Source organism: Neovison vison, chromosome 2, assembly GCF_020171115.1.
Source record: "Neovison vison isolate M4711 chromosome 2, ASM_NN_V1, whole genome shotgun sequence".
NCBI lineage: Eukaryota > Metazoa > Chordata > Mammalia > Carnivora > Mustelidae > Neogale > Neogale vison.
Window position 1 is genome coordinate 110852343 of NC_058092.1, and position 72089 is coordinate 110924431.

Consider the following 72089-nt stretch of genomic DNA (forward strand, 5'->3'; position numbering starts at 1 on the left):
CTACACACTGGAACTGCCTTCTGCTTGGCACTAAATTTAACTGTAGCTTGTGTTTAAAATTCCATCCTCACTCTCCTGGTCCCCAATCCCTCTCGATAGGGAATTCTGGAGCCACAACACAGCATTCTTTATGCCCCACATAAAGAAGAAGTGCCTGGTGAGACTGCCCAGTAACCCCACATGAGGATCCACCTGCCTGGCCCTTGGCAGCACCCTAATATCATAGGTCACCAAGAGCACTCAGGCGCTGTCTGAGACAGTGTGAGCCACGACCTCTAGTCTGGCATGCGAACTGTGGGCCCCATAAACTGCTGGTGGGACCTGCCTTGGCCGAAGCTGTCACATCTGCTCAACCTGAATATTCAGGCATCTCTCCCCAGACTGTAGCCCAAATCCCTGACTATGGAGGAACCTGATGCACAAGAGTACTGCTCATTCCAGATGGTGGGAAACCTGGCTGTTGAGATTGGTGTCCAACCCTCAAAGTAGGAAATAGCTGCAAGGCCCATGAGACCACGGCCACTCTTGGTAGCCGCCCTGAGCACAAACAGACATTGTGACCCTCAGTGTGAGCCTGCTTTGAAACAAACACCCTTGGTAGCTAGACCAGGAGCCCGCCAAGCGTGCCTGCCAGGTCCCTACTACCAAATGCTTACCCTAGCTCGTGTTTCATTGTGCCCAGACACAGAACCTGTCTCCGGAATCCCACATTTGGGTGTTCCCTGAGACGGAAAAGAGCAGTCTTCCTTTCCCCCAGAGACACCAAACTCTTAGGAGCTGGGAAGAATACCTAGAGACGAAGAATCTCCCATGGCCTCAGGAAGACAACCCTACCATTTGCAACCATTCTGGACACACAATCCCAACAGATAAGCCTGCACTACTTCCTCCAAGACACATTCATTTCAGTACACTATGCACTGCCCTCAGGGCCTGCATATCAGGCCTTTGATCACCTTGGCCCTCACCCTAACCCTAGCTCGTGTTTGCAGATTTCTGTCCTCAAAGCCCTGGCCCACATGCCCTCCAGGATGGGGCTTCTGAAGCCACACTGGACGACTGTGCCTACCCTCCCGAAGGAAACTCTGCCCTTCACTGTTGCCCAAACCCTGAAGATTAGGAGCAATATACAAAGTAACTGATCCAACCTCAATTGCGAGGAAAACTCTGGACTGAAATGCACTTTCTGGCACACCATGAGCACCTGCCTCCTGGCAGACATCCATGTCAAAGGCCCAGAGTCAGAAGATTAATCCTGACATGCCTCTAGGACTTCATCGATAACATAGATTAGATTTTCATGCTCCTGTCCCCAGAGGACTTTTCTTCAAAAACGACTTAAATTCCAACATGTGGCCCATGAGCCACACAACCGAATCCCTCCTGTCTCCAGTAAGATAGCAACCCACGGAATGGGAGAAGATATTTGCAAATGACAGTACAGACAAAAGGTTGATATCCAGGATCTATAATGAACTCCTCAAACTCAACCCACACGAAACAGACAAACACATCAAAAAATGGGCAGAAGATATGAACAGACACTTCTCCAATCAAGAAATACAAATGGCTATCAGACACATGAAAAAATGCTCATCATCATTAGCCCTCAGGGAGATTCAAATTAAAACCACATTGAGATATCACCTTACACCAGTTAGAATGGCCAAAATTAACAAAACAGGAAACAACATGTGTTGGAGAGGATGTGGAGAAAGGGGAACCCTCTTACACTGTTGGTGGGAATGCAAGTTGGTGCAGCCTCTTTGGAGAACAGTGTGGAGATTCCTCAAGAAATTAAAAATAGAGCTTCCCTACGACCCTGCAATTTCACTCCTGGGTATTTACCCCAAAGATACAGATGTCGTGAAAAGAAGGGCCATCTGTACCCCAATGTTTATAGCAGCAATGGCCACAGTCGCCAAACTATGGAAAGAACCAAGATGCCCTTCAACGGATGAATGGATAAGGAAGATGTGGTCCATATACACTATGGAGTATTATGCCTCCATCAGAAAGGACGAATATCCAACTTTTGTAGCAACATGGATGGGACTGGAAGAGATTATGCTGAGTGAAATCAGTCAAGCAGAGAGAGTCAATTATCATATGGTTTCACTCATTTGTGGAGCATAACCAATAGCATGGAGGACAAGGGGCGTTAGAGAGTAGTAGGGAATTTGGGTAAATTGGAAGGGGAGGTGAACCATGAGAGACTATGGACTCTGAAAAACAGTCTGAGGGGTTTGAAGTGGCGGGGGGGTGGGAGGTTGGGGTACCAGGTGGTGGGTATTATAGAGGGCACAGCTTGCATGGAGCACTGGGTGTGGTGAAAAAATAATGAATACAGTTTTTCTGAAAATAAATAAATTGGGAAAAAAAAAAAAAGATAGCTTGCTCTTGGTAGCTATGCAAGACTCAGTGTAGGAGAATCCTGCATGACCCCTGACCACCCCAACATTCTAACATCTTCCTGGATAGAAACCATCATTATGATCCAACAGCATGAAACTCCATGTCAACTCAGGGAGCTTGGAACTTCACCCAAGAGTCACCAGAACGAACCTGCCATGTTCCTCATCTGCAATGGTCAATGGAGGTGTGCTTTCCAGGCATCCATTTTGGAGAGCTCTGTTACCCAAACTTTCCATATGGGGTACAGTGGAGCAAACAAACCAGACTTGCCCTGTCCAGTACAAGGAATCCTTGCTGTTTGGAGCATCTCACAAGCCCCAGTGCGGGAAATTTTCCATGGCATTGTGACGCCACCCCTCCATTTGGTGGCCAACATAGACACAAAGTGCAGTGTAAGCAAACATCTTACATCAGCCCTTACTCAGGAGCCGTTATCTCGAATCAGCTGCTGCACACTCGAACTGCCTTCCGTTTGGCACTGAATTTAACCATAGCTTGTGTTTACAATTATATCCTCACCCTCTTCGTCACCGAGCCTTCTTGACAGGGAATTCTGGAGCCAAAACGCAGCATTCTGCCTACCCCACAGACAGGAGAAGTGCCTGGTGAGTCTGCCCACAAACCCCACATGTGGATCCACCTGCATGGCCCTCAACAGCACCCTAATATCATAGGTCGCCATGGGCACTCAGGCTCAGACTGACACAGCCTGAGCCACGACCTCCAGTCAGCCACACAGGTAGTTTGCTCCATATCCTGCAAGGGGTGCCTGTCATGAAGGAAGCCGTAACATCGATGCAACCTGGATATTCAGGCATCTCTCCCCAGACCATAGCTCAAATCCCTGCCTATGGGGGAGCCTGAAGCACAGGAGTACTCCTCCTACCCGATGGCAGGAATCCTGGTTGTTGAGGTGGGTATCCAACCCTCAGCATGGGAAACAGCTGCATGGCCCATGCGACCACAGCCACTCATGGGAGCCGCCCTGAGCACAAAAAGGAATTGTGACCCTCAGCCTGAACCTGCTTTCAAACAAACCGCCTTGGTAGCTGGACCAGGAGCACAAAGGGCAGGCCTGCCAAGTCCCTAGTGTCAAATCCTCACCCTCGATGTTTTCCAGATGCCCAGTCCCAGAAGCTGTCTCTGGAATCACTCTTTTGGGGATCCCCTGAGACTGAAAACTACAGTCTTCCCTTCCCCAGACACACCAAACTCTAGAGAGATGGGCAAAATCCCCAGAGTCAAAGAATCTCCCTTGGTCCCATGAAGAATCCCCTACATTTTGTGACTGTCCTAGACACACAGTCCAGACAGAAAAGCCAGTGCTACAGCCTCAATGACACCTTAATTTCAGTACACTATAAGGTGTACTCACGCCCTGCAGATTTGGCATGTGATCACACCGACCCTCACCCTAACCATAGTTTGCTTTTGCAGATTTCTGTTCCCAAAGTCCTGACCCACATGCCCTCCAGGATGGGGCCTCTGGTGCCTCACAAGACGAGTGTGCTTACACTCCCGAAGAAAACTCTGCCCTTCACGTTTGCCAAAACAATGTATCTTAGGAGGAAAGTACAAAGCACCTGAGCCCAGCTCAATTTCAAAGAACGTTCTGGACCCAAGTGCATATTCTGATACACAATGGGCACCTGCCTCCAGACAGACATCCACGTAAAAGGCCCTGAGTCAGAAGATTGAACATGACATGCCTCTAGGACTTCATCAATACCCTAGCTTAGGTTTTCAGGCTGCTGTACCCAGAGACCTGTTCTCCAATCCCAACTTATATTTCAACATGTGGACCTGAGCCACACAACAGAACCCCTCCTGTCCGCAGAAGGATACCTTGCTCTTGGTAGCTGTGTCCAAGACTCAGTGCAGGAGAATCCTGCATGACCCCATGACAACCCCAACATTCTAACATCTCCCTAGATAAAAACCAGCATTGTGACCCAAAAGCATATTACTCCATGTCAACTCAGGTCTCTTGGAACTTCGCCTCAGAGGCACCAGATCAAACCTGCCATGTTCCTCAACTATGATGGTCAATGGAGTTGTGCTTTCGGGCATCCATGCGGGAGAGCTCTGCTACACAAACTTTCCATAATGTGGACCCTTTAGCAAACAAACCAGACACCACCTGTCCAGTAGATGGAAACATTGCTGTTTGGAGTATCTCACAAGTCACAGCGTAGGAAATCCTCCATGGCCTCGTGACGCCACCCTTCCATTTGGCAGTCATCATAGACACAAACTCCAGTGTGAGCAAACCTATGATACCCACCCTTACTCAGGTGCTGGATATCTCGTATAAGCTTCTTCACACTGGAACTGCCTTCTGCTTGGCACTGAATTTAACCTTAGCGTGTGTTTACAAATCCATCCTCACCCTCCTTTGGCCCACGCCCCCTTGATAGGGAATTCTTGAGCCACAACGCAGCACTCTGCCTGCCCCACAGAAAGAAGAAGTGCCTGGTGAGTCTTCCCAGAAACCCCACATTAGGATCCACCAGCATGGCCCTCAATGGGACCCTAATATCTTAGGCCACCATGGGCACTCAGGCTCTGTCTGATACAGCCTGAGTTATGACCTTCAGTCATCCACACAGACAGTGGACCTCATAAACTGCAGGTCGGACATGCCGTGGCCCAAAGCCGTCACATTTACTCAACTTGGTTATTCAGGCATCTCTCCCCAGACTGTAGCTCAAATTCCTGCCTATGGGGGATATTGTAGCACAGCACTCCTTCCAATGGCAGGAATCCTGGCTGTTGAGATGGGTGTCCAACGCTCAGAGTGGGAACCAACTGCATGGCCCATGAGAACACGGTCACTCATCGGAGCCGCCCTGGGCACAAACAAGGCATTGTGACCCTCAGTGTGAGCCTGCTTTCCAACATACCCCCTCGGTAGCTGTATCAGGAGCCTGCAGAGAAGGCCTGCCAGGTCCCTAGGGCCAAAGCCTCACACTCAATTGTGTTTTCCAGGCGCCCAGACCCAGAACCTGTCTCTGGAATCCCTCTTTTGAGGTCCCCTGAGACAGAAACAGCAATCTTTCCTTCCTCAAGAAACACCAAACTCTTGGGAACTGGGTAGAATCCCCAAAGGCAAAGAATCTCCCATGGCCCCATGAAGACTCCCACACATTTGCGACCGTCCTGGACACACAATCCAGACAGAAAAGCCTGTGCTACCGCCTCTATGACTCCTTAATTTCAGAACACTATGAGCTGCCCTCAGGGCCTGCAGATCGGGCCTGTGATAACCTCGGTCCTCACACTTGCCCCAGATGGTGTTTGCAGATTTATGTCCCCAACGCCCAGGCCCACATACCCTCCAGGATCGGGTCTCTGTAGTTCCAAACAAGTATGCGTACATTACCGAAGGAAACTGTGCCCTTCACTGTTGCCAAAACCCTGAAGATTAGGAGCAAAGTACAAAGCCCCTGAGCCCACTTCAATTCAAAGGAAAACTCTGCACCCAAATGCACATTCTGACACACAATGAGGACCTGCCTCCAGGTAGACATCCAAGTCAAAGGCCCTGAGTCAGAAGATTGAACCTGACATGCCTCTAGGTCTTCATCGATACCTGAGTTTAGGTTGTCAGGTGTCTGTCGCCAGAGACCTGTTCTCCAATACCAACTTATATTCCAACATGTGGTCCCTGAGCCGCACAACAGAACCTCTCCTGTCCCCAGACGTATACGCTGTTTTTCATAGCTGTGTCCAAGACTCTGTGTCGGAGAATCCTGCATGGGGCCCTGACCACCCCAACATTCTAACTCCTCCCTGGATGCAAACCAGCACTGTGATCCAACAGCATGAAACTCCATGTCAACTCAGGCCTCTTGGAACTTCGCCCCAGAGGCACCAGATCGGACCTGCCATGTTTCAAAGCTGCAAAGGTCAATGGAGTTGTGCTTTCCTGGAATCCATGAGAGATTGTTCTGCTACCCAAACTTTCCATATGGGGGACCCTGGAGCAAAGAAACCAGACTCCCCCTGTCCAGTAGGAGGAAACCTTGTTGTTTGGAGCATCTCACAAGCCCCAGCGTGGGAAATCCTCCATGGCCTCGGGACATCACCGGTCATCATTTGTCGGTCATCATAGACGCAAATTCCAGTGTGAGCAAGCGTCTGATATCCGCCCTTAGTCAGGTGCTGGATATCTCAAATCTGCCACTGCACACTGGAGCTGCCTACCACTTGGCACTGAATTGAACCATAGCTTGTGTTTACAATTTCATCCTCAACCTCCTGGTCCACAAACCCACTTGGTAGGGAATTCTGGACCCACAAAATAATCATTCTGCCTACCACCCAGAAAGAAGTCCTGCCTGGTGATTCTTCCCAGAAACCCCACATAAGAATCTACTTGTGTGGCACTCAACAGCACACTAAAATCATAGGCTACAATGGGCACTCAGGCTCTGTCTGACACATCATGAGCCACAACCTCCAGACAGCCGTGCAGACAGTAGTCCACATATTCTGCAGGTGCAAAATGTCGTGGCCCGAAGACGTCATCTCTACTCAACCTGGGTATTCAAGTGTCTTTCCCCAGACCATAGCTCAAATCCCTGCCTATAGGGGAACCTTAAGCACAAGAGTATTCCTCATTCCCGATGGCAGGAAACCTGGCTGTTGAGATGGGTCACCAACCCTCAGAGAGGGAACCAGCTACATGGCCCATGAGACCACGGCCACTTATGGGAACCGCCTTGGGCACAAAGAGGCATTGTGACTCTCAGCGTGAGCCTACTTTCAAACTCCCTCGGTAGATGGACCAGGAGCCCGCAGAGCGGGCCTGCCAGGTTCCTAGTTCCAAATCATCACCCTCATTCGTGTTTACCAGATGCCCAGAACAAGGATCTGTCTCTGGAATCCCTCTTCGGGGGGTCCCCTGAGTTGGAAAACAGCATTCTTCCCTTCCCCTAGAGACACCAAACTCTTGGGACCAGGACAGAATCCCGAGAGATGAGGAATCTCCCATGGCACCATGAAACACTCATACATTTTGCGACACTCCTGGACACACAATCCAGACAGAAAAGCCTGTGCTACCGCCTCTATGACACCTTAATTTCAGTACAATATGAGCTGCACTCAGGGCCTGCAGATCGGGTCTGTGATAACCTCGGCCCTCACACTAACCCTAGTTCGCTTTTCCAGATTTCTGTCCCAAAAGCCCTGGCCCACATGCCTTCAGGACAGGGCCTCTGGAGCCACATCAGACGACTGTGCCTACCCTCCTGTAGGTAACTCTACCCTCACTGTTGTCAAAACCCTGAAGATTAGGAGCAAAGTACAAAGCCCTTGAGCACACCTCCATTTTGAAGAATGCTCTGGACCCAAATGCGCATTCTGACACCCAATGAGACTCCAGGCAAACATTAAAGTCAAAGGTCCTGAATCAGCAGATTGAACCTGACATGCCTCTAGGACTTCATCAATATCAGAGCTTAGATGTTCAGGTGCCTATCCCCAGGGGCCTGTTACCCAATACCAAATTATATTCCAACATGTGGTCCCAGAGCCACACTACAGAACCCCTCCTGTCCCCAGAAGTATACCTTGCTTTTGGTAGCTGTGTCCAAGTCACAGTGTAGGAGAATCCTTCATGACCCTCTGACCACACCAACATTCTAACTTCTCCATGGATCTCAACCAGCATTGTGATCCAAAAGCATGAAACTCCATGTCAACTTAGGCTGCTTGGAACTTAGCTTCAAAGCCTCCAGATTGAACCTGCCATTTCCTCAGCTGCAATGGACCATGGAGGTGTGCTTTCTAGGCATTGTTGTGGGATAGCTCTGCTACCCAAACTTTCCATATGGGGGACTCTGCAGCAAACAAACCAAAATCCGCTCTCCAGTAAAAGGAAACCTTGTTGTTTGGAACATCTCACAAGTCACAGCATGGGAAATCCTCCATGACCTCTTGTGTCACCCTCCATTTGTCGGTCATCATAGACACAAACTACAGTGTGAGCAAACTTCTGATATTCGCCCTTACTCAGGTACTGGAGAGCTCGAATCGGCCTTCTGATTGGCACTGGATTGATCTGTAGTTTGTGTTTACCATTCCATCCTCATCCTCCTCGTCCCCAAGGCCTCTTGATAGGGAATTCTGGGGACACAATGCAGCATTCTGCCTGTCCCACAGAAAGAAATGTCTGGTTAGTCTGCCAAGAGAACTCACATGAGGATCCACCTGCGTGATCCGTGACGGAACCATAATATCATAGGCCGCCCTGGGCACTCAGGCTCTGTCTGACACAGCTTGAACCACGACCTCCATTCAGTCATGCAGACAGTGGGCCCCATATTCTGCAGTTGGGACCTGTTGTGGCCCAAAGCAGTCACATCTACTCAACCTGGATATTCAGGCATCTCTCCCCAGACCATAGCTCAAATCCCTGCCTATGGGGGAAACTGAAACCCAGGAGTACTCCTCCTTCCAGATGGCAGGAAACCTGGCTGTTGGGATGGGTGTTCAACCCTCAGAGTGGGAACAAGCTGCGTGGCCTATGAGGCTATGGTCACTCATGGGACCCACCCTGGGCACAAAGAGGCATTGTGACCCTCAGCCTGAGCATGCTTTCAAACAAGACCTCTCAGTTGCACAACCCAGGTCCTGCATTGAAGGCCTGGTATGCCCCTATTCCCAAATACTAACCCTTGTTGGGATATTCCAGGGGCCCAGACCCAAAGCCTGTTTCTGTAATCTCTGTTTTGGGTCACCCCTAAGATGGAAACTGCACTCTTCACTTCCCCAAAAAAGCCACCAAACTATTGGGAGCCCTAGGATCCTAAGAGAGGAAAAATATCCTGTGTACCCATGAGACAACATCTGCATTCTGAGGCCATCCAGGACGAGAGTCCAGATATAAAATCTTGTGCTACTGCCTCGCATCATACTAATTACAGTTAGTGATGAACTGCCCTCCAGGTCTACGCACTGGGCCTGTGATCACATCGCCACTAACCCTAACCCTAGTTTGTATTTGCAGACTTCTTTCTCCCATCCAAGTACTAACCAGGCCTGACCTTGCTTAGCTTCCGAGATCAGACGAGGTCAGGCGCGTTCAGGGTGGTATGGCCGTAGACTGCAGACTTCTTTCTCAAACCATGGATCACATTCCCTCCAGGATGGTGTCTCTGAAGCCACACCACACGACTTTGCCTGCCATACCCAAGGAAACTTTGCCCAAACCCTCCAGATTAGGAAAACCTCCAAGGCCCCTGAGCCCTCCCCAATATTGGAGGCTGCTCTAGACGCAAATGCACAATCTGAAACAATCTTAGTCCCTTCAGCTAGGCAGACAATCAAGTCAATGGTCCGGAGTCTGAAGATTGAAACACACATGCCCCTAGGACCTCATTGGAACCCCAATTAGGTTTTCATGCATCTGTCCTCAGAGACCTGTTCTTGAATACCAACTTATGATATAACATGTGGTACCTAGCTAACAGAATTAAAAACTCCTGTCCCCAGAGGAAAACGTGCTCTTGGACCTGTGTCAAACTCTCAAGGTAGGAGACTCCTGAATGGCACTTTAGTCACCAGAAAAGTCTAAGATCTCCCTGGTAACACACCAGGATTGTAACCCCTGTGCAAGACATTCCATGTCAACTCAAGACATTGGTATTTCACCCCAGAGCCACCAGAACGAAACTGCTATGTTCCTCAGCTGTGTGGTCCATTGAGATATGTTTTCCGGGCATCCATGCAGGAGCACTCTGTTACCCATAATTTCCATATGGGGGATCCTGGAGCTAACACGTCAAACTCCAACTGTCCAGTAGAAAGAAACCTTGCTGTTTGGAGCATCTCACATGCCTCAGTGCAGGAAATCCTCTATGGCCTCTGGATGCCAACCCTCCATTTGTTGGTCATCGTAGACACAAACTCCAGTGTGAGCAAACATCTGACATCCACACTTACTCACATGCTGTATATCTCGCATAAGAAGCAGCCCATTGAAACTGCCTTCCGCCTGGCACTGAATTGAATTGTAACTTGTGTTTACAATTCCATCCTCACCCTACTGGTCCCCAAGCCCACTTGATAGGGAATTCTGGAGCCACAACGCAGCATTCTGCCTTCCCCATAAAAAGAAGAAGTGCCTAATGAGTCTGCCCAGGAACCCAACATGAGGATCTATCTACTCCTGCCTTGAGGGAACCCTGATTTATAGACTGCCCTTGCCACAAGTGCTGTGTCTGACAGAGCCTTAGCCCATATCTTATGTCAGCCTTCCAGAGAGCAGGGCCCTAATCCAGCATGTAAGACCGTCCATGGCCCAAGGCCATCATCTCTACACATCCTTGGTATTCAGGCATTTGTCCCCAGAACTTTGCTGGAATCCCTGCAAATGGGGGAACCTAAAGCACAATGGAGAACTCCTCCTTCCCCATGGTAGGAAACCTGGCTGTTGGGATAGGTGTCCGACCCTCAAAGTGGGAGCCAGCTGCATGGCCCATGAGACCACGCCCAATCCTGAGTACCACCCTGGGCACAAACTGGCATTGTGACCCTAAACCTGAGAATGCTTTCAAACAAGCCCTCTCAGTTACACCACCAGGATACCCCATTGCAGGCCTGTGGCTCCCCTAGGCCCAAACTTTAACCCTTGGTTGGATTATCCTGGCGCCTAGACACAGAGCCTGTCTCTGGAATCCCTGTTTTGGGACACCCCTGTGATGGAAAACAGCACTCTTCCCTTCATGGAAAAAGCCATCAAACTATTGGGAACTGCCAGGATCCTTTGAAAGGAAAAGTCTCTCATGGATTCTTGAGACAACACCTGCATTCCAAGGCCATTGTGGATACACAATCCATATATAAAAGCCTGTGCTACCGCTTAGAGTCACCCTAATGAGAATTCCTGACAATCTGTCCTCGGGTCTACACACTGGGCTTGAGATCACATCGCCACTAACCCTAACCCAAGTTTGTGTTGGCAGACTTCTCTCTCAAAACCATGGATCACATGTCCTCCAGGATCTGGTCTCTGGAGTCACACCACAAGACTGTGTCTCTATCCCCCAGAAACTTTGGCCATCACAGTTGCCCAAACCCTCCAGATTAGGAGAATCCTGCAAAGCCCCTGAGCCCACTCTAATATTGGAGGCCACTTTGGACATAAATGCACAGTCTGAAACACCTTGATTTCCTAGATCCAGACAGAAATCCAAGTTAATGGTTCTGAGTCTGAAGATTGAAACTGACATGCCCCTAGTACCTCATTGGAACTCCAATTAGGTTTTCAGGCCTCTGTCCTCAGAGGCCTGTTCTGGAATAACAACTTATAATACAATATGTGGTCCCTGAGCCACACAACAGAAAAACTCCTACCTCTAGAAGGAAACCGTGCTTTTGGACCTGTGTCAAACCCTCAGGGTAGGAGAATCCTGCATGGCACCTTAGCCACCAATGCATTCTAAGATCTCCCTTGTAATAGACCAGCATGGTGACCCATTTGTTAGAGATTCCATGTCAACTCAAGGCCTTGGTACTTCGTCACAGAGCCATCAGAATGAACCTGCCATGCTCCTATGATGCATGGTCCATGGAGATGTGCTTTCCAGGCATCCATGTGGGAGAGCTCTGCTACCCAAACTTTCCACATGTGGGACCCTAGAGCAATCAAATCAGAGTCCACCTGTCCAGTAGAGGGAAGCCATGCTGTTTGGAGCATCTCACAAGCCTCAGCGTGGGAAATCCTACAGGGCCTCATTACTCCACCTATTCTTTCTTGCTCATCAGAGAGACAAACTCCAGTGTGAGCAAACATGTGACATCTGCCCTTTCTCACATGCTGGATATCTCAAATAAGACGCTGCACAATAGAACTGTCTTCAGCCTGGCATTGAATTTAACCGTGTTTTTGGTTTACAATTCCATTCTCACCCTACTCTTCACCATGCCCTCTTGATAGGGAATTCTGCACCAAAACACAGCATTCTGCCATCGCCATAGAACGAAGAAGTGCCTGAGAGACTTCCAGGAAATACCACATGAGGATCTGTCTGCTCGGTCCTCGAGGGAACCCCAATTTATAGTTTCAATGGCCACTAGAGCTGTGTCAGACAGAACCTGAGCCCCGACCTCGTTTCAGCCACCCAGAGATTCGGGCTCATATCCAGCCTGTAAGACTGGCCATGACCAACGTCTGTCCCCTCTACCCATCCTTGATATTCAGGCATCTGTACCCAGACCTGTGCTGGAATAACTGCCAATGGGGGAACCTTGAGCACAATAGAGAACTCCTATTTCCCCAAGGCAGGAAATGTGGCTTTTGGGATGGTTTTCCAACCCTCAGAGTAGGAGACAGCTGCATGGCCAATGAGACCACGCCCACTCATGGGGGCCACCGTGGGCAGAAATAGACATGTAGACCCTCAGCCTGAGCATGCTTTCAAGCCAGCCCTCTTAGTTGTACCACCCTGATTTAGCTTTGAAGGCCTGGTACACCCCTAACCCTTGGTGGGATGTTCCATGCGCCCAACCCTATGGTGGGATTTTCCATGCGCCCAACCCAGAGTCCATCTCTGTAATCCCTGTTTTGGGACACCCCTAAGTTGGAAAACAGCACTCTTCCCTTCCCTGATAAAGCCAACAAAGTATTGGGAACCACTGGGATCCTTAGAGAGGAAAAATCTCCCATGGATCCATGAGACCACACCTGCATTCTGAGACATCCTGGACACACACTGCAGATAGAAAAGTCTGTGCTACCACCTTCGAGTCACCATAATTACAGTTCCTGACGAGCTGCCCTCCAGGTCTATGAATTGGGCATGTGATCACCTCACCACTAACCCTAACCCAAGTTTCTGTTTGGGGACTTCTCTCCAAAAACCATGGATCACATGCCTTCCAGTATTGGGTCTCTCTATCCACACCTCAGGACTGTGCAAGCCACTCCTAAGGAAAATATGCCCGTCACAGTTGCCCAAATGCTCCAGATTATTAGAAACCTGCAAGGACCCTGAGCCCACCCCAATACTGGATGCTGCTCAGGATGCAAATGCACAGTCTAAAACAGCCTGATCACCTAAATCCAGGCAGACACCAAAGAAATTTCCTGAGACAGAAGATTGAACCTGACATGCCCTAAGACCTCATTGGAACCCTAGATTAGGTTTTCAGGCCTCTTTCCTCAGAGACCTGTTCTGGAATACCAATGTATGATACAACATGTGGTTCCTGAGACACACAACAGAACATCTCCTATCCCCATAAGGAAACCATGCTCTTAGACCTGTGTCAAACCCTCAGGGTGGGAGAATCCTGAACGTCCCCTTAGCCACAAGCACATTCTAAGATCTCATTGGTAACAAACCAGCATTTTGTCCCATCTGCAGGTGATTACCTCTCAACTCAAGGCCTTGGTACTCGCCCTAGAGCCACCAGAACGAACCTGCCATGTTCCTCAGCTGCAATGGTCAATGGAGGTGTGCATTCCAGGAATCCAATCAGTAGAATTCTGCTACCCAATGTTTACAATTCCTCCCTCACCCTACTGGTCACCAAGCCCTCTTGATAGGGAAATCTGGAGCCACAACCAGCATTCTGCCTTCCCCACAGCAAGAAATAGTGCCTGGTGAGATTGCCAGAAAATCCCACAGGAGGTTCAATCTGCTCGGCCCTCGAGAGATTTACAGGCTGACTCGATTTATAGGCTACCCTGGCCACTAGTTCTGTGTCTGACAGAACCTGAGCCCGACCTCCTGTCAGCCACTCAGAGAGCCGGGCCCGTATCTAGCATGTTAGATCGGCCATGTCCCAGGTCCTACATTCTTAGTATTCAGGCATCTGTCCCTGACCTGTGCTGGAATCCCTGCCAATGGGGGAATATGAAGAACAATAGAGAACTACTATTTCCCCAAGGCAGGAAACGTGGCTTTTGGAAAGGTTTAACAACCCTCAGAGTAGGAGCCAGCTGCATGGCCAATGAGACCAGGCCCACTCCTGAGGGCTGCCATGGGCACAAACAGGCATTGTGAGACTCAGCTTGAGCATGCTTTCAAGCCAGCATTCTCAGTTGCACCACCAGGATCGGCACTGAAGGCCTGGTATACTTCTAGGACCAAATCCTAACCCTTGGTGGGATTTTCCAAGCACCCAGACCCAGAGTCCATCTCTGGAATCCCTATTTTGGGACACCCCTAAGCTGGAAAACATCACTCTTCCCTTCCACGAAAATGCCACCTAAGTATTGGGAGCCACTGGGATCCTTAGAGAGAAAAAAATCTCTGATGGACCCATGAGAACACAACTGCATTCTGAGGCCATCCTGGACAAACAATCCAGATATTAAAGTCTGTACTACTACTTTCAATTCACCCTAATTAAAGTTCCTGATCAGCTGTCCTCCAGTTATATACTTTGGGCCTGCAATAACCTCCCCACAAACCCTAACCTGAGTTCGTATTTGCAGACTTCTCTCTCAAAACCATGGCTCACATGCCCTCCAAGATGGGGTCTCTGCAGCCACATGAGAGGGCTGTGCCGGCCATCCCCAAGGAAACTGTGGGTGTCACATATGCCCAAACCCTCTAATTTAGGAGAAACCTGAAAGGCCACTGAGCCCATCCCAATATTGGAGGCCGATCTAGATGCAAATGCGTGTATGAAACACCCTGATCACCTCCATCGAGGTAGACAGCCAAGTCAATGGTCCCGAGTCAGAAGTTTGAACCTGACATGCCCCTAGGACCTCATTGGAAACCTAGATTAGGTTTTCAGGCATCTGTCCTCTGAGGCCTGTTCTAGAATACCAACTTAGGATACAACATGTGCTCCCTGAGCCACACAACAGAACATCTCCTGTCCCTAGAAGGAAACTGTGCCCTTCGACTTGTGTCAAATCCTCAAGGTGTGAGAATCCTGCATGGCCCCTTAGAGACCAGCACATTCTAAGATCTCCCTGGTAACAAACTAGCATTGAGACCCATCATCAAGAAATTCCATGTGAAGTCAAGTGAATTCTCCAGCCACATCACAGCATTCTGCCATCCCCATAGAAAGAAGAAGTGCCTGGTGAGTCTGTTCCAAAATCCCACTTGAGGATCAATCTTCTCGGCCCTCAAGGGAACCCCGATTAATAGGCTGCTTTGGCCACTAGTTCTTTGCTGACAGAGTCTGAGCCCTGACCTAGTGCCCTCCTCCCAAAGAGCAGGCCCCATACCCAGAATGTGAGACCAGTCATGGCTCAAGTCCATCATCTCTCCCCATCCTTTTTATTCATGCATCTCTCCTCAGTCCTTTCCTGGAATCCCTGCAAATTGGGGTGTTAGGGTCCATAATCAAAGGAGCAGGACTGATACAAAGCAAAGGCCAAGCAAAGCTTTAATTCGTGCCAAGCATCAAGAATCAAACTGACCGGTCAGAGCCATCTCTTGCAAAGAGGCGACCCCTCCCAGGCTCACAGACTAAGTTTTATGGAGGTAGTTTAGCCAGGCTATACACAGGTGGCCAATGAGATTGCAGTACACAGAAAATACTGCACATGCATGGTATTTCTGCCTCACACAGAAAAAAAAATGCTAAGTAACACACGTGTGCCCAACTGAATTTCAATTTACCCTAGGAGATATATGTGTGCCCCACTGATTGGATGTCTTCATCTGGCCTGACCCGCCCTTGTATCTAGGCTCTGTAATTAAGTTTCTCTGGGAGGAGCAGGGTCAATCTAAGTTCACTTCATAGGGTCAATCTTAGTTCACTACATAAACACAAAATGATGCCCTCTGACCAACCAGGCCCTTAAATTCCCTCTTTTCTTTGGAGATTAGTCAATTCCTTGACTTTTCAGCCAGTTCTATGTTCTTTGGTTGTAAGAGGTTATATTGATCGTGTAAGTCTAACATTTTTATCGCTCTAGTTTTCTTTTGTACAAATGACACAAGTGCACAGTTGGTTGATGAGTTAGCCATTTATCGTTTCATCTAATTTCCTACCTATACTTTACATAAACATGTAACAATAAGAGCAGCAATAAACTCATAGCTTGAGCTGACCCTCGTGAATCCAGGCCCTGATGCCTTGTACTTTTATTGCTGTGGTGGTGGTCAGGATAACAGTAAACGGTCCCTTCCAGCGAGGCTCCAAGTTCTCCACATGAGAGCGATGTATCCAATCCAAGTCCTTGGGTTGGTAAGGATGTGGTTCCACCTCCGTCTCCATCCCAGTGAGGGCAGTCCGGATCCCGGCATGGGCTTTTTTGTTTTTGTTTTTGTTTAAGACAGACTGTAATGCCTGCAGTGACTGGATTACAGACTTATCAGTAATTTCTGCTAGGGAAACCTCTTGTAGCTGAGGACAGAGCAGGGAAGGGCGGTCTACCAAACATTATTTCAAATGGGGGCACCTTGTTTAAACAGGGTGTACATCGTTCCCCGAGGAGGGCGAAGGAAGGAGATCAATCCATCCACTGCCTGTCACCAGAATTAGTTTAGTCAAGGCCTCTTTAAGAGTCTGGTTCATTCTCTCTACTTGCCTAGAACTCTGGGGCTGATAGACGCAATGTAGTTTCCAATTTGTACCCACGGCCTTGGCCAATGTCTGTGATACTGAGCTCACAAATGCAGGGCCATTGTCTACCCAATCGCAAGAGGCAGCCCAAACCTAGGCATTACTTCTTCTAATAACCTTTTTTTGACTACCACTCCTGCCGTCTCACGTTTGGTGGGAAAAGCCTCTAACCAGCATGAAAGGGTAACTACAAAAACTAACATATACTTTTGTCCATATTTTAGAGGCTTCATTTCTGTAAAATCAATTTCCCAATAAATTTCTGGTTCCTTACCTATTTCTCTTTTTCCTCTTCTAATTCTAGTTTCTCCCACCTCAACTGCCTGGCATTGAGCACATCTATCAACTACATCCTGAACCATATGCCCTAATTAAAAACCTGGAATTGCTTGCCTGTAAGTTCCTTGAGTTTGTGTATCCCCAAATAAGTACCCTGATGTATCTGGTCTACTAACTTCTTACCTAGTCTTCGAAGAAGAATTAAATTTCCTCTTTTAGTCTTAGCCCAGTATCTTTCGTAGTCTATTTTATCCCATTTTGATAAAGACTTTAATTCTTCCTCTGAGTAGTCCGGTTTTTCTGGGTAGGGCTAGAGCTGGGAGTGTAACCAGCTCTTGCACTCTTTCTCAGGCTGCTTGCTTTGTGGTTTCATCTGCTAGGAGGTTTCCTTTTCAAATCAGATCAGTCCCCTTTTGGTGACCAGGCAATGTGGAACGGATTGGGAATATCTGGGATGGCCAATGCTGGGGCACTCATTAAGGCTGTTTGTAATTCCTGAAATGCTCCTTCTGCCTCAGCTTTCCACTCTATCATAGTGAGCCCTCCTTTTGTCAGTTCATAGAGAAGTCAGGCAATCTCTGCAAAGCATGGTATCCACAACCTACAGTAGCACACTGTCCCGAGAAACTCTCTCACTTGTCAGGATGTGGTGGGACAGGCGTATCAGGTGATCACCTGTTTCCTGGACTCAGACAGGGAATGCACTCCCTCATGGAGATCAAAGCCTTTAAATGGCATGGCTCTGACAGAGCTGTGCTTTCTTCACTGACACCCAATACCCTTTTTTCGTGCAGAGTCTGTAAGAGAGCTCTCGTCCACCACAAACATGACTCATAGTCCTCAATGGCTACTAGCAAGTACTGTAACAGAGTGAGTCCTGGGTTGGAGGTTCTGTACTCACACAAATCTTCATGTAGGGCCTCGTCAAAGATAGTGGGCGAATTCTTGAACCCTTGTGGAAGTCTTGTCCAGGTGAGCTGGCCTTGGAATCCTTCCTGTGGGTCAGACCACACAAAAGCAAAAAGGTGCTGAGAATTTCTTTGCTAAAGACATGCAGAAAAAATATATCCTTGAGCTCTAAGATGGTATACACAGTTCTTTTGGGGCCTAAGAGGGAGAGTAGGGTATAGGGGCTAGGCACCATCGGCTGGATATCTTCAATCCATTTATTAACTTCCCACAAGTTCTGGACTGGTTGATACACCCCAGTCTCGGCCTTTTTGATGTCTAGCAAAGATGTGTTCCATGGAGATTTGTAAGGAAGTACAAATCCAAGTAGAGAGGTGGTTAATGTGTTTTCTGATCCCTTCCTTTGCTTCCCGGAGAAGATGGGTACTGCTGAACATGAACAGCCATAGCTGTCGCCTTTACTTGTACCACCACTGGAGGTTGTTCCTTGGCCAAGCCAAGGGGCTTCTCTTCTGCCCAGACCTCGGGAAACTCCACCTGTAGGATTTGGAGAAGCCTCCCCCAACTTTGTTTCCTCTGGTTTTGAGACTGGCCCATAAAGGAGGTATTCATCTACTGGTGCCATAAGCACTTGTACAGTGGGTTGTCTCAAGGTTACAGTCATGCCTCCTTCTGAGAACGGAATGCCATCTCTGAACTTGAGGAGGAGATCTCTTCACATCAAGTTATATGGGACATTAGGGGGGACCAAAAATTGATGTTTAACTATTCCCGAGGCCAAATTTAAAGTCCTTTCTGTTGCCCATTTATGTCTTTCTGTGCCATTTGCTCCTTGTACCCAGACTTCCTCTCCGAGTAGTTTTCCCATATGTTTAAGTAATGATGAAAATTGGGCTCTCATGTCCACCAAAAAGTAAACTGATTTTACCCAAGGTTTGGGGAGGAACTCTGAACAATGAACCCTTCAATCTCTGGTGGCAAACATTGTTGTCTTCCTTTTGGGGCACTCCCTGTCCCAATGTCCTCTTTCCTTACAGTAAGCACACTTATTTGAATCAGTCTCCCACCTGCCTTCTCCTTGCTTAGGCTTTTCCTTCCATTTACTATCCTCTACCCATCCCCTCTCTGCCTCTTTTAATGCCTAAACCTTAACCAGTTTTTTTTTTTCCATTTTTCATCCTCCTGTGCATCCCTGCTGTTAAACACCTTTTCTGCTATTCCCACTAAGTCAGTCAGATTCTCCCTTCAAATCCTTTAATTTTCTGAAGTTCCCTATATCGGGGGTGACTGACTGACAAAGCATGATCCTCTAAGTGAGTATTGTGCAACTTCCCTGAAGTTTACCTCAAGTTGTCTAGCTTAGGTAAACAAACATTCAAAGATAATCAAATCTAGAATTTAACAAACATAAAGGTGTGTTTTTAAAACATATTTTATCTCTCTAAAATAACCTTCGTTTTTAGAGATAGCCAAGTTAGGACTAATTTATTTGAAAAAACAGGTCCAGTTTTAACAAGCTTGGCCTAATTATTTACCTAAGCTCAGCAAGGACAGTGGGGTATCATATATATCTTTTAGAATCTGCTCTGCTGGAACTTCTCATAAGGAATCTCTAGGTTGAACTTATGATAGCCTCTCCAGGCCAGAAGCCAAGCTACATATTTGCCATCAGACGTGCCTGCAATACCTGTTGATTTGGGTGAATTCCTCTTCCTGAGGCCCCCAATGAATCCTGAGGTTCCTGCACCTGCCAGGAAGTTACACCCTTTACTCACCTGATGAGGCTGCTGGGAACTCTGTAAGCAAGGTATCAGGCCAAGAGTTCCAAAGCGCTTTACGGTTCCAGGTTTTATAAAGTCAACCTTAGATCCTTTAAGCTGTCTAGTCATATCTGAGTCTTTTCTAATATGGCATTCCAGTCAAAGCCATGATAAAATAAAATAACCAATGTTTCCAATGGTGTCCTGTTACAAGAAGAACAGATTCTTATTGAACATATGAACTGATTGCCATGGAAGTAAGAATACTTGCTGAGGTCTTTTGATTTCAGAGGGTTCAGATAGAGAAAAAGAGTTTAATACCTTGATTTGGTTACAAATGACGAAATTTTATCTCTGTAAGTTACAGATGACTTAAGAATAAGTTTCCCTAGTCTGAAAGAGCAAATATAAGACAAAACATCAAGAGATACAACATTACAGTCTTTCAGTTCACCTAGTCCCATGTTAATAATTCTGGTTTAGTCTGAATGCAGCTTTTACTTCTGTAAATTCTTACCCATTTCAGTTCCAAAATTTCAACATATCAAAGACTTGTATTTGTCCTGAAAGTCTCCCATATGAATTTTCTTTGAGACGAATTTATCTTCCAAGAGAATTAAAACAATTACAAATGACAAATACTCAGAACAGATATGGTAAAGAGCTGGTGAGATGAGAATTTACAATGTAACTGGCAAGAAAATCAGGTTACTTCTGTGATGCATAACATTTCCATAATCACAATATCAAGTGGTGATCTATCAAAGTATTAAAACTTTAGGAAATGCATGGCATTTTCTGAAATGTAACCCAAGGTTTATCATTGGTTTAAATCCTGGCAGCAATTGATAAAACTTTAGAAAGTTTTAAAACACATGCCTAAATATAATTAGGGATGTTAAACACCTGATAAAACAAAACATAGAAACTGAATTTTCTGGGCAGGCAAAGAGAAAACCATAACAGATCAATTAACTGAAGAAAACTTTGTCTTTTTTTTAAAGATTTTATTTATTTATTTGACTGGCAGAGATCACAAGTAGGCAGAGAGGCAGGCAGAGAGAGAGGGAGGAGGAAGCAGGCTCCCTGCTGAGCAGAGAACACGATGCGGGGCTGGGATCATGACCTGAGCCGAAGGCAGAGGCTTTAACCCACTGAGCCACCCAGGCGCCCCAAAAACTTTGTCTTTTTAAACAGAGAGAAAACCAGCTTTTTTATACCAGAGTCTTTTTTTTAAATAAGCAGATAATGAGTTTACTAGGTTTCCCTTCCATCGTGAATGATGTTGCAGACAAAGGTAGGAGGATCTTTCAGATTCTGTCCTGCTAGCAGGACAGAACCCCCTGACCATCTAGGGGAACGTAGGAGCATCTTAGCTAAGGTCTGTCCTTATAAACCCCGGACCCGGACACTCCGTGGAGTAGATGACCGTTATGCCATATAATGCCCCACGATACTCAGGGTGCAGCCCACTCAGACTCCATAGTGGAAGTGGAGCCATACACACACATTAACACAGTCAGGCACTTTTCAGATTCAAACTTTTACATATCTCCTCCTTTTTACATACAGAGTTGCTTTTCTCATTTCCATCAGTCTTAATTACACTTAACAGAATTTTGTACTCTTAGAAATACCTGAACCTCTTCTGAAGACTAAATATAAACCAATTGTGAGTTAGTACAGCAGAATTCTTTAGATGACAAATTTATCAATCAGTTAAGCACAGAACATGTTCACCAGCAGATTTCAAAAGCACAAACCCAGTTCCAGCAGCCAACGCTCTAGCATTTAATCCCATTTGGTTAAGACCTACATGTCCAAAAAATTTAATTCCATTTTTCATTCAAGCAACCTTTCAGAGTTTCAGGTTACCAAAAACTATGGAAGCCACTTTAACAATTACCCATTTAAACCTTGAGACAGACAAATAACCATCTCCACGTCAGATGCCATACTCTCCCGCCAGCAAGGGGGAGGGGCTATGCAGTCCACGTTGGGCCAGAAAAGACAAGGAATTCTCCAAAACATAGGGAGTTTCTGCAGCTGGGAATATTCCTTAAAGTCGCTGTCTTGAGGTCGGTTCATCCCTCAGTGCCAGTTCTGCTTACCAAAAGTGGCCCACTAGGCACTATATTCCACGCCTGGCTCCAATGAGCCAGCATTGGGCACATTAACCCAGCATTCGACTAACCCCAGTTGACTCCAGTCTCAGCCCTTAACACACAAAATGAGTGAGCAAGAAGCTTCACATCTATTATGAAGAACAGAGGGATGAAACTCAGAGTCCCCTTACTCTCTGCTTGCCCCATTCCTTCAATCATATCAAACAACACAACAGACAAAAAAAAAAGGACCAGGCAAAGACAACTGCATGCCCAAGCATTCTTACCCATAACCTGTCACTGGTGGGGACTTTATCTCCCGACCACCTAGGTGGACTCGAACCCCTCAACCACCCAGGGGGATTCGAATCCTCCAACCACCAAGGGGGACTCAAACCCCCAACTTCCCAGGGGGACGCAAACCCCCCGATTGTCTATGGGGACTCAAACCCCCCAAACTGCCCATGGGGTCTCGAAGTCCTTGACCGTCTAGGGATACTTGAATCCCCTGGACACCTAGGGGGATTGGAACCCCCCAACCTCCAAGGGGGACTTGAACCCCCTGACCATCTAGGGGGACTCGAATCCCCTGGCCGTCTAGAGGAACTCGAATCCCCCAACCACCTAAGGGGACTCCAGCATCCTTGCAGGCCCCTGACTGACCGGGGGATTCGAAAACCTAGGCGAAATCCTAGGGGGACTCGAAACTCCCGACCGCCTGGGGGACTCGAACCTCCCCATCAATCTACCAGCAGAGGGATGGGGAATCTCCGCATCCACTCCAGCCCTTGGAGACACTGCTGCATCCATCTTCTCCCTGGTGGGCCATACCCTGGAGCTCTAACCAGACAGAAAGATAGGACCCCGTGATCGTACTTCTGGAGGATTTTCCCAAAAATTCTGATGCTGTCTCAGTTCTCGTCATTTGAATCCGGGTGCCCCCTCCAATGTTAGGGTCGGTAATCAAAGGAGCGAGACTGATACAAAATGAAGGTCAAGCAAAGCTTTATTTCGTGCCAGAATTGAGAATCAAACTGACTGGTCAGTTTGCAAAGAGGCGACCCCTCCCAGCCTCAAAGACTAACTTTTATAGAAATATTTACGCGAGCTATACACACGTGGCCAATGAGATTGCAATAAACAGAGAACACTGCACAGTCATGCTAAATCACCACACACAGGGGATAAATAAAGCTAGGTAACACACGGGTGCCCAACTGTATTTCAATTTACCCTAGTAGATATATGTGTGCCCCACTGATTGGATGTCTTCACCTGGCCTGAACCACCCTTGTATGTAGGCTTTCAAGTAAGTTCCTCTGGGAAGGGCGGGGTCAATCTATGTTTACTGTAAAGGGTCAAACTAAGTTCACTACATAAACACAAAATGACTCCCTCTGGCAAACCAGACCCTTACAGGAGAGCTCTAAGCACCATAGAGAACTCCTTCTTCCAGATGGCAGGAACGTGTCTGTTGAGATTGGTGTCCAACACTCAGAGTGGGAGCCAGCTGCATGGCCAATGAGACCACACCCAATCCTGAGGGCAGTCCTGGGCACAAACAGGCATTGTGACCCTCAGCCTGAGCATGCTTTCAAACAAGCCCTCTCAGTGGCACCACCGGGATCCTGCATTGCAGGCCTGGTAAGCCCCTAAGCCCAAATACTAACCTTTGGTGGGATTTTCCAGGCACCCAGACTCAGAACCTGTCCCTGGAATCCGTGATAGAAAAGCCTGTGCTACCGACTTCCAATCACCCTAATTACAGTTCCTGATGAGCTGCCCTCAATGTCTACAGATTGGGCCTGCAAACACCTTGCAACTAACACTAACCCGAATTTTTGTTTGCAGACTTCTTTCCCAAAAACATAACTCATATGCCCTCCAGGATGGGGTCTCTGGAGCCACACCACAGGACTGTGCCTGAAATCCCCAAGGAAACCTTTCCCATTACATTTCCCCAAACCCTCCTGATTAGGAGAAACCTCCAAGGCCCCTGATCACACCCCAACATTGGAAGTCACTGTGGCCACAAATGCACAGTATGAAACACCCTGGATCTCCTACATCCAGGCAGACACCAACGTCAATGGTCCGGAGTCAGAAAATTGAACCTGCTGTGAACCTAGGACATCATTGGAACCCTAGATTACATTTCCAGCATCTGACTTCAGAGGCCTCATCGGGAATACCAAGTTAGGATACAACATATGGACTCTGAGCCACAAAACAGAACATCTCCTGTCCCAAGAAGGAAACTGTGCACTTCGACCTGTGTCAAACTATAGGGTAGGAGAACCCCTCATGGCCCCTTAGCCAGCAGCGCTTTCTAAGACCTACCAGGTAACAAACCAGTATTGGGACCCATCTGTAAGAGAGTCCATGTCAAGTCAAGGCCTTGGCACTTGGCCCAACAACCACCAATACGAACCTGTCATGTTCGTCAGCTGCAATGGTCATTCCACTTGTACTTTCCAGGCATCCATGCAGGAGGGCTCGGCTAACAAAAATTTCCAGATGAGGGACCCGGAGTAAACAAACCAGACTCCACCTATCCAGTAGAAGGAAACCTTGCTATTTGGAACATCTCACAAGCCTCAGCATGGGAAATCCTCCATGGCCTCTTGATGTCACCTCTCCATTTGTCGGTCATCATAGAAACAAATTCCAGCATGAGCAAACATCTTTCATCCACCCATACTCAGGTGCTGGATGTCTCGAATGAGTAGCTGTGCAGTTGAACTGCCTTCTGCTTTGAACTGAATTTAACCCTAGCTTGTGTTTACAATTCCATCCTCACCCTACTGGACCGGAAGTCCCTTTGATAGGGAATTCTGGAGCCACAACACAGCATTCTGCCTTCCACATAGAAAGAAGGAGTGCCTGCTAAGACTGCCCAAAAACCCCACATGAGGATCATCTGCTCGACCCTCAAGGATCCCAGATTTATAGGCTGCCATGGCCACTAGGGCTGTGTCTAACAGAGCCTGACATGCAACCTCGTGTCAGCCACCTAGAAAGCGGGGCCCATATCCAGCATGTGAGACTGGTCATGAAGCAATCTGTCCTCTCTCCGCATCCTTGGTATTCGTGCATCTTTCTCCAGATATTTGCTGGAATCCCTTACAATGGGGGAACCTGAAGTCCAATAGAGAACTGCTCCTTCCCCATGGCTGGAAACTTAGCTGTTGGGATGGTTGTCCAACCCTCATAGAGGGATCCAGCTGCATGGGATATGAGACCATGCCCACTCCTGAGGGCCTCCATAAGAACAAACAGGCATTGTGACCCTTAGCCTGAACACTCTTTCAAACAAGCCCTCTCTATTACACCACCAGGACCCCACATTGTAGGCCCGGTACGCCCCTAGGCCCAAATCCTAACCCTTGGTTGGAATTTCTTGGTGCCCAACAGAGCCCGTCTCTGGAATCTCTGTTTTGTGGCACCCCAAGATGGAAAACAGCACTCTTCCCTTCGCTGAAAAAGCAACCAAACACCTGGGAGCCACCAGGATCCTTAGAAAGGAAAAGTCTCCCATGGTCCCATGAGACTCCACCTGCATTCTGAAGCCATCCTGGACACACAATGCAGATAGAAAAGGCTGTGCTACCGCCTTTGAGTCACCCTAATTATAGTTCCTGACGAGCTGCCCTCCGGGTCGATGCACTGGACCTGTGATCACCAGACCCCTATGCCAAACCCGAGTTTTCATTTTCAGAGTTCTATCCCAAAATTATGACTCACATGCCCTCCAGGATGGGGTCTCTGGAGCCACACCACAAGAATGTGCCTGCCATCCCTAGGGAAAATTTTCCCATCACAGTTGCCCAAACCCTCCAGACTAGGAGAAACGTGCAAGGCCCCTGAGACCACTCCAATATTGGAAGACACTCTGGACAAAAAGGTACAGTCTGAAACACCCTAGATCACCTATATCCAGGCAGACACCCAAGTCAATGGTCCTGAAACAGAAAATTGAAACTGACATGCAGCTAGGATATTATTGGAACCCTTAATTAAGTTGCAAACATCTGTCCTCAGAGGCCTGTTCTGGAATACCAAGTTAGGATACAACATGTGGACTCTGAGCCACAAAACAAAACATCTCCTGTCCCAAGAAGGAAACTGTGCACTTCGACCTGTGCCAAACCCTCAAGGTAGGTGAATCTTTCATGGACCCTTAACCCCCAGCACTTTCTAAGACCTACTGGGTAACAAACCAGCATTGGGACCCAACTGCAAGAAATTCCATGTCAAGTCAAGGCCTTGGTATTTGGCCCCAGACTCACCATTATGAACCTGTCATGTTCGTCAGCTGTAATGGTCATTGCACTTGTGCTTTCCAGACATCCATTCGGAAGGGCTCTGCTACCAAATATTTCCACATGGGGGACCCCGGAGCAAACAAACCAGACTCCACCTGTCCAGTAGAAGGAAACCTTGCTATTTGGAGCATCTCACAAGCCTCAGCATGGGAAATCTTCCATGGCCTCTTGACATTACCTCTCTGTTTGTCAGTCATCATAGACATAAATTCCAATGTGAGCAAACATCTTTCATCTGCCCTTACTTAGGTGCTGGACGTCTTGAATGAGTTGTTACACATAGGAACTGCATTCTTCTTTGAACTGAATTTAACCCTAGCTTGTGTTTACAATTTCATCCTCACCCTAGTGGTCCCGAAGCCCTCTGGATAGTGAATTCTGGAGCCACAATGCAGCATTCTGCCCTTCCCATAGAAAGAAGTGGTGTCTGGTAAGAATGCCCAAAAACCCACATAAGTATCATCTGCTCGGCTCTCGTGGAACCCCGATTTTTAGACTGCCCTGGACACTAGTGCTGTGTCTGACAGAGCCTGAACCCGACTTCATGTCAGTCAGTGAGAGAGCACGGCCCATATCCAGCATGTGAGACTGGCCATGGCCCAGTCCATCCTCACTACCCATCCTTGGTATTTGGGCATCTGTCTCCAGACCTTTGCTGGAATCCCTGCCAATGGGGGAACCTGAAGCCCAAGAGAGAACTGCTCCTTCCCCATGGCAGGAAACCTAGCTGTTGGGAAGTGTGTCCAACCTTCAGAGAGGGAGCCAGCTGCATGGGCAATGAGACCATTCCTACTCCTGAAGGGTGTCCTGGGAACAGTCATTGTGACCCTCAGCCTGAGCATGCTGTCAAACAAGCCCTCTCAGTGGCACCACCAGGATCCCCCATATCAGGCCCGGTATGCCCCTAGGCCTAAATGCTAACTGTTGGTGGGAATTTCTTGGCACTCAGACCCAGAACCCATCTCTCCAAACCCTAACCCCACATCTAATATTTGGATTTCCATGGCCCAAATCCATCATCTCTACCCATCCTTGGTATGCAGGCACCTGTACCCAGACCTTTGCTGGAATCCCTGCCAATGGGGGAGCCTGAAGCACAATAGAGAACTCTTCCTTTCCCATGGAAGGAAACCTGGCTTTTGGGATGGGTGTACAACTCTCAAGCTGTTGCATGGCCAATGAGACCACGCCCACTCCTGAGTTCCGACCTGGGCACGAACAGGTATTGTGACCCCCAGCCTGAGCATGCTTTCAAACAAGCCCTCTAAGTTGCACCACCAGGATCCCCCCATTGCAGGCCTGGTATGCCCATAGGCCCAAATCCTAACCCTTGGTGTGATTTTTCAGGCGCCCAGACCCAGAACCCGTCTCTGGAAGCCTTGTTGTGGGGCACCCCTAAGATTGAAAACAGTACTCTTACTTTCCCCAAGACAGTCACCAAACTATGGGGAGCCACCAGGATTCTTAGAGAAGAAAAATCCCCAAGGGCACAGGAGACCACACCTGCATTCCAAGGCCATCCGGGACACACAATCCAGATAGAAAAGCCTGTCCTAATGCCTTCTATCATGCTAATTACAGTTCCCGATGAGCTTCCCTCTAGGTCTACACCTTGGTCCGGCAATCACCACACCACTAACTCTAACCCGAATTTGTGTTTGCAGACTTCTCTCCCAAAACCATGGCTCATATGCCCTCAAGGATGGGGTCTCTGGATCCAAACCACAGGATTGTGCCTTCCATCCCCAACAAAACTGTGCCCATCACAGTTATCCAAACCTTCGAGATTAGGAGAAACCTGCAAGACCCCTGAGCCCATACCAATATTGGCTTCTGCTCTGTACCCAAATGCAAAGTCTGAAACTCCCTGATCATCTACATCCAAGCATACAGCCAATTCAATGGTCCTAAGACTAAGATTGAACCTGACATGTCCTTGGACCTCATTGGAATCCTTGATTAGGATTTAAGGCATCTGTTCTCAGGGTTCTATTCTGGAATAACAACTTCTGATACAACATGTGTTCCCTGAGCCACACAAAAGAACATCTCCTGTCCCTGGAAGGAAACCGTGCTCTTCGACCTGTGCCAAATGCTAAGGGTAGGAGAATCTTCATGGAAACTTACCCACCAGCACAATCTAAGATCTCCTTGTTTAACAATGCAGCACTGTGGCCCATCTGCAAGAGATTCCATGTCAACTCAAGGTCTTGGTCCTTCACCCTGGAGCCACCAGAACGAACTTGCCATGTTCCTCAGCTGCAATGCTCAATGGAGGTGTGCTTTCCAGGCATCCATGCTGGAGAGCTCTGCTTTCCAGACATTCCACATGGGGGACCTTCGAGCAAACAAACCAGACTCCACCTGTCCAGTAGAAGGACACCTTGCTGTTTGGAGCATCTCACAAGCCTCAGCGTGGGAAATCCTCCATGGCCTCTTGATGCCACCCCTCCATTTGTGAGTCATCAAAATAGAAACTCTAGTGTGAGCAAACATATGACAACCGCCCTTACTCAGGTGCTGGATATCTTGAAAAAGACGCTTCACATTGGAACTACATTCCGTTTGGCACTGAATTGTACAGTAGCTTGTGTTTACAATTCCATCCTCACCCTGCTGGTCCCCAAGGCCTCTTGATATTGAATTCTGGAGATGTAACGCAGCATTCTGCCTCACCCATAGAAGAAAGAAGTGCCTGCTGAGTCTGTCCAGAATCCGCACATGAGGATCTATCGGCTCAGCCCTGGAGGGAACCCCGATTTATAGGGTGCTCTGGCCACTAGTTTTGTGTCTGACAGAGCCTGAACCACGAACCATTGTCAGCCATCCAGAGCGGGCCCCTTATCCAGCATGTGAGATCGGCCATGGCCCAAGTCCATGTGGGTGTCCAGACCAAATGACATGTCAGGTTCATGGCACCTTTCCCCAGACTTTGCTGGAATCCTTTCAATGGGTAAATCTGAAACACAATTGAGTACTACTCCTTCCCCACGGAAGGAAACCTGACTGTTGGGATGGGTGTCCAACACTCAGAGTGGGAGCCAGGTATGGTCAAAGTGACAACGCCCACTCCTTCAGACCGCCCTGGGCACAAACAGGCATTGTTACCTTCAACATGAGCATGTTTTCAAACACACCCTCTCAGTTGCACCACCAGGATCCCGCATTGCAGGCCTGGTACTACCCTAGGCCAAAATCCGAACCCTTGGTGGGATTTTCCAGGCACCAACACCCATAGAATCCCTGTTTTGGGATCCCTGTTTTGGGGCACCCCTACTATGGAAAACAACACTTTTCCCTTCCCTGAAAAAGCAACCAAACTATGAGGAGTCGCCAGGATCCTTAGAGAAAAAAAATCTCCAATTGATGTAGGAGACCACACCTGCATTCTAAGACCATCCTGGACGCACAATCCAGATAAAAAAAGCCTGTGCTACTGCCTTACAGTCATCCTATACATTTCCTGTCTAGCTGCCATCTAGGTCTATGCATTGGCCCTGCAATCACCTCGACAATAACCCTAAACCAACTTTGTGTTTCCAGACTTCTCTCCCAAAAACATGTGTCACATGTCCTCCAGGATAGGGTCTCTGGGGCCAAACCACAGGACTGTGCCTTCCACCCAAAGGAAACTGTGCCCGTCACAGTTGCCCAAACCTACCAGATTAGGAGATACCTGCAAGGCCCCTGAGCCCACCCCAATATTGGCGGCTGCTTTGGATGCAAATGGTCATCTGAAACACTCTGATCACCTAAATCTAGGCAGACAGCCAAGTCAATGGTCCTGAATCAGAAGATTGAAACTGTCCTGCCCATAGGACTACATTGCAACCCTAGATTACGTTTTCAGTCATCTGTTCTCCGGGGCCTGTTCTGTTTTAATAACTTATGTACAACAGGTGGTCCCTGAGCCTCACAACAGATCATCTCCTGTCCCCTGAAGGAAACCATGCTCTTCGACCTGTGCCAAACCCTCAGTGTAGGAGAAACCTGCACGGCACCTTAGCCACCAGCACATTCTAAGATCTCCTTGCTAACAAACCAGCATTGTGACCCATCAGCAAGAGATTCCATGTCAACTCAAAGCTTTGGTTCTTCGCCCCAGAGCCACCAGAATGAACCTGCCATGTTCCGCAGCTGCAATGGAGAATGAAGGTGTGCTTTCCAGACATCCATGCCGAAGAGCTCTGCTACCCAAACTTTCCATATGGCGGACCCTGGAGCAAACAAACCAGACTCCATTTGTCCAGTAGAAGGAAACCTTGCTGTTTGGAGTATCTCACAAGCATCAGCGGGGAAATCCTCCATGGGCTCTTGATGCCACCCCTCCATTTGTTGGTCATCATAGACACAAACTCTAGAGTGAGCAAACATATGACATCCTTCCTTACTCAGGTGCTGGATATCTCGTAAAAGACACTTCACATTGGAACTGCGTTCTGTTTGGCACTGAATTGTACAGTAGCTTGTGTTTACAATTCCATCCTCACCCTACTAGTCCCCAAGGCCTCTTGATACTTAATTCTGGAGCCGCAACACAACATTCTGCCTCCACCATAGAAAGAAGAATTTGCCTGCTGAGTCTACCCAGAATCCCCTCATGAGGATCAATCTGCTCAGCTCTCGAGGGAACCCCTATTTATGGGCTGCCCTGACCACTAGTGTTGTGTCTGACATAGTCTGAGCCCCGACCTAGTTTCAGTCACCCAGAGAGCGAGCCCCATATCTTGCATGTAGGATTGGCCATGGCCCAAGTCCATCATCTCTACCCCTCCTGTTATTTTTGCACCTATCCCCAGACTTTGCTGTAATCCTTCCAATAGGGGAAACTGAAGCACAGTTGAGTACCATTCCTTCCCCATGAAAGGAAACCTGGCTGTTGGGATGGGTGTCCAGCCCTCAGAATGGGAGCCTGGTACATGCCAATGTGACCACACCAACTACTGAGGGCTGCCCAGGGCACAAATAGGCATTGTGACTCTCACCTGAGTATGCTTTCAAACAAACCCTATCAGTTCCACCACAAGGTTCCCAAATTGTAGGCCTGGTACGCCCCTAGGCCCAAATCCTAACCCTTGGTGGGATTTTCCAGGCGCCCCGATGCAGAGTCTGTCTCTGGAATCACTGTTTTGGGGCACCTCTAAGAGGGAAAACGACACTCTTATCTTACCAAAAAAAGCCACCAAACTATAGAGAGCCGCCAGGATCCTTAGAGAGGAAAAGTCTCCCATGGACCCGTGAGACATCACGTGCATTCTGAGACCATTCTGGACACACAATCCAGATAGAAAAATCTGTGCTACCATCATCCAGTCACCCTAATTACAGTTCCTGACGAGCTGCCCCCCAGGTCTATGCATTGTGTCTGTGATCACCTATCGATTAACCTGAACCTGAATTTGTGTTTGCAGACTTCTCTCCCAAAACCATGGCTCACATGCCCTCCAGGATAGGGTCACTCGAGGTGCACCACAGGACTGTTGCTGGTATCCCCAAGGAATCTGGGCCCATCACAGTTGCCCAAACCTTACAGATTAAGAGAAATCTGCAAGGCCCCTGAGCCCGCCCCAATACTGGCGGCCACTGGATGCAAATGTGCAGTCTGAAACAACCCGATCCCTCCATCCAGGCAGACAGACATGTCAATGGTCCTGAGTCAGAAGATTGAACCTGACATGCCCTTGGACCTCATTGGAAACCTTGATTAGGTTTTCAGCATCTGTCCTCAGGAGCCTATTCTGGAATACCAACTTATGATACAACAATTGGTCCCTGAGCCACAAAACAGAACATCTCCTGTCCACAGAAGGAAACCATGCCCTTGGACCTGTGGCAAGCCCTCAGGGTAAATGAATCCTGCACGGGCCCTTGCCCACCAGCACATTCATAGATCTCCCTGGAAACAAACCAGCATTGTGACCCATCTTCATGAAACTCCATGTCAACTCAAGGCCTTGGTACTTTCCCCCAGAGCCACCAGAACAAACATGCCATGTTCCTCAGCTGCAATGGCCAATGGAGGTGTGCTTTCCAGGCATCCATTTCTGAGAGCTCTGCTTCACAAACTTTCCATATAGGGACCCTGGAGCAAATAAACCAGACTCCTCCTGTCCAGTACAAGGAAACCTTGCTGTTTGGAGCATCTCAGAAGCCCCAGCGTGGGAAATTCTCCATGGCCTTGTGGCGTCACCTCTCCATATGGTGGTCATCATAGACACAAAGTCCAGTGTGCCCAAGCATCTGACATCAGCACTTACTCAGGTGCTGGTATCTCGAATCTGCTGCTGCTCAATTGAACTGCCTTCCACTTGGCACTGAATTTAACTGTAGCTTGTGTTTACAATTTTATCCTCACCCTCCTGGTAATGAAGCCCTCTTGACAGAGAATTCTGGAGCCAAAAGGCAGCATTCTGCCTACGCCACAACAGAAGACGTGCCTGGTGAGTCTGCCAAGAAACCCCACATGAGGATCCACCTGCATGGCCCTCGACAACACCCTAATAACATAGGCTGCCATGGGCACTCAAGCTCTGTCTGACAAAGCCTGAGCCTCGATCTCTAGTCAGACACACAGACAGTTCACCCGATATCCTGCAGGTGGGACCTGTCATGGTCTTAAGCCATCACATCTACTCAACCTGGATATTCAGTCATCTATCCCCAGACCGAAGCTTAAATCCCAGCATATGGGGGAACCTGAAGCACAGGAGAACTCCTCCTACCCGATGGGAGGAATCCTGACTGTTGAGATGGGTGACCAACCCTCAGTGTGGGAATCAGCTGCATGGCCCATGAGACCACAGCCACTCATGGGAGCTGCCCAGGGCACAAACAGGTATTGTAACCCTCAGCGTGAGCCTGCTTTCAAACAAACCGCCTTGGACGCTAGATCAGGAGCACACAGGACAGCCTTGCCAAGTCACTAGGACCAAATCCTCACCATCGTTCGTGATTTCCAGGCACCCAGACCCATAAGCTGTCTCTGGAATCCCCCTTTTGGGTGTCCCCTGAGACTGAAAACAGCAGTCTTCCTTTCCCCCAGAGACACCAAACTATAGGGAGCTGGGCAGAATCCCCAGAGACGAGGAATCTCCCATGGACTCATGAAGACTCCCCTACATTTTGTGACTGTCCTAGACACACAATACAGACAGAAAAGCCAGTGCTACAGCCTCCATGACACCTTAAATTCAGTACACTATGAGGTGCACTCACACCCCGCATATTTGGCTTGTGATCGCACCGGCCCTCACCCTAACCATAGTTTGTGCTTGCAGATTTCTATCCCCAAAGCCCTGGCCCACATGCTTTCCAGGATATGGCCTCTGGTAACAACTGGATGAGTGTGTCTACCCTCCCTTAGAAAACTCTGCCCTTCACGGTTGCCAAAAAGATGAATATTAGGAGAAAAGTACAAAGCCTCTAAACCCAGCTCAATTTCGAAGAATGCTCTGAACCCAAGTGCATATTCTGACACACAATGAGCAACTGCCTCCAGACAGACATTCAAGTAAAAGGCCCTGAGTCAGAAGATTGAACCTGACATGCCTCTAGGACTTTATCAACACCCGAGCTTAGGTTTTTAGGCTCCTGTACCCAGAGGCCTGTTACCCAGTACCAACTTACATTCCAACATGTGGTTCCTGAGCCACACAACAGAATCCCTCCTGTCCCCTTGCTCTTGGTAGCTGTGTCCAAGATTCAGTGCAGGAGAATCCTGCATGGCAATGTGACCATGATACCCTAGCCTAAATTTTCAGGCACTTGTCCCCAGAGGCCTCTTCTCCAATACCAACTTATATTCAAATATGTGGTCCTGAGACACACAACAGAAACTCTCCTGTCCCACAAAGATACCTTGTTCTTGATAGCTGTGTCCAAGACTCAGTGTAGGAGAATCCTGCATGGACCCTGACCACCCCAACATTCTAACGTCTCTCTGAATACAAACCAGCATTGTGATCCAACAGCATGAAACACCATGTCAACTCAGGCTGCATCGAACTTCGCCCTAGAGCCACCAGATCGAAAACGTCATATTCCCCGGCTGCAGTGATCAACGGTGTTGTACTTTTCAGGCATCCATATGGGAGAGCTCTGCACCCAACTTTCCATTTGGGGGACACTGGAGCAAACAAACCAGACTCCCCCTGTCCAGTAAAAAGAAACCTTGCTATTCGGAGCATCTCACAAGCCCCAGGGTTGGAAATCCTCCATGGCCTCGTGATGACATCCCTCCATTTGGCGGTCATTGTAGACACAAACTCCACTATGAGCAAGCATCTGACATCTGCCCTTTATCAGGTGCTGGATACCTCGCATGAGCCACTGCACACTGGAACTGCCTTCCGCTTGACACTGAATTGAACCATAGCTTGTGTTTACAATTCTGTCCTCACCTCCTCATCCCCTACACCTCTTGATAGGGAACTTTGGAGCCACAACACGGCATTCTGCCTACCCCACAGAAAGAAGACCTGCCTGTTGAGTCTTCCCAAAACCCCACAAGATGATCCACCTGCCTGGCCATCGACGGCACCTTAATATCTTAAGCCGTCTTGGACTCTCAGCTCTGTCTGACACAGCCTGAGCCACAACCTCAAGACATCCATGCAGACAGTGGGCCCCATATCCTGCAGGTGGGACCTGCCATAGCCCGAAATCATCATCTCTACTCAACGTGGGTATTCAGGCATCTTTCCCAGACCTTAGCTCAAATACCTGCCTATGGGGAGCCTGAAGCACTAGAGTAATCCTTATTCCTGATGGCAGGAAACTTGGCTGTTGAGATGGGTGTCCAACCCTCAGAGTGGGAACCAGCTACATGGCCCATGAGACCACAGTAACTCATGGTAGACGCCCTGGGCAAAAACAGCAATTGTAACCCTCACTGGGAACCTGTTTTCAAACAAATCCCTCAGAAGCTGGACCAGGAACCCGCAGAGAAGGCCTGCAGGTCCCTAGGGCCAAATGATCACCATCATTTGTGTTTTCCTGTCACCCAGACCAGGAATCTGTCTCTAATCCCTCTTTTGGAGTCCCCTGAGATGGAAAACAGAAGTCTTCCCTTCTCCCTGAGACACCAAATGCTTGGGATCTAGGTAGAAACCCCAGAGATGAAAAATCTCCCATGGCCTCATGAAGCCACCCCTACCTTTTGCAACCATCCTGGACATACAATTCTGACAGAAAAGCCGCCACTTCCGCCTCCATGAAACCTTAATTTCAGTACATTATGAGCTGCCCTCAGGGCCTGCAGATCGGGCCTATGATCACCTTGACCCTCACCCCAACCCTAGTATGCATTTGCAGATTTCTGTCTCCATAGCCCTGACCCACATGCCCTCCAGGATGGAGCCTCTGGACTCACACTGGACGAGTGTGCCTACCCTGCTGAAGGAATCTGTAACCTCCACTGTTGCATCAACCCTTAAGATTAAGAGCAAAGTACAAATCCCCTTAGTCCATGTCAATTTCGAAGGATGCTCTGGACTCAAATGCGCATTCTGACACACAATGAGCACCTGCCTTCAGGCAGACATCCAAGTCAAAAGCCCTGAATGAGAAGATTGAACCTGACATGCCACTAGGACTTCATCGATACACTGACTTAGATTTTCAGGCTCTTGTATCCAGAGGCCTGTTCTCCAATACCAACTTACATTCCAACATGTGGTCCCTGAGCCACACAACAGAAACCCTCCTGTTTTCAGAAGGATACCTTGCTCTTGGTAGCTGTGTCCAAGACTCAGTTTAGGAGAATCCTGCATGGCCCCTGACCACCCCAACATTCTAAAGTCTCCAGGATATAAGCCAGCATTGTGATCCAACAGCTTGAAACTTCATGTCAAATCAACCCCCTTTGAACTTCTCATCAGAGGCACCAGATAAAACCTACCATGTTCCACAGCTGCAATGGTCAATGGAGGTATGCTTTCCAGACATCCTTGTGGGAGAACTCTGCTGCCCAAACTTTCCATATGGGGGACCCTGGAGCACACAAACCAGACCCCGCCTGTCGATTAGAAGGAAACCTTGCTGTTTGGAGCATCTCGCAAACGCCACTGTGGGAAATCCTCCATGGTCTAGAGACGCTTCCCCTCCAATTGTCGGTCATAACAGACAAAAACTACAGTGTGAACAAACAACTGACATCCGCCATAACACAGGAGCTGGATATCTCATGTCAGCCACTGCAAACTGGAACTGCTTTCCGCTTGGCACTGAATTTAACCATAGCTTGTGTTTACCATTCCAGCCTCACCCTTCTGGCCCCCAATCCCTCTTGTTAGGGAATTCTGGGGCCATAACGCAGTTTTCTGCCTACTGCACAGAAAGAAGATGTGCTTGCTGAGTGTTCCCAAAAACCCCACATGAAGATCCTCCTGCATGGCCCTCAATGGCATGCTAATATCATAGGCTGCCATGGCACTCAGGCTCTGTCTGACACAGCCTGAGTCACTACCTGCAGTCAGAAATGCAGAGAGTGGGCCCCATAATCTGCTCGTGGGACCTGCCTTGGCCCGAAGTCTTCACAACTTCTCAACCTGGATATTCAGGCATTTCTCCCCAGACTGTAGCACAAATCCCTGAGTATAGGGAAACCTGATGCAGAAGAGCACTCCTCCTTCCCGATGTCAGGAAACCTGGCTGTTGAGATGGGTGTCCAACCCTCAGAGTAGGAAGCAGCTGCATGGCCCATGAGACCACAGTCAATCATGGGAGCCGTCCTGAGCACAAACAGGCATTGTGACCCTCAGTGAGAGCCTGCTTTCAAACAAACCCCCTGGGTAGCTGGACGAGGAACCTGCAAAATGGACCTGTCAGGTTCCTAGGGCCAAATCCTCACCCTCATTCATGTTTGCCAGGTGCCCAGACTTAGAACCTATCTCTGAAATCCCTCTTTTGGGGGGGTCCTCTAAGATGGAAAACAGCAGTCTTCCCTTCCCCCAGAGACACCAAACTCTAGGGAGCTGGGCAGAATCCCCAGAGACGAAGAATCTACCATGGCCCCATGAAGCCAACCTTGCTTTCTGTGATCATCCTGGACACATTCCAGACAAAAAAGCCCGCACTATTGCTTCCATGACACCTTAATTTCAGGACACTATGAGCTGCACTCAGGGCCTGCAGATCGGGCCTGTGATCACCTTGGCCCTCAACCTAACCCTAGTTTGTGTTTGCAGATTTCTGTCCCCAAAGCCCTGGCCCACATGTCCTCCAGGATGGGACCTCTGTAGCCCCACCAGACGACTGAGCCTAACCTTCTGAAGGAAACTCTGCCCTTCACTGTTGCCCAAATCCTGAAAATTAAGAGCAATGTACAAAGCCCCTGAGCCCACCTCAATTGCGAGGAAAACTCTGGACTGAAATGCACATTCTGGCACACAATGAGCAACTGCCTTGAGGCAGACATCCATGTCAATGGAGGTGTGCTTTCCACGCATCCATACGGGAGAGCTCTGCTACCCAAACTTTCCATATGGGGACCCTGGGGCAAACAAACCAGACTCACCCTGTCTATTACAAGGAAACCTTGCTGTTTGGAGCATCTCACAAGCCCCAGCGTGGGAAATCCTTCATGACCTGGTGCTGCCACCCCTCCATTTGGTGGTCATCATAGACACAAAGTCCATTGTGAGCAAGCATCTGACATCCGCCCTTACTCAGGTGCTGGTATCTCGAATCAGCCGGTGCACACTGGCTGCCTTCCCCTGGCTTGAATTTAACCATAGCTTGTGATTACAATTCCATCCTCACCCTCCTTGTCACCAAGCACTCTTTACAGGTAATTCTGGACCCAAAACAAAGCATTCTGCCTACCCCAAAGACAGAAGACGTGCCTGGTGAGTCTGCCCAGAATCCCCACATGAAGGATCCACCTGCATGGCCCTTGATGGCACTCTAATATCATAGGGTGCCATGGGAACTCAGGCTCCATCTGACACAGCCTGAGCCATGACCTAAAGACAGCCATGCAGACAGAGGGCCCCATATCCTTCAGGAGGGACCTACTGTGGCCCGAAGCCATCAGCTCTACAAATATGGGTATTCAGGCATCTGTTCCCAGAACAAAGATCAAATCCCTGCCTAAGGGGGAACCTGAAGCACAAGAGTACTCCTCCTTCCTGAAAGCATGAAGCCTGGTTATTGAGATGGGTGTCCAACCCTCAGATTGGAAACAAGCTGCATTTCCCATTAGATCATGGCCACTCATGGGAGTCATCCTGGGCCCAAACAGGCATTGTGACCCTGAGCATGAGCCTGCTTTCAAAAAGCCCTTCGGTAGCTGAACCAGGAGCCCGCCGAGTTGGCCTGCCATGACCCAAGGGCCAAATTCTCACCCTTGTTCGTTATTTCCTGGTGCCAAATCCAAGAACCTGTTTTTTGGTTCCCTCCTTTGGGGGTCTCCTGTACGGAAAACAGCAATCTTCCCTTCCCCCGGAGACACCAAACTCTTGGGAGCTGGGCAGTATCCACTGAGATGAAGAATCACATGGACCCAGGAAGACTCCCCTACGTTTTGTGGCCATCCTGGACACACATTCAGATAAAAAAAAAAGCCTGTTCTATGGCCTCCATGACATCTTAACTTCGGTACACTATGAGCTGCACTCACGGTCTGCAGATTGGGCCAGTGATCACCTCGGCACTCACCCTAACCCAGGTTCTCGTTTGCAGATTTCTGTCCCCAAAGCCGTGGCCCAAATGCCCTCCAGGATGGGGCCTCTGTTGCCACAAGGACAAGTGAGCCTACCCTCCCGAAGGATATTCTGCCCTTCACTGTTGTCCAAACCCTGAAGATTAGGAGCAAAGTACAAAGACCCTGAGCCCAGCTCAATTTTGAAAAACGCCCTGGCCCTAATGCACATTCTGACACACAATGAGCACCTGCCTCCCGACAGACATCCAAGTCAAAGGCGCTGAGTCAGAAGATTGAAACTGACATGCCTCTAGGACTTCATCAATACCCTAGTTGAGATTTTCAGCTGCCTGTCCCCAGAGGCCTTTTCTCCAAAATCAACTTAAATTCCAACATGTGGTCCTTGCGCCACACTACAGAACCCCTTCAATCTCCAAAAGCATTCCTTGCTCTTGGTAGCTGTGTCCAAACTCAGTGTAGGAGAAACCTGCATGGCCCCCTGACCACCCCAACATTGTAACGTCTCCCTGGATACCAACCAGCATTATGATCTAACAGCATGAATTTCCATGTCAACTCAGGCCATTTGGAATTTTCCCCCAGAGGCACCAGATCGACCCTGTCATGTTCCTGAGCTACAATGGTCAATGGAGTTGTGCTTTCCAGGCATCTGTGAGGGAGAGCTCTGCTACCCAAAGTTTCCATATGGGGGACCCTGGAGCAAACAAACCAGACTCCCTATGTCCAATAGAAGGAAATCTTGCTGTTTGGAGCATCCCAGAAGCCCCAGTGTGGGAAATCCTCCCTGGCCTCATGATGACCCCCTCCAATTGTCAGTCATCATAGACACAGACTCCAGTGTGAGCAAACATATGACATCCACCCTTACTTAGGTGCCGGATAACTCAAATCAGCTGCTGCACACTGGAAATGCCTTCCACGTGTCACTGAATTGAACCGTAGCTTGTGTTTACAATTCCATCCTCACCCTCCTTGTCCCCAAGCCCTCTTGATAGGGAATTCTTGAGCCACAACACAGCATTCTGCCTGCCCCACAGAAGAAGTTTCTGATGATTCTGAACAGAAAACCCACCTTAGGATCCACCTGCATGGCCCCTGAAGGCACCCTAATATCATAGGCCGCCACAGGCACTGAGGCTCTGTCTCACATAGCCTGGGCCACAATCTCCAGACAGCCACTTAGACAGTGGACTCCATATCCTGCAGGAGGGATCTGCCATAGAATGAAGCCATCTCATCTTCTCAACCTGGATATTCAGGCATCTCTCCCCAGACCGTAGCCCAAATCCCTGCCTATGGGGGAACCTGAAGCCCAGGTGTTCTCCTCCTTCCCAATGGCAGGAAACCTGGCTGATGAGATGGGTGTCCAACCCTCATAGTGGAACCGGCTGCATGGACCATAAGACCACAGTCACTCATGGGAGCCTCCCTGGGCACAAACAAGCATTGTGACCTTCAGCATGAGCCTGTTTTCAAACAAACCCCCTCAGTAGCTGGGCCAGGAGCCCACAGAGCAGGCCTTCCAGTTTCTGAGGGCCAAATCCTGATCGTCTTTTGTCATTTCCAGGCTCCAACCCAGAACCTGTCTCTGGTATCCCTCTTTGGGTGTCCCCTGAGACCGAAAACAGAAGTCTTCCCTTCCGCCAGAGAAACCAAACTCTTGGGATCCAAGCAGAATCCCCTGAGATGAAGAATCTCCCATAGCCCCATGATCCACCCCTACATTTTGCGACAGTCCTGGACACACAATCCTGACAGAGAATCCTGAGCTACTGCCTCCATGACACCTTAATTTCAGTACAATATGAGCTGCACTCAGGGACTGCTGATTGGGCCAGTGATTACCTCGGCCCTCATCCTAAACCTAGTTCACGTTTGCAGATTTCTGTCCCCAAAGCCCTGACCAACATGCCCTCAGGAAGGGGCCTCGAGCCACACCGGATGACTGTGCCTATCCTCCTGAAGGAAAATCTGCCCTTCTCTGTTGCCCAAACACTGAAGATTAGGAGCAAAGTACAAAGCCCCTGAGCCCACCTCCATTTTGAAAAATATTTTGGACCCAAATGTGCATTGGGACACACAAGGAGCAACTGCCTCCAAGCAGACATTCAAGTCAAAGGCCCTGAGTCAGGAGATTGAACCTGACATTCCTCTAGGACTTCATCGATATCCGAGTTTAGGTTTTCAGGTGCCTGTCCACAGGGACCTGTTGCCCAATACCAACTTATATTCCAACATGTGGTCCCTGAGCCACACTAAAGAACCCCTCCTGTACCCAGTAAGATATCTTGCTCTTGGTAGCTGTGTCCCAGATACAGTATAGGAGAATCCTGCATGGCCCTCCGACCAATCAACATTCTAATTTCTCCATGGATACCAACCAGCATTGTGATCCAACATCATGAAACTCCATGTCAACTCAGGCTTCTTGGAACTTACCCCAGAGCTACCAGATCGAACCTGCCATGTTACTCAGCTGAAATGGATCATGGAGGTGTGCTTTCCAGGCATCCATATGGGAGAGCTCTGCTACCCAAACTTTCCATATGGGGTACAGTGGAGAAAAAAAAAAAAAAAACAGACTTGCCCTGTATAGTAGAAAGAAAACTTGCTGTTTAGAGCATCTCACAAGTCACCCCGTGGAAAATCCTCCGTGGCCTCTTGCAACACCTCTCCATTTGTTGGTCATCATAGACACAAACTACAGTGTGAGCAAACATCTGGCATCCACCCTTACTCAGGTACTGGAGAGCTAGAATCAGCCGCTGCACACTGGAACTGCCTTCTGCTTGGGACTGAATTTAACCATAGTTTGTGTTTACCATTCCATCCTCACCCTCCTCGTCCCCCAGTCCTCTTGATAGGGAATTCTGCAGCCACAACGCAGCATTCTGCCTGCCCCAGAGAAAGAAGTGCCTGGTGAGCCTGCCCAGAAAACACACATGAGCATCCACCTGCATGGCCCTTGACGACACCCTAATATCATAGGTCGCCATGGGCACTCAAGCTCTGTCTGACACAGTCTGAGCCATGACTTCCAATCAGCCATGCAGACAGTGGGCCCCATATCCTGCAGGTGGGACCTGTTGTGGCCCAAAGCCGTCACATCTACTCAACCTGGATATTCAGGCATCTCTCCCCAGACCATAGCTCAACTTCCTGCCTATGCGGGAGACTGAAGCCCAGGAGTACTCCTCTTTCCAGATGGCAGGAAAACTGGTTGTTGGGATGGGTGTCCAACCATCACAATGGGAACCAACTGCATGGCCCATGAGACCACACTCACTCATGGGAGCTGCCCTGGTCACAAACAGACATTGTGACCTAAGCCTAAGCATGTTTTCAAGCAAGCCCTCTCACTTGCACCTCCTGGATCACACATTGCAGGCCTGGAACACCCCTTGTCCCAAATCCTAACCTTTGGTGGGATATTCCAGGTGCCCAGAACCAGATCCCATCTATGTAATCCCTGCGTTGGGGTAACCCTAAGATGGAAAACAGCACTCTTCCCTTCCCTGAAAATGCCACCAAACTATTGGGTACCACTAGGGTCCTTTGAGAGGAAAATCTCCCATGTAACCATGACACAATATCTGCATTTGGAGGCTATCTGGGACACACTATCCAGATATAAAAGCCTGTACTAATGCCTTAGAGTCACCGTATTTACAGTTTCTGAGAAGCTGCCCTCTAGATCTACGCATTGGGCCTGTGATTGACTCGCCACAAACCCTAACCCAAGTTTGTCTTTGCATACTTCTCTCCCAAACCATGGCTCACATGCCCCCAGCATCTGGTCTTTGGAGCCACACCACAGGACTGTGCCTGCCATCCCCAAGGAAACTTTGCCCGTCACAGTTGCCCAAACCCTCCTGATTAGGAGAAACCTGCAAGGCCACTGAGTCTACCCCAAAATTGGGGCCCGCATTGGATGCAAATGCACAGTCTGAAACACCCTGATTCCCTACATCCAGGCAGAGAGCCAAGTCAATGGTCCTGAGTCAGAAGATTGAACCTGACATACCCATAGGACCTTATTAAAACCCTAGATCAGGTTTTCAGACATCTGTCCTCAGAGGCCTGTTCTGCAATACCAACCTATGATACAACATGTGGTCCCTGAGCCACACAACAGAACAATTCCTGTCCTCAGAAGGAAACCGTGCTCTTGGACCTGTGTCAAATGCTTAGGAAAGGAGAATCCTGCAAGGCCCCTTTGCCACCAGCACAATCTAAGATCTCCCTGTTAACAAATGAGCATTGTGACCCATGTGCAAGACATTCCATGTCAACTCAAGGTCTTGGTACTTCGCCCCAGAGCCACCAGAATGAACCTGCCATGGTCCTCAGCAGCAATGGTCAATGGAGATGTACTTTCCTCGAATCCATGTTGAAGATCTCTGCTACCCAAGCTTTCCAAATGGGGGATCCTAGAGCAAACACACCAGACTCTACCTGTCCAGTAGAAGGAAACCTTGCCATTTGGAGCATCTCACAATTCCAAGCATGGGAAATCCTCCATAGCCTCTGGACACAATCCCTCCCTTTGTCAGTCAACATAGACACAAATTCCAGTGTGAGCAAACATCTGACATCCGCCCCTACTCACATGCTGGATATCTCGAATAAGAAGCAACACTTTGGAACTGCCTTCCGCCTGGCACTGAATTTATCTGTAGCTGCTGTTTACAATTGCATCCTCACCTTCTCTTCCTCAAGACATTTTGACAAGGAATTCTGGAGCCACAACACAGCATTCTGCCTTCCCCAAAGAAAGAAGAATTGCCTAGTTAGTCTGCCCAGCAAAGCAACATGAGGATCAATCTGCTCCTCCCTCGAGGGAACACCAATTTATAGGCTGCCCTGGCCACTAATGCTGTGTCTGACAGAGCCTGAGCTCTGACCTCATGTCAGCCTTCTAAAGAGCAGAGCCCATATCCAGCATGTGAGACCGGCCATGGCCCAAGTCTGTCATCTCTACATATCACTGGAATTCAGGCATCTGTCCCCAGACCTTGCTAGAATCCCTGCCAATGGGCGCACCTGAAGCACAATAGAGAACTCTTCCTTCCCCATGTCAGGAAACCTGGCGTTGGAAAGGTTGTCCAACCCTCAGAGTGGGAGCCTGCTGCATGGTCAATAAGACCACGCCCACTCCTGAGGGCTTCCCTGGGCAAAACAGGCATTGTGATCCTCAGCCTGAGCATGCTTTCAAACAAGCCCTCTCAGTTGCACCACCAGGATCCCGCAGTGCAGTCCTGGTACACCCTTAAGCACATATCCTAACCCTTGGTGGGATTTTCTAGACATCCATATCCAGAGTCCGTCTCTGGAATCCCTGTTTTGGTACACCCCTAAGATGGAAAACGGCTCTCTTCCCTTCCCCAAAAAAGCCACCAAAGTATAAGAAGCCAGCAGGTTCATTAGAGTGGAAAAATCTCCCATGGACCCATGAGATCACACCTGCATTCTGAGGCCATCCTGGACACACAATCCAGATAGAAAAGCCTGTGCTACCTATTTTCCCGTCAACCTAATTACAGTTTCTGACGAGCTGCCCTCCAGGTCTAAGCATTGGGCCTGTGATCATCTCGCCTCTAACCCTAACCTGAGTTTGTGTGTGCAGACTTCTCTCCCAAAACCCTGGCTCACATGTCCTCTAGTATGGAGTCTCTGGAGCCACACCACAGGACTGGGCCTGCCATCCCCAAAGAATCTTTGCCAGTCACAGTTGCACAAACCCTCCAGATTAGGAGAGATCTGCAAGAACCCTGAGCCAACTCCAATATTGGAGGCCATTCTGGAAGCAAATACGCAGTCTGAACGACCCTGATCACATAAATGCAGGCAAACACCCAAGTCAATGGGCCTGAGGCAGAAGATTGTACCAGACATGCCCTTAGGGCGTCATTGGAACTCTAGAATAGGTTTTCCAGCATCTCTCCTCAGAGGCCTGTTCTGAAATATCACCTTATAATACAACTTTTGGTCCCTGAGCCACAAAACAGAACTTGTCCTTTTCCCAGAATGAAACCATGCATTTGACCTGTGCCAAACCCTCAGGACTGGAGAATCCTGCACACCACCTTAGCCAACAGCACATTCTAAGATCTCCCTGGTAACAAACCAGAATTTTGGCCCAAATGCAAGATATTCCATGTCACATTAAGGCCTTGGTACTTCGCCCCAGAGCCAGGAGAAAGAACCTGCCATGTTCCTCACCTGAAATGGTTAATGGAGGTGTGCTTTCCAGTCATCCATGAGGGTGAGCTCTGATACCAAACTTTCCACATAGGGGACCCTGGAGCAAACAAAACACACTCCGCCTTTCCAGCAGAAGGAAGCCTTGCTGTTTGGAGCATCTCACAAGCCTCAGCATGGGAATCCTCCATGGCCTCTTGACACCAACTCCCTCCATTTGTCAGTCATCATAGACACAAATTCCAGTGTTAACAAACATAGATCCGCCCTTACTCAGGTGCTCGATATGTCGAATAAGCCACTGCACATTGGAACTGCCTTCAGCTTGGCACAGAATTGAACCGAAGCTTGTGTTTACAATTCCATCCTCACCGTACTGGTCCCCAAGGCCTCTTGATAGGATATTCGGGAGCCACAATGCAGCATTTTGCCTTCCCCATAGAAAGAAGTGCCTGGTGAATCTGACCAGAAACCCCACAGGAGGGACAATCTGCTCGGCCCTCAAGGGAACCCCGATTTATTGGTTGCTCTGGCCACTAGTGATGTGTCTGACAGAGCCTGACCCCTGACCTAGTGTCTGCCACCCAGAGAGCGGGCCCATTATCCAGCATGCTAGTTTGGCCATGGCCCAAGTCCGTCCTCTCTACCCATGCTTTGTATTCAGGCACCTGTCCCAAGACCTTTGCTGGAATCCCTGCCAAATGGGGAACCTGAAGCTCAATAGAGAACTCTTCCTTCCACATGGCAGGAAACTTGGCAGTTGGGAGGAGAGTCCAACCCTCAATGTGGGAGCCTGCTGCATGGACAATGAGACCACGCCCACTCATGAGGGCCTCACTGGGCAGAAACTGGCAATGTGACCCTCAGAATGAGCAGGTTTTCAAACAAGCCCTCTCATTTGCACCACCAGGATCCCTCATTGCAGGTCTGATATGCCCCTAGGCCCAAATCCTAACCTTTGGTGGGATTTTCCAGGTGCCCATACCCAGAGCCCGCCTCTGGAATCCCCGATTTGGGGCACCCCTAAATTGGAAAACAGCACTCTTCCCTTCCACGAAAAAGCCACCAAACTATGGGGAGCTGCTAGGATCCTTAGAGAGGAAAAGTCTCCCATGGACCCATGAGATCCCTCCTGCAATCCGAGGCCATCCTGGACCATCCAGATAGAAAAGCCTGTGCTACATTCTTCCAGTCCTCCTAATTACAGTTCCTGATGAGCTGCCCTCTTGGTCTACTCATTGGGCCTGTGATCACCTCGCCACACACCCTAACCCGAATTTGGGTTTGCAGACATCTCACCCAAAACCATGGGTAAAATGCTCTCCAAGATGAGGGTCTGTGGATCCACACCACAGGACTGTGCCTGTCATACCCAAGGAAACTGTCACCTTCACAGTTGCCCAAACCTTCCAGATTAGGAGATACCTGCAAGAACTCTGAGCCCACCCCAATAGTGGCGGCTGCTCTTTACGAAAATGTGCAGTCTGAAACCCTCATCACTTACATCCAGGCAGACAGCCATGTCAATGGTCCTGAGTCAGAAGATTGAATCTGACATGCCCCTAGGACCACATTGGAACCCTATATTAGGATTTCAGATATCTGTACTCAGGGTTCTGTTCTGGAATACCAACTTATGATACAACAAGTGGTCCGTGACCCACACAACAGAACATCACCTATCCTCAGAAGGAAACCGTGCACTTCTATCTGAGACAAACCCTCAGGGTAGGAGAATCCTGCAATGCACCTTAGCCAGCAGCACATTCTAAGATCTCCCAGATAACAAACCAGCATTGTGGTCCATCTGCAAGAGATTCCATGTCAAATAAGGGCCTTGGTCCTTCACCCCAGAGCCACCAGAACGAACCTGCCATGTTCCTCAGCTGCAGTGTTCAATGGAGGTGTGCTTTCCAGGCATCAATGCCGAACTGCTCTGCTACCCAGACTTTCCACATGGGGGTCCCTGAAGCAAACAAACCAGACTCCATCTGTCCCATAGAAGGAAACCTTGCTGTTTGGAGCACCTCACAAGCCTCAGCGGGGGAAATCCTCCATGGGATCTTGATGCCACCCCTCCATTTGTTGTTCATCATAGACACAAACTCTAGTGTGAGGAAACATCTGACATCCACCCGTACTCAGGTGCTGGATATCTCGAAAAAGATGCTTCACATTGTAACTGCGTTCCACTTGGCACTGAATTGTACAGTAGCCTGTGTTTACAATTCCATCCTCACCCTACTGATCCCCACGGCCTCTTGATAATGAATTCTGAAGCCACAACGCAGCATTCAGCCTCGCTCATAGAAAGAAGTGCCTTCTAAGTCTGCCCAGAATCCCCACATAAGGATCAATCTGCTCAGCTCTCGAGACAACCCCGATTTATGGGTCGCCCTGGCCACTAGTGATGTGTCTGACAGAGCTTGAGCCCCGACCTAGTGTCAGTCACCAAGAGAGAGGGCCCCATATCTAGCATGTGGGACTGGCCATGGTCCAAGACCGTCATCTTTACCCATCCTGGTATTCTGGCATATTTCCCCAGACTTTGCTGGAATTCTGCCAATGGGGGAATCTGAAGCATAATAGAGTATTATTCCTTCCCGATTAAAAGAAACCTGGCTGTTGGTATGGGTGTCCAGCCTTCAAAGTGGGAGACAGGTGCATGGCCAATATGACCACACCCACTCCTGAGGGCTGCCCGGGGCACAAACAGGCATTGTGACCCTCACTTGAGTATGCTTTCAAGCAAACTCTCTCAGTTCCACCAGAAGGTTCCCGCATTGCAGGCCTGGTACTCCCCTAGGCCCAAATCCTAACCCTTGGTGGGATTTTCCAAGCCCCCAGACCTAGAGCCCATCTCTGGAATCCCTGTTTTGGGGCACCTCTAAGATGGAAAACAGCACTCTTATCTTCCCTGAAAAGGCCGCCAAACTATGTGGAGCCACCAGGATCCTTAGAGAAGAAAAGTCTCCCATGGACCCATGAGACCTTATCTGCATTCAGAGGCCATTCTGGACACAATCCAGATAGAAGTCTGTGCTACCAACTTCCAGTCACCCTAATTACAGTTCCTGATGATCTGCCCCCCAGTCTATGCATTGGGCCTGTGATCGCCCCTCGACTAACCAGAACCCAAATTTGTGTTTGAAGACCTCTCCCAAAACCATGGCTCACATGCCTTCCAGGATAGGGTCACTCGAGGTGCACCACAGGACTGTGGCTGCTATCCCCAAGGAAACCGTGCCCATAACAGTTGCCCAAACCTTATAGATTAAGAGAAATCTGTAAGGCCCCTGAGCCCACCCCAATATTGGTGGCTGCTCTGGACACAAATGCAAAGTCTGAAACAACCTGATCCCCTCTACCCAGGCAGACAGCCACGTCAATGGTCTTGAGTCAGAAGATTGAACCTGATATGCCCTTGGACCTGATTGGAACACTTGATTAGGTTTTCAGGCATCTGTCCTCAGGGGCCTATTATGGAATACCAACTTATGATACAACATGTGGTCCCTGAGCCACACAACAGAACATCTCCTGTTCCTAGAAGGAAACCGAGCTCTTTGACCTGTGTCAAACCCTCAGGATAGGAGACTCCTGCACAGCACCTTAGCCACCAGCACATTCTAAGATCTCCCTTGTAACAAATTAGCGTTGTGACCCATCTGAAAGAGATTCCATGTTAACTCATCACCCTTGGTATTTTACCCCAGAGCCTCCAAAACGAACCTGCCATGTTCCTCAGCTGCAATGGAGAATGGAGATGTGCTTTCTAGGCATGCATGTCGGAGAGCTCTGCTACCCAGAAATTCAACATGGGGCACCCTGGAGCAAACAAAGCAGATTCCACCTGTCCAGTAGAAGGAAACCTTGCTGTTTAGAGCACGTAACAAGCCTCAGAGTGGAAAATCCTCCATGGCGCTTGATGCCACCCCTTCCTTTGTCGGTCATGATAGACCCAAACTCCAGTGTGAGCAAATATCTGACATCCACCCTTATGGATGGATGGATATCTCGAATAAGCCCCTGCACATTGGAACTGCCTTCCTCTTGGCACTGAATTTAACCGTAGCTTGTGTTGACAATTCTATCCCCACCTTCCTGGTTCACAATCCCTTTGATAGGGACTTCTGGAGTCACAACTAAGAATTCTTCATGCCCCAGAGAAAGAAGAAGTGACCGGTGAAACTGCCCAGAAACCACACATGAGGATCCACCTGCATGGCCCTCAATGGAACCCTAATATCATAGGCTGCCAAGACCACTCAGGCTCTGTCTGACTGAGGTTGAGCCACGACCTCTAGTCTGGCATGCATAGAGTGGGCCCCATAACCTGCTGGTGGGACCTGCCTTGGCCCAAATCTGTCACGTCTACTCAACCTGAATATTCAGGCATCTCTCCCCAGACCGTAGCTCAAATCCCTGCCTATGGGGGAACCTGAAGTCCAAGAGTACTCCTCCTTCCGGATGGCAGGAAACCTGGCTGTTGGGATGGGTGTCCAACCCTCAGTGTGGGAACCATCTGCATGGCCTATGAGACCACGGCCACTCTTTGTAGCCACCCTGGACACAAACAGGAATTGTGACCCTCAGCATGAGCCTGCTTTCAAACAAAAGCCCTCTGTAGCTAGACCTGGAAACTGCTGAGCATGCCTACAAGGTCCCTAGTGCCAAATGCTCACCCTTGTTCATGTTTCATGGCGCCCAGACCCCAAGCCTGTTTCTGGAATCCCACATTTGGGTATTCCCTGAGTTGGAAAACAGAAGTCTTCCCTTCCACCAGAGACACCAAACTCTTATGAGCTGGGCAGAATCCCCAGAGACGAAGAATATCTCATGGCCTCATGAACGCACTGCTACAATTTGCGACCGTCCTGGACATAAAATCCTGATAGAAAAGCCTGCGCTACCGCCTGTAAGAAACCGTAATTTCAGTACACTATGAACTGACCTCAGGGCCTGCATATCAGGCCTGTGATCACCTCGGCCCCCACCCTAACCCTAGTTTGCATTTGCAGATTTCTGTCCCCAAAGCTCTGGCTCACATGCCCTCCAGGATGGGGACTCTGGTGCAACACCAGACGATTGTTCCTGCCCTCCCAAAGGAAAATCTTCCCTTCACTGTTACCCAAATCCTGAGTATTAGAAGCAATGTAAAAAGCCCCTGAGCCCACCTTAATAGTGAGGAAAAACTCTGGAACAAAATGGGCATTCTGGCACACCATGAGCACCTGCCTCCAGGCAGACATCCATGTCAAAGGCCCGGAGTCAGATGATTGAACCTGACATGCCCCTAGGACTTCATCGATACCATAGATTAGATTTTCAAGTGCCTGTCCGCAGAGGCCTTTTCTCCAATACCAACTTATATTACAACATGTGGTCTGTAAGCCACACAACAGAACCCCTCCTGTCCCCAGTAGGATAGCTTGCTCTTGGTAGCTATGTCCAAGACTCAGTGTAAGAGAATCCTGCATGGCCCCTGACCACCCCAACATTCTATCATTTCCCTGGATACAAACCAGCTTATGATCCAACAGCATGAAACTCCATGTCAACTCAGGCCGCTTGCACCTTCGCCCCAGAGTCACCAGAATGAACCAGCCATGTGTCCTTAGCTGCAATGGAGTTGCAGGTCAATGGAGTTGTGCTTTCAGATATCCATGAGGGAGAGCTCTGCTACACAAACTTTCCATCTTGGGGACCCTGGAGCAAACAAACCAGACTCCACCAGTCCATTAAAAGTAAACATTGCTGTTTGGAGCATCTCAAAAGTCACAGCGTGGGAAATCCTCCAAGCCTCGTGACACCACCCTTCCATTTGGCAGTCATCATAGACACAAACTCCAGTGTGAGCAAACATCTGATATCCACATTTACTCTGGTGCTGGATATCTCATATCAGCAGCTGCACCCTGGAACTGCCTTCCGCTTGTCACTGCATTTAACTGTAGCATGTGTTTACAATTCCATCCTCACCCTCCTTTTGCCCACGCCAGAGTCCTGGGCAAGTGTGCGTACATTACCGAAGGAAACTCTGCCCTTCACTGTTGCCAAAACCCTGAAGATTAGGAGCAAAGTACAAAGCCACATGCCCTCCGGGATGGGGTCTCTGGAGCCACAGCAGACAAATGTGCGTATGTTCCCGAAGGAAACTCTGCCATCCACTGTTGCCAAAACCCTGAAGATTAGGAGCAAAGTACAAATTCCCTGAGCCCACCTCAATTCAAAAGAAAACTCTGGACCCAAATGCACATTCTGACACACAATGATGACCTCCTCCAGGCAGACATCCAAGTCAAAGGCCCTGGGTCAGAAGATTGAACCTGACATGCCTCTAGTATTTCATCTATACCCAAGCTTAAGTTTTCAGGTGCCTATCCCCAGGGGCCTGTTACCCAATACCAACTTATATTCCAACATATGGTCGCTGAGCCACACTACAGAACCCCTCCTGTCCCCAGAAGGATACGTTGCTTTTGGTAGTTGTGTCCAAGACTCAGTTTAGGAGAATCCTGCATGGGCCCCTGACCACCCCAACATTCTAACATCTCCCTGGATACAAAGCAGCACTGTGATCCAACAGCATGAAATTCATTGTCAACACAGGCCTCTTGGAACTTCACCCTGTAAGCACCAGATTGAACCAGACATGTTTCAAAGCTGCAAAGGTCAATGGAGTTGTGCTTTCCTGGCATCCATGTGGGATGGCTCTGCTACCCAAACTTCCCATAGGGGGGACCCTGGAGCAAACAAACCAGACTCCCCGTGTCCAGTAGAAGGAAACTTTGCTGTTTGGAGGATCTCTCATGCCCCAGCATGGGAAATCCTACATGGCCTCAGGACGCCACACCACCATTTGTTGGTCATCATACACACAAACACCAGTGTAAGCAAGCATCTGACATCCGCCCTTAGTCAGGTGCTGGATATCTCGAATGAGCCGCTGCACACTGGAACTGCCTACCGCGTGGCACTGAATTTAATCGTAGCTTGTGTTTACAATTCCATCCTCACCCTCCTGGTCCTAAAACCCTTTTGATAGGGAATTCTGAAGCCACAATGCAGCATTCTGCCTACCGCACAGAAAGAAGTCCTGCCTGGTGATTCTGCCCAGAAACTCCACATGAGGATCCACCTGCATGTCACTCGAGAGCACACTAATATCATAAGCTGCAATGGGCACTCAGGCTCTGTCTGACACAGCCTGAACTTCAGACAGCCATACAGACAGTGGGCCCCGTATTCTGCAGGTGGGAAATGCTGTGGCCCGAAGCTCTCATCTCTACTCAACCTGAGTGTTCAGGCATCTCTCTGCAGACCGTAGCTCAATCCCTGATTATAGGGGAACCTGAAGCACAAGAGTATTCCTGCTTCCCAATGGAAGGAAATCTGGCTGTTGAGATGGGTGGCCAACCCTCGGTGTGGGAACCAGCTGCATGGCCCATGAGAACACGGTCACTCATGGGAACCGCCTTGGGCACCAAAAGGCATTTTGACTCTCAACATGAGCCTGCTTTCAAACAAACCCCCTCAGTATCTGGACCAGGGGCCTGCAGAGTGGACCTGCCATGTTCCTAGGTCCAAATCCTCACCCTCGTTTATATTTTCCAGGCATCCAGACCCAGGATCTGTATCTGGAATCCCTCTTGTGAGGGTCCCCTGAGATGGAAAACAGCAGGCTTCCATTCCCCCAGAGACCAAACTCTTGGGAGCTGGGTAGAATCCCCAAAGACGAAAAATCACCCATGGCCCCATGAAGACATGCCTATATTTTGCGACCGTCCTGGATACACAATCCAGACAGAAAAGCCTGTGCTACCGCATCTATGACACCTTAATTTCAGTACACTATGAGCTGTAGTCAGGGTCTGCAGATAGGGTCTGTAACCACCTCAGGCCTCACCCTAAACTTGTTCGCATTCCCAGATTTCAGTCCTCAAAGCCCTGGCCCACATGCTTTCCAGGATGGGGCCTCTGACGCAACACTGGACGATTGTAACTACCCTCCTGAAGGAATGTCTACCCTTTACTGTTGCTCAATCCCTGAACATTTGGCGAAAAATACAAAGCCCCTGAGCACACCTTAGTTTGGAATAATGCACTGGACCCAGATGGGCATTCTGACACACAATGATCACCTGCCTCCGAAGACATACAAGTAAAAGGCCCTGAGTCAGAAGATTGAACCTGACATGCCCCTAGGACTTAATCGATACCCTAGCTTAGATTTTCAGTCATCTGTTCCCAGAGGCCTCTTCTTAAATACCAACTTATATTCCAACATGTGGTTCCTGAGCCACAAAACAGAACCCCTCCTGTCCCCAGTAGGATACCTTGCTCTTGGTAGCTATGTCCAAGACTCAGTGTAGGAGAATCCTGCATGGCCCATGACCACCCCAACATTCTAACGTCTCCCTGGATAAAAACCAGCATTGTGATCCAACAGCATGAAACTCCAGGTCAACCAAGTCTGCTTGGAAATTTGCCCCAAAGCCACCAGATTGAACCTGCTATGTTCCTCAGCTGCAATGATCAATGGAGTTGTGCTTTTTAGGCATCCATGCGGGAGAGCTCTGCTACCAAACTTTCCACATGGGGAACCCTGGAGCAAAAAAAACCAGAATTCCCGGAGGAGGAGTCAAGATGGCGGAGAAGTAGCAGGCTGAGACTACTTCAGCAAGTAAGAGATCAGCTACATAGCTTATCTAAAGATTGCAAACACCTACAAATCCAATGGCAGATCGAAGAGAAGAACAGCAATTATAGAAACAGAAAATCCATAATTTTCTGAAAGGTAGGACTGGCAGAGAAGTGAATCCAAAGTGACAGAAAGATGGACCCCGGGGGGAGGGACTGGCTCCCAGCAAGCGGTGGAGCAATGGAGCACAAAATCAGGACTTTTAAAAGTCTGTTCCGCTGAGGGACATCACTCCAGAGGCTAATCCAGGGTGAAGCCCATGCGGGCTCAGCGTGGCCTCAGGTCCTGCAGGGTCACAGAAGGATCGAGGGTGTCTGAGTGTCGCTGAGGTTACAGGTATTAGAACAGGGAAGCCGGCTAAAGAGACAGAGCCGACAGTGAGCTCCCAGCTCAGGGTTACCTTGAACCGGTCGCAGGCTCGGTGAGCTTGGAGCATGGCCAGAGGCCAGGGAGACGGGAGTAATTGGGCGCGGTTCTCTGAGGGTGCACTGAGCAGTGGGGCCCTGGGTTCTCGGCTCCTCTGGGCAGGAAAACGGGAGGCCACCATTTTCATTCCTGTCCTCTGGAACTCTACAGAAAGCACTCAGGGAACAAAAACACCCTATGACGAACCCGAGCGGATTACCTAACCCGGCCCGTGTAAGGGCGGTGCAATTCCGCTGGGGGCAAAGACGCTTGAGAATCACCACAACAGCACCCCCCCAAGAAGATCAACAAGAAATCCAGCCAGGATCAAGTTCACCTACCAAGGAGTGCAGTTTCAATACCTAGGAGAGCAGCAGAATTCCAGAGGAGGAGAAAACAAAGCACGGAACTCATGGATTTCTTCCCGTGATTCTTTAGTCTTGAAGTTAATTTAATTTTTTTTCAATTTTTCTATCTTCTTTTGCTAATTTTGTTTACCTTTTACACTTTTCTTTTTTAACGTTTTTTAACTAGTTTATCTACTATATATATATATATATATATATATATATATATTCCTTTTTATACTTTTTCTTTATTTGTTTTTTTTAATTGTTTCTTTTCTTTGTTTTTTAATTTTTTTTCTTTTTGAATGTCCTTTTATCCCCTTTCTCCACCTTCAAGATTTGGGATCTCTTCTGATTTGGTTAAAGCATATTTTACTGGGTTGTAGCCACCCTTTTAGTATTTTACTTGCACCTTCATATTCTCTTATCTGGACAAAATGACAAGGTGGAAAAATTCACCACAATAAAAAAAAAAAAAAGAAAAAGAAAAAAGAACAAGGGGCAATACCGAAGGCTAGGGACCTAACCAATAAAGACATTGGTAATATGTCCGATCTAGAGTTCAGAATGATGATTCTCAAGGTTCTAGCTGGGATCAAAAAGGCATGGAAGATATTAGAGAAACACTCTCGGAAGATATAAAAGCCCTTTCTGCAGAAATAAAAGTACTAAAATCTAACCAAGTAGAAATAAAAAAAAAAAACTATTAATGGGGTGCAATCATAAAGAAAGGCTCTCACTGCTAGGATAAATGAGGCAGAAGAAAGAATTAGAGATATAGAAGACCAAATGACAAAGAATAAAGAAGCTGAGAAAAAGAGGGACAAAAAGCTACTGGAACACGAGGGAAGAATTCGAGACATAAGTGACACCATGAGACAAAACAACATGAGAATAATTGGGATTCCAGAAGAAGGAGAAAGAGAGAGGGGAGCAGAAGATATACTGGAGAGAATTATTGGAGAGAATTTCCCCAATATGGCAAAGGGAACAAGCATCAAAATCCAGGAGGTGCAGAGAACGTCCCTCAAAATCAGTAAGAATAGGTCCACACCCCGTCACCTAATAGTACAATTTACAAGTCTTAGTGACAAAGAGAAAAAGCATCCCTGGAAAAGAAGTCTGTAACATACAATGGTAAAAATATTAGATTGGCAGCAGACTTATCCAGAGACCTGGCAGGCTAGAAAGAGCTGGCATGATATTTTCAGAGCACTAAACGAGAAAAACATGCAGCCAAGAATACTATCTCCAGCTAGGCTATCATTGAAAATAGAAGGAGAGATTAAAAGCTTCCAGGACAAACAAAAACTGAAAGAATTTGCAAACACCAAACCAGCTCTACAGGAAATATGGAAAGGGGTCCTCTAAGCAAAGAGAGAGCCTAAAAGTAGTAGATCAGAAAGGAACAGAGACAATATACAGTAACAGTCACCTTACAGACAATACAATGGCACTAAATTCATACCTCTCAATAGTTACCCTGAATGTTAATGGGTTAAATGCCCCAATCAAAAGACACAGGGTATCAGAATGGATAAAAAAAAATCTATATGTTGCCTACAAGAAACTCATTTTAAACCCAAAGACACATCCAGATTTAAAGTGATGGGGTGGAAAAGAATTTACCATGCTAATGGACATTAGAAGAAAGCAGGAGTGGCGATCTTTATGTAAGATCAACTAGATTTTAAGCCAAAGACTATAAGAGATGAGGAAAGACACTATATCATATTCAAAGGATCTTTCCAACAAGAAAATCTAACAATTTTAAATATCTATGCCCCCAATGTTGTAGCAGCCAACTATATAAACCAATTAATAACAAAATCAAAGAAACACATCAACAATAATACAATAATAGTAGGGGACGTTAACACTCCCCTCACTGAAATGGACAGATCATCCAAGCAAAAGATCAACAAGGAAATAAAGGCCTTAAATGACACACTGGACCAGATGAACATCACAGATATATTCAGAACATATCATCCCAAAGCAACAGAATAAACATTCTTCTCTAGTGCACATGCAACATTCTCCAGAACAGATCACATCCTCAGTCCTAAATCAGGTCTCAACCAGTATCAAAAGATTGGGATCATTCCCTGCATATTTTCAGACAACAATGCTCTGAAGCTAGAACTCGATCACAAGAGGAAATTTGAAAAGAAAGCAAACACATTGAGACTAAACAGCATCCTTCTAAAGAAAGAATAGGTCAACCAGGAAATTAAAGAAGAATTGAAAAAATCATGGAAAAAATGATAATGACAGTTCAAAATATGTGGGACAAAACAAAGGCAGTCCTGAGAGGAAAATATATAGCAGTACAAGCCTTTCTCAAGAAACAAGAAAGGTCTCACGTACACAGCCTAACCCTACACCTAAAGGAGCTGGAGAAAGAACAAAAAAGAAACCCTAAGCCCAGCAGTAGAAGAGAAATAATAAAGATCAGAGCAGAAATCAATGAAATAGAAACCAAAAAAACAACAGAGCAAATCAAGGAAACTAGGAGCTGGTTCTTTGAAAGAATTAATGAAATTGATAAACCCCTGGCCAGACTTATCAAAAAGAAAAGAGAAAGGACCCAAATAAATAAAATCATGAATGAACGAGGAGATATCACAACTAACACCACAGAAATACAGACAATTATAAGAACATACTAAGAACAACTTTACACCAAAAAATTTGAAAATCTGGAAGGAATGGATGCATTACTAGAGACATATAAACTACCAAAACTGAACCAGGAAGAAATAGAAAGTCTTAACAGGCCCATAACCAGTAAAGAGATTGAAGCAGTCATTAAAAGTCTCCAAACAAAAGCCCAGGGCCAGAAGGCTTCCTGGGGCAATACTACCAAACATTTAAAGAAGAACTAATTCCTATTCTCCTGAAACTGTTCCAAAAAATAGAAATGGAAGGAAAACTTCCAAACTCATTTTATGAGGCCAGCATCACCTTGATCCCAAAACCAGAGAAGGATCCCATCAAAAAAGAGAACTACAGACCAATATCCTTGATGAACACAGATGTGAAAATTCTCACCAAAATACTAGCCAATAAGATTCAACAGTACATTAAAAGGGTTATTCACCACGACCAAGTGGGATTTATTCCAGGGATGCAAGGTTGGTTCAACATCTGCAAATCAATTAATGTGATACAACACATCAATAAAAGAAAGAACAAGAACCATATGATACTCTCAATAGATGCTGAAAAAGCATCTGACAAAGTACAGCATCCCTTCCTGATCAAAACCCTTCAAAGTGTAGGGATAGAGGGCACATACCTCAATATCATAAAGCCATCTATGAAAAAACCAACACAAATATCATTCTCAATGGAGAAAAACTGAAAGCTTTTCTGCTAAGGTCAGGAACATGGCAGGGATGTCCATTATCACCACTGCTATTCAACATAGTACTAGAAGTCCTAGCCTCAGCAATCAGACAACAAAAGGAAATTAAAGGCATCCAAATCGGCAAAGAAGTCAAACTATCACGCTTTGCAGATGATATGATACTCTATGTGGAAAACCCAAAAGACTCCACTCCAAAACTGCTAGAACTTGTACAGTAATTCAGCAAAGTATAAGGATATAAAATCAATGCACAGAAATCAGTTGCATTTCTCTACACCAACAGCAAAACAGAAGAAAGAGAAATTAAGGAGTCGATTCCATTTACAATTGCACCCAAAACCATAAGATACTTAGGAATAAACCTAACCAAAGAAGCTATACTCAGAAAACTATAAAGTACTCATGAAAGAAATTGAGGAAGACACAAAGAAATAGAAAAATGTTCCATGCTCCTGGATTGGAAGAATAAATATTGTGAAAATGCCTGTGCTACCTAAAGCAATATACACATTTAATGCAATTCCTATCAAAGTACTATCCATCTTTTTCAAAGAAATGGAACAAATAATCCTAAAATTTATATGGAACTAGAAAAGACCTCGCATAGCCAAAGGAATATTGAAAAAGAAAGCCCAAGCTGGTGGCATCACAATTCCAGACTTCAAGCTCTATTACAAAGCTGTCATCATCAAGACAGCATGATACTGGCACAAAAACAGACACATAGTTCAATGGAAGAGAAGAGAGCCCAGAAATAGACCCTCAACTCAATGTCAACTAATTTTCGACTAAGCAGGAAAGAATGCCCAATGGAAAAAAAGACAGCCTCTTCAATAAATGGTGTTGGGAAAATTGGACAGCCACATGTAGAAAAATGAAATATGACCATTTCCTTACACCACACTCGAAAATAGACTCAAAATGGATGAAGGGTCTCAATGTGAGAAAGGAATCCATCAAAATCCTTGAGGAGAACACAGGCAGCAACCTCTTTGACTTAAGCCTCAGCAACATCTTCCTAGGAAAAACAAAAAGGCAAGGGGTACAAGGGCAAAAATGAACTATTGGGATTTCATCAAGATCAAAAACTTTTTCAAAGCAAAGGAAACAGTTAACAAAACCAAAAGACAACTGACAGAATGGGAGAAGATATTTGCAAACGACATATCAGATAAAGGTCTAGTGTCCAAAATCTATAAAGAACTTAGCAAACTCAACACCCAAAGAACAAATAATCCAATCAAGAATTGGACAGAGAACATGAGCAGACATTTCGGAAAAGAAGACACCCAGATGGCAACAGACACATGAAAAAGTGCTCCACATCACTCGGCATCAGGGAAATACAAATCAAAACCACAATGAGGTATCACTTCACACCAGTCAGAATGGCTAAAATTAACAAGTCAGGAAATGACAGATGCTGGCGAGGATGCGGAGAAAGGGGAACCCTCCTCCACTGTTGGTGGGAATGCAAGCTGGTGCAACCACTCTGGAAAACAGCATGGATGTTCCTCAAAATGTTGAAAATAGAACTACACTATGACCCAGCAATTGCACTACTGGGTATTTACCCTAAAGATACAAACATAGTGATCCGAAGGGGCATGTGCACCCGATTGTTTATAGCAGCAATGTCCACAATAGCCAAACTATGGAAAGAACCTAGATGTCCATCAACAGATGAATGGATAAAGAAGATGTGGTATATATGCACAATGGTATACTATGCAGCCATCAAAAGAAATGAAATCTTGCCATTTGCAATGACGTGTATGGAACTAGTGGGTATTATGCTTAGTGAAATAAGTCAAGAGGAGAAAGACAACTATCATACGATCTCCCTGATATGAGGAAGTGGAGAATACAACATGGAGTGTTAAGGGGGTGGAGAAGAATAAATGAAACAAGATGGTATTGGGAGGGAGAAAAACCTTAAGTGACTCTTAATCTCACAAAACAAACTGAGGAATGCTGGAGGGAGGGGGGTTGGGCGAAGAGGGGTGGGGTTATGGACATTGGGGAGGATATGTGCTATGGTGAGTGCTGTGAAGTGTGTAAACCTGGCGATTCACATATCTGTACCCCGGGGGTTAAAAATATATTATATGTTTATAAAAAATTTAAAAAAAATAAAAAAAAAATAACAGAATTCCACTATCCAGTCAAGGAAACCTTGCTGTTTGGAGCATCTCACAAACCGCAGTGTGGGAAATCCTCCATGGTCTCGTGACGCCACCCCTCCTTTTGGCGGTCATCATTGACACAAACTCCAGGGTGAACAAGCATCTGACATCAACCATTATTCAGGTCCAGGATATCTTGAGTCAGCCACTGCACACTGGAACTGCCTTCTACTTGGCACTGAATAACTGAAACTTGTGTTTACAATTCCATCCTCAGCCTCCTGGTCAACAAACCCACTTGATAGGGAATTCTGGAGCCACGACGCAGAATTCTGCATGCCCCGCAGAAAGAAGTAATGCCTGGTGCATCTGCCCAGAAACCCCACATGAGGATCCACCAGCATGGCCCTCGACAGCACCTTAATATCATAGGCTGCCATGGGCACTGAGGCTCTGTCTGACACAGCCTGAGCCACTACCTCCAGTCAGGCACGCAGACAGTGGGCACCATGTCTTGCAGGTGGGATCTGCCATGGCCCAAAACATCACATCTACTCAATCTGGATATTCAGACCTCTTTCCAAGATTGTAGCTCAAATCCCTGACTATGGAGTAACCTGAAGCACAAGAGTACTCACCTTCCCAATGGCAGGAATCCTGGCTCTTGAGATAGGTGTACAACCCTCAGAGTGGGAACCAGCTGCATGGCCGTTGAGACCATGCCACTCATGGTCTCCACTCTGGAAACAAACTGGCATTGATACCCTCAGTGTGAGACTGCTTTCAAACAAAACCCCTCAGTAGCTGGACCAGGAGCCTGCAGAGCGTGCCTACCACATTAGGGCCAACCTCTCACCCTCATAGGTGTTTTCCAGGCACCCACACCCAGAACCTATCTCTGGAATACCTCTTTTGGGGTCCCCTGAGAAGGAAAACAGCAGTGTTCCCTTCTGCCAGAGACAACAAACTCTTGGGAGCTAAGCAGAATCCCCAGAGCCGAAGTATCTCCCATAGCTACATGAAGCCACCCCTACATTTTGCGACCATCTGGGACAAACAATGCAGAGAGAAAAGCCTGCCCTAATGCCTCCATGACTCCTTAACTTCAGTACACTACGAGCTGCCCTCAGGGCCTGCAAATCGAGCCTGTGATCACCTTGACCCTAACCCTAACCCTAGTTCCCGTTTGCAGATTTGTCCCTAAATCCCTCGTACAGAAGCCCTGCAGGATGGGCCCTCTGGAGCCAAACTGGACGACTGTGCCTACACTCCCAAAGAAAACTCTGTCCTTCATATTGCCCAAACCCTGAAGAATAGGAGAAATGTACAAAATCCGTAAGCACACCTCAATTTTGAGGAAAAATCTGGACCCAATTGTGCAATCTAACACACAGTAAGCACCTGCCTCCAGGCAGAGATCCAAGTCAAAGGCCGTGAGTCAGAAGATGGAACCTGACATGCCCCTAGGACTTCATCGATACCCTAGCTTTGATTTTCAGGCGCCTGTCCCGAGCGGCCTTTTCTCCAATACAAACTTATATTCCAACATGTGGTACCTGAGATATAAAACAGAACCCCTCCTGTTCCAGAAGTATAACTTGCTATTGATAGCTGTGTCCAAGACTCAGTGTAGGAGAATCCTGCATGGCCCCTGACCACCTCAACATTCTAACATCTCCCTGGATACAAACCAGCATTGTGATCCAACAGCATGAAACACCATGTCAACTCAGGCCACATCGACCTTTGCCCCAGAGCCACCAAATCAAAAACATCATGTTCCCCGGCTGTAGTGGCCAATGGAATTGTGCTTTTCAGGCATCCATGTGGGAGAGCTCTGCACCCAAATTTTCCATATAAGGGACCCTAGAGCAAATAAACCAGACTCCACCTGTCCAGTAGAAAGAAACCTTGCTATCTGGAGCATCTCACAAGCCCCAGCAAGGGAAATCCTCCATAGCCTCGTGACGCCACCCTCCCATTTGTGGTCATCATAGGCACAAACTCAAGTGTGAGCAAACATCTGACATCCGCCTTTACTCAGGTGCTGGATACCTCGTATCAGCTGCTGCACACTGGAACTGCCTTCCGCTTGGCACTGAATTGAACCATAGCTTGTGTTTACAATTCCACCGTCACCCTCCTCGTCCCCAAAACCTCTTGATAGGGAACTTTGGAGCCACAATGCGGCATTCTGCCTACCCCACAGAAACAAGAAGTTCCTGTTGAGTCTGCCCAAAAGCCCACATGATGATCCACCTGCCTGGCCCTCGACGGCACCTTAATATCTTAGTCCGTCATGGGCACTCAGGCACTGTCTGACGCAGCCTGAGCCACAACCTCCAGACAGCCATGCAGACAGTGGGCCCCATAACCTGCAGGTGGGACCTGCATAGCCCAAAACCATCATCTCTACTCAACATGGGTATTTAGGCATCTTTCCCAGACTAATAGCCCCTGAGCCAACCTCAATTTCGAAGTACCTTCTGGACTGAAATGCATATTCTGATATTCCAAAGCCATCAGTGACACAAAATACCGAGACAAAAGCCTGAGCATGCACCTCCCACTCGCCCTTTGTTCATATTTTGAAGTGTTTTCCTCACGGTCTCTAGATCAGGTCTGCCATACCTATGTCCGCAAACCTACGCTGAGTTTGTGTTTTCAGAGTTCTGTCCCCATAGCCCTGGCCCACACAACCTACAGACTGGGGACCCAGGAGTCACACCTCAGGACTGTCCCTGTCCTCTCAAAGGGAATTCTGCCCATTCCTTTTGCCACAACCGTACAAATTAGAAAAAACTTCCCAAGTCCCCGAGGCCATCCCAATAGTGTAGACTGCCCCGGACAAACAGGGTCATTCTGACTCCATCTGAACACCTACCTCCACTCAGACCCGTAGACAGATGTCCCCAGAAAAGAAGACTGGAATGAATAGGTTCCTAGGCCGTAATTGGATCCATTGCTTTGGTTTCCAGGCTTCACTCTTCAGAGGCCTGGTTTCCATTAAAAGCATATGGGGGTTTCCTGAGGCACCCTTCAGAACAAATCTCGTCTCCACATGGGCAACTTGCACATTGGAGCTGTGTCAATACTTCCGGTTAGGAGAATATTTCAGGGGCCCGGTGCCACCTCCCCATTCCAAGGTCGCCATGGACACAAACCCACATTAGGACCCATCCTCAGGAGAGTCCATTTCAACTCAGCCCCCTTGTTTGCTCCCCCAGAGCAAGCAGATCGAAACGTGTTGTCACTAGGAGATAATTGGAATGTGAGGCGAGTTTCACAGGCATCAGTCTATAGAACCCAGCTCTGGATTAATTCTGTATGGGACGTCCTCAAGCCATCCAACAGGTCTCAATTTTCCGACAGAAGGAATCATTGTGGTTTGGAGCATCTCACAACTCCCTCAATGGAAAAACTCCATGGCCTCGTGTTGCTTCACCACCATTTAGGAAGAGGCCGTCATGGATCGAAACTCCAACCTGAGCCAATGTTTGATCCTCGCCCTGCCTTCAGATGCACAAGATCTTGATTCAGCTCTGCAGAGTGCGCCTTCTGTGCCCTCGCCCAGAAACCTATGCTCAGCTCGTGTTCCCAGACTTCCGTCCTCAAATTCCTGGCCCATAAGCCCTCCAGTTTGGCAAATCCAGAACCACAATGCAGCACTTTACCTCCCTTCCAGAAGAAAAACCTTGCCTCTGGGGCTACCCAGAAATGCACAATGAGAATCAACCAGCACGCCATTCGACTATACACCAATTATATATTCTAACTGTGAACTAATTCTGAATCTGACATAGCCTGAGCCGGTAACTCCCGACTGACTCAAAGACAGGTGTTCCCACACTGAGCACATTTGGACCCACCATGGACTTTGTCATCTCTTCCCAACCATGGTTTTCAGGCTTCAGAACGTAGACCTTATCTCCAATCACTGCCCGGGGTGAAAGTGATGAAGAAATCAGAACTCCTCCTTCCCCATGACAAGAAACCTTGTGATTGGCATGCTGTCCAGCATTCAGTGTAGGAGAGAACAGTGTGGCTCATGGGTCCCCGCCCATGCATGACTGCAGCGTTGGGCACAAACATGCATTGTGACCCTCAGCATGAGCCCTGTCCTCAAGTAAGGCCTCTCAGTAGCTGGGACAAGAGCCCGAATATGGGGCTTGCCATACCCCTAAGCCCCCATTCTTAAACAGAGGTCGGGTTATGCAGACGCCCTTCCCCAGGGCTCTGCTCAGGAATCCCTCTTTTAGTGGAACACCAGTGGTGAGAAAAACAGAACGGACTCCTCCCATCCCATAAAATGACACCAAAATCTTGGAACCAGGCCAAATCCCTAGATAGGGAGACTTGTCCATGGCCCATGAGTCCACCCGGACATTCCACGGCCTTTGGGGACACAAAATCCAAAGACAAAAGCCTCAGCAAGTGCCTCAAACTTGCCCTTTGCTCATATCCTGAAGAGTTCTCCTCACAGTCTGTTGATCGGTCCTGCCATAATTACGTCCCCAAACGCAAGCCGAAATTCTGTTTTCAGACTTCTGTCCTCACAGTCCTGGCGCACACCCTCCAGGATGGTCACCTGAAGGCACACCTCAGGACTTTGTCCTCTCAGATGGAATTCTGCCCATTTCTTTGGCCAGAACTGTACCAATTAGGAGAAAACTCCAAAGACCCTGAGGCCATCCCAGTAGTGTAGGCCACCCAGGACAAACCGGCAGTCTGACTACATCTGAGCATCTACCTCCACTCAGACACGTAGACAGATGTCCCCATAGAAGAAGTTTGGAACGAATAGACCTGTAGGCCCTAATCAGATCCATTGCTTTGGTTTCCAGACATCTCTGCTCAGAGGCCTGGTTTCCAACATCAGCATATGGGGGTTTCCTGAGGCACCCATCAGAACAAATCTCGTCTCCACATGGGAAACTTGGGCATTGGAGCTGTGTCAAAACCTCCGGTTAGGAGAATCCTTCAGGGCCCCAGTGCCCCCGCTCCATTCCATGGTCTGCATGGACACAGAACCACATTATAACCCATCTGCAGGACAGTCCATTTCAACTCAGCCCCCTCTGTTGCTCCCCCAGAGCAAGCAGGTCGAACCTATCTTGTCACTAGGAGACAATTGGAATGCGAGGAGGGCTGCTCAAGCTTCCATCCTTAGAACACTGCTCTCGAGTCGTTCCATATGGGACGTCCTGGAGCCATCCAACAGGTCTCAATTTTCACGCAGAAAGCATCCTTGCGGTTTGGAACATCTCACAACTCCCATCGTGGAACAACCTCTTTGGCCTCGTGATGCCCCCTCCCCTTCATGAAGTGGCCATCATGGACAGAAACTCCAACCTGAGCCAACGTCTGACACTCGCCCTGACTTCAGATGCACCAGATCTCGATTCAGCTCTGCAGAGTGTGCGTGCCGTGCCGTCGCTCTGAAACCTATGCATACCTTGTGTTCTCAGATTATTGACCTCACACACTTGGCCCACAAGCCCTCCTGTCTGGGAATTCTGGAGCGACAATGCAGCAATCTTCCTGCCCTCAGGAAGAAAACAGTTGCCTTCTGGGGCTACCCAGAAACCACAGATGAGGATCAATTTGCATGCCACTTCACTGTACCCCAACTATACAGTCTACCCTGGGCACTAATCCCCTTTCTGACACAGCATGAGCCTGGACTTCCCGACCCACACCCAGACAGTGAGACGCACACTGAGCACATTCAGACCTGCTATGCCCTAGGTCCTCATCTCTTTCCAATCTCAGTTTTCAGACTTCAGAACCGAGACCTTATCTCCAGTCACTGCCCAGGGGTGAACATGATGCAGAAATCGGAACTCCTCCTTCCCCATGGCAAGAAACCTTGTGATTGGCATGCTGTCCAGCATTCAGTGTAGGAGAGAACAGTGTGGCTCACACATTGTGACCCTCAGCATGAGCCATGTCTTCAAGAAAGGCCTCTAAGTGGCTGGGCCAAGAGCCCGAATATGGGGCTTGCCATGCCCCTAAGCCCCCATTCTTAAACAGAGGTCGGGTTATGCAGACGCCCTTCCCTAGGTCTCTGCTCGGGAATCCCTCTTTTATTTTATTTTATTTTTTAATTTCTTTTTTTTTTCAATTTATTTATTTTCAGAAAAACAGTATTCATTATTTTTTCATCACACCCAGTGCTCCATGCAAGCCGTGCCCTCTATAATACCCACCACCTGGTACCCCAACCTCCCACGCCCCCGCCACTTCAAACCCCTCAGATTGTTTTTCAGAGTCCATAGTCTCTAATGGTTCACCTCCCCTTCCAATTTACCCAAAAGCACATACCCTCGCCAATGTCCATAACCCTACCCCCCTTCTCCCAACCCCCCTCCCCCCAGCAACCCACAGTTTGTTTCGTGAGATTAAGAGTCACTTATGGTTTGTCTCCCTCCCTTTCCCGTCTTGTTTCATGGATTCTTCTCCTTCCCACTAAAGCCCCCATGTTGCATCACCACTTCCTCATATCAGGGAGATCATATGATAGTTGTCTTTCTCCGCTTGACTTATTTCACTAAGCATGATATGTTCTAGTTCCATCCATGTTGTCGCAAATGAGAAGATTTCGTTTCTTTTGATGGCTGCATAGTATTACATTGTGTATATATACCACATCTTCTTGATCCTTTCATCTGTTGATGGACATCTAGGTTCTTTCCATAATTTGGCTATTGTGGACATTGCTGCTATAAACATTCGGGTGCAAGTGCCCCTTTGGATCACTACATTTGTATCTTTAGGGTAAATACCCAGTAGTGCAATTGCTGGGTCATAGGGCAGTTCTATTTTCAACATTTTGAGGAATCTCCATGCTGTTTTCCAAAGTGGTTGCACCAGCTTGCATTCCCACCAACAGTGGAGGAGGGTTCCCCTTTCTCCGCATCCTCGCCAGCATCTGTCATTTCCTGACATGTTGATTTTAGCCATTCTGACTGGTGTGAGGTGATATCTCATTGTGGTTTTGATTTGTATTTCCCTGATGCCGAGTGATATGGAGCACTTTTTCATGTTTCAGTTGGCCATCTGGATGTCTTCTTTGCAGAAACGTCTTCTTTGGATTATTTGTTCTTTGGGTGTTGAGTTTGTTATGTTCTTTATAGATTTTGGACACTAGTCCTTTATCTGATATGTCGATTACAAATATCTTCTCCCATTCCGTCAGTTGTCTTTTGATTTTGTTCACTGTATCCTTTGCTGTGCAAAAGCTTTTGATCTTGATGAAATCCCAAAAGTTCATTTTTGCTTTTGCTTCCCTTGCCTTTGGCGATGTTCCTAGGAAGATGTTGCTGCGGCTGAGGTCGAAGAGGTTGCTGCCTGTGTTCTCCTCAAGGATTTTGAAGGATTCCTTTCTCACATAGAGGTCCTTAATCCATTTTGAATCTATTTTTGTGTGTGGTGTAAGGAAATGGTCCAATTTCATTTTTCTACATGTGGCTGTCCAATTTTCCCAACACCATTTATTAAAGAGGCTGTCTTTTATCCATTGGACATTCTTTCCTGCTTTGTCAAAGATTAGTTGACCATAGAGTTGAGGGTCTATTTCTGGGCTCTCTATTCTATTCCATTGATCTATATGTCTGTTTTTGTGCCAGTACCATGCTTTCTTGATGATGACAGCTTTGTAATAGAGCTTGAAGTCCGGAATTGTGATGCCACCAACTTTGGCTTTCTTTTTCAATATCCCTTTCGCTATTCGAGGTCTTTTCTGGTTCCATATAAATTTTAAAATAATTTTTTCCATTTCTTTGAAAAAGATGGATGGTACTTTGATAGGAATTGCATTAAATGTGTAGATTGCTTTAGGTAGCATAGACATTTTCACAATATTTATTCTTCCAATCCAGGAGCATGGAACATTTTTCCATTTCTTTGTGTCTTCGTCAATTTCTTTCATGAGTACTTTATAGTTTTCTGAGTATAGATTCTTAGCCTCTTTGGTTAGGTTTATTCCTAGGTATCTTATGGTTTGGGGTGCAATTGTAAATGGGATTGACTCCTTAATTTCTCTTTCTTCTGTCTTGTTGTTGGTGTATAGAAATGCAACTGTTTTCTGTGCATTGATCTTATATCCTGACACTTTACTGAATTCCTGTACAAGTTCTAGCAGTTTTGGAGTGGAGTCTTTTGGGTTTTCCACATAGAGTATCATATCATCTGCGAAGAGTGATAATTTGACTTCTTCTTTGCCGATTTGGATGCCTTTAATTTCCTTTTGTTGTCTGATTGCTGAGGCTAGGACTTCTAGTACTATGTTGAATAGCAGTGGTGATAATGGACATCCCTGCCGTGTTCCTGACCTTAGTGGAAAAGTTTTCAGTTTTTCTCCATTGAGAATGATATTTGCGGTGGGTTTTTCATAGATGGTTTTGATGATATTGAGGTATGTGCCCTCTATCCCTACACTTTGAAGAGTTTTGATCAGGATGGGATGCTGTACTTTGTCAAATGCTTTTTCAGCATCTATTGAGAGTATCATATGGTTCTTGTTCTTTCTTTTATTGATGTGTTGTATCACATTGACTGATTTGCGGATGTTGAACCAACCTTGCAGCCCTGGAATAAATCCCACTTGGTCGTGGTGAATAATCCTTTTAATGTACTGTTGAATCCTATTGGCTAGTATTTTGGTGAGAATTTTCGCATCTGTGTTCATCAAGGATATTGGTCTGTAGTTCTCTTTTTTGATGGGATCCTTGTCTGGTTTTGGGATCAAGGTGATGCTGGCCTCATAAAATGAGTTTGGAAGTTTTCCTTCCATTTCTATTTTTTGGAACAGTTTCAGGAGAATAGGAATTAGTTCTTCTTTAAATGTTTGGTAGAATTCCCCCGGGAAGCCGTCTGGCCTTGGGCTTTTGTGTGTTTGGAGATTTTTAATGACTGTTTCAATCTCCTTACTTGTTATGGGTCTTTTCAGGCTTTCTATTTCTTCCTGGTTCAATTTTGGTAGTTTATATGTTTCTAGGAATGCATCCATTTCTTCCAGATTGTCAAATTTGTTGGCGTAGAGTTGTTCATAGTATGTTCTTATAATAGTTTGTATTTCTGTGGTGTTAGTTGTGATCTCTTCTCTTTCATTCATGATTTTATTTATTTGGGACCTTTCTCTTTTCTTTTTGATACGTCTGGCCAGGGTTTTATCAATTTCATTAATTCTTTCAAAGAACCAGCTCCTAGTTTGTTTGATTTGTTCTATTGTTTTTTTGGTTTCTATTTCATTGATTTCTGCTCTGATCTTTATGATTTCTCTTCTCCTGCTGGGCTTAGGGTTTCTTTCTTGTTCTTTCTCCAGCTCCTTTAGGTGTAGGTTTAGGTTGGAACATCTACCCTGAGACCTTTCTTTTTCTTGAGAAAAGCTTGTACCGCTATATATTTTCCTCTAAGGACTGCCTTTGTTGTGTCCCACAGATTTTGAACCGTTGTATTCTCATTATCATTTGTTTTCATGATTTTTTTCACTTCTTCTTTAATTTCCCGGTTGGCCCATTCATTCTTTAGAAGGATGCTGTTTAGTCTCCATGTATTTGGGTTTTTCCAAACTTCCTCTTGTGGTTGAGTTCTAGATTCAGAGCCTTGTGGTCTGAAAATATGCAGGGAATGATCCCAATCTTTTGATACTGGTTGAGTCCTGACTTAGGACCGAGGATGTGATCTATTCTGGAGAATGTTCCATATGCACTAGAGAAGAATGTGTATTCTGTTGCTTTGGGATGAAATGTTCTGAATATATCTGTGATGTCCATCTCAACCAGTGTATCATTTAAGGCCTTTATTTCCCTGTTGATCTTTTGCTTGGATGATCTGCCCATTTCAGTGAGGGGAGTGTTAAAGTCCCCTACTATTATTGTATTATTGTTGATGTGTTTCTTTGATTTTGTTATTAATTGGTTTATATAGTTGGCTGCTCCCACGTTGGGGGCATAGATATTTAAAAATGTTAGATCTTCTTGTTGGACAGACCCTTTGCTTAGAGGACCCCTTCCAATATTTCCTGTAGAGCTGGTTTGGTGTTTGCAAATTCTTTCAGTTTTTGTTTGTCCTGGAAGCTTTTAATCTCTCCTTCTATTTTCAATGATAACCTGGCTGGATATAATATTCTTGGCTGCATGTTTTTCTCGTTTAGTGCTCTGAAAATATCATGCCAGCTCTTTCTTGCCTGCCAGGTCTCTGTGGATAAGTCAGCTGCCAATCTAATACTTTTACCATTGTATGTTACAGACTTCCTTTCCCGGGCTGCTTTCAGGATTTTCTCTTTGTCACTAAGGCTTGTAAATTTTACTATTAGGTGATGGTGTGTGGGCCTATTCTTGTTGATTTTGAGGGGCGTTCTCTGAACCTCCTGAATTTTGATGCTCGTTCCCTTTGCCATATTGGGGAAATTCTCCCCAATAATTCTCTCCAGTATACCTTCTGCTCCCCTCTCTCTTTCTTCTTCTTCTGCAATCCCAATTATACTAATGTTGTTTCGTCTTATGTTGTCACTTATCTCTCGAATTCTCGCCTCATGGTCCAGTAGCTGTTTGTCCCTCTTTTGCTCAGCTTCTTTATTCTCTGTCATTTGGTCTTCTATATCGCTATTTCTTTCTTCTGCCTCATTTATTCTAGCAGTGAGGGACCCCATTTTTTATTGAACCTCATTAATAGCTTTTTTGATTTCAACATGGTTAGATTTTAGTTCTTTTATTTCTCCAGAAAGGGCTTTTATATCTCTGGAGAGGGTTTCTCTAATATCTTCCATGCTTTTTTCAAGCCCGGCTAGAACCTTGAGAATTGTCATTTTGAACTCTAGATCTGACATATTACCAATGTCTGTATTGATTTGGTCCCTAACCTTCGGTACTGCCTCTTGTTCTTTTTTTTTTTTTTTTTTGTGAATTTTTCCAACTTGTCATTTTGTCCAACTAAGAATATATGAAGGAGCAATTAAAATACTAAACGGGTGGCAACAATCCCAGGAAAATATGCTTTAACCAAATCAGAAGAGATCCCAAATCGTGAGGGGGGATTTCCTCAGAAGATTTCCTCAAATCAGAAGAGATCCCAAATCGTGAGGGATCTCTGATTGGAATCTCCCAATCTCTTCTGATTGGGATCGCTTCTGATTTGGGGATAAAAAGAGGTTCAAAAAGAAAGAAAGAAAAAAAAAGAAGAAAAAAGAATTAAAAAAAAGAGATTGAATTAAAAATTCAATCAAGAATTAAACAGGAAATAAAAAAGAGATTGAAGAGATTGGGATCTCTTCTGATTTGGGGATAAAAAGAGGTTCAAAAATAAAGAAAGAAAAAAAAGAAAAAAAGAATTAAAAAAAAAACAAAACGAATAAAGAAAAGTATTAAAAAGAATATATATATATATATATATATATATAATTTATATATTAGATAGACTAGTTAAAAAACGTTAAAAAAGAAAAGGGTAAAAGTTAAAAAAAATTTAGCAGAAGAAGAGAAAAAAAATGAAAAAGAAAAAAATTAAATTAACTGCAAGACTAAAAAAAATCACAGGGAGAAAGCCATGAGTTCCGTGGTTTGTTTTCTCCTCTTCTGGAATTCTGCTGTTCTCCTTGGGATTGAAACTGCACTCCTCGGTAGGTGAACTTGGTCTTGCCTGGATTTCTTGTTGATCTTCTGGGGGAGGGGCCTGTTGTAGTGATTCTCAAGTGTCTTTGCCCCAGGCGGAAGTGCACCGCCTTTACCAGGGGCCGGGCTGAGTGATCCGCTGGGCTTTGCTTTCAGGAGCTTTTGTTCCCTGAACGCTTTCTGTAGAGTTCCGGAGGACGGGAATACAAATGGCGGCCTCCTGGTCTCCGGCCCCGAGGAGCCGGGAGCCCGGAGCCCCGCTCCCCCAGTGCACCCTCAGCGAACAGCTCCCAGTAACTCGCGTCTGCCTAACCTCT